Source organism: Tachyglossus aculeatus, chromosome 6 (assembly GCF_015852505.1).
Source record: "Tachyglossus aculeatus isolate mTacAcu1 chromosome 6, mTacAcu1.pri, whole genome shotgun sequence".
Taxonomy (NCBI): domain Eukaryota; kingdom Metazoa; phylum Chordata; class Mammalia; order Monotremata; family Tachyglossidae; genus Tachyglossus; species Tachyglossus aculeatus.
In genome coordinates, this window is record NC_052071.1 from 21,215,868 (window position 1) to 21,282,420 (window position 66,553).

The following is a 66,553-nucleotide window of genomic DNA, read 5'->3' on the forward strand; positions in this document are numbered from 1 at the left end:
GCTGGAGATGAGAGGGCCGTGCGCTGCGCCGTCGGCGGGGTGGCCGGAGGGCCGTGCACAGGGCCGTCGGCGGCTGAGGGTGGGAGGGCCGTGCGCAAAGCCATCGGCGGGGTGGCCGTTGGGCCGTGCGCGGCGTCGTAGGCGGCAGAGAGTGGGGGGGCCGTGCGCAAAAACGTCGGGGGCTGAGGGCGGGAGGGCCGTGCGCAAAGCCGTCGGAGGCAGAGGGTGGGAGGGCCGTGCGCAGCGTCGTCGGCGGGGTGGCCGGAGGGCCGTGCGCAGCGTCGTAGGGGGCAGAGGGCGGGAGGGCCGTGCGCAAAGCCGTCGGAGGCTGAGGGTGGGAGGGCCGTGTGCAAAGTCGTCGGAGGCTGAAGGCGGGAGGGCCGTGCGCAAAGCCGTCGGCGGCTAAGGGCGGGAGGGCCGTGCGCAGCGCCGTCGGCGGCTGAGGGCAGGAGGGCCGTGCGCAAAGCCGTCGGAGGCTGAGGGTGGGAGGGCCGTGCGCAGCGCCTTGGGCGGCTAGAGGCCGGAGGGCCGTGCGCAGCGCCCGACCCTCCGTGAGGCGCAGGCTGGGCGGCAATGGTGTGTGGAAGTCACACAATTGACAAGCGGCAGGAGTGGGATAATAATAATAATAATGATAGCATTGATTAAGCACTTACTCTGTGCAAAGCACTGTTCTAAGCGCTGGGGGGGTTACAAGGTGATCAGGTTGTCCCACAGGGAGCTCACAGTCTTCATCCCCATTTTCCAGATGAGGTCACTGAGGCCCAGAGAAGTGAAGTGACTTACCCAAAGTCGCACAACTGACAAGGGGCGGGAGCGGGATAATAATAATAATAATGATAGCATTTATTAAGCGCTTACTATGTGCCAAGCACTGTTCTAAGCGCTGGGGGCTTACAAGGTGATCAGGTCGTCCCACGGGGGGCTCCCAGTCTTCATCCCCATTTTCCAGATGAGGTCACTGAGGCCCAGAGAAGTCAAGCGACTTGCCCAAAGTCACCCAGCTGACAATTGGCGGAGCGGGGATTTGAACCCATGACCTCTGACTCCAAAGCCCGGGCTCTTTCCACTGAGCAGCCTCCCGTGGGACAACCTGGTTACTTTGCATCTCCCCCAGCGCTTAGAACAGTGCTCGGCATATAGGAAGCGCTTCATCCATTCCATTGTATTTATTGAGCGCTTACAGTCTTTTAGACTGTGAGCCCACTGTTGGGTAGGGACCGTCTCTATATGTTGCCAACTTGTACTTCCCAAGCGCTTAGTACAGTGCTCTGCACACAGTAAGTGCTCAATAAATACGAGTGATTGATTGATTACTGTGTGCCGAGCACCGTACTAAGCGCTGGGGAAGTACAAGTCATCATCATCATCATCATCAATCGTATCTATTGAACGCTTACTATGTGCAGAGCACTGTACTAAGCGCTTGGGAAGTACAAATTGGCAACATATAGAGACAGTCCCTACCCAACAGTGGGCTCACAGTCTAAAAGGGGGAGACAGAGAACAAAACCAAACATACTAACAAAATAAAATAAATAGAATAGATATGTACAAGTAGAATAAATAAATAGAGTAATAAATATGTACAAACATATATACAGGTGCTGTGGGGAAGGGAAGGAGGTAAGATGGGGGGATGGAGAGGGGGACGAGGGGGAGAGGAAGGAAGGGGCTCAGTCTGGGAAGGCCTCCTGGAGGAGGTGAGCTCTCAGCAGTCGGCAACATACAGAGATGGTCCCTACCCAACAACGGGTTCACAGTCTTAAATACCATCATTATTTTTAAGCACTTAGTACGGTCTCTTCACAGAGTAAGGGGGGGATTTGTTGTCCCCTAACGGACTTGACGTGACTGACTCCATTTTGTGTCTCCTGACAGTAACCCTCCATTTTGTGCAGGCCGAGAGAACAACTCCTTTTTGTATTTTTTGCAAGGCTCAGCAACAGATGTCTTCAAGGCCAGTAACAAGTATCTACGCAAGGCCATAGGGCAGAAAACAACCTGGACAAGGCAGTGAGAACAGAGAATGATGAGAAATTTGTGCCAGTCCCAGTTGAATTCCTGAAATTTCCAAATGCCCCACCCCCATGTTGCTGGAACTCAATAAAAAACACAGGGATATTGGGATGGGGGCTGCTTGTCACTCGTCCCTCTCCCGGGAGGCGAACGGGCAGGTAGCTACTTTCCTTCTTTGCTGCTCCATCTGAACTCGTGTCTCCGAGTCACTTTTTTCCTTTCTGCGTCACCACCCTGGGTACAAGAACCCTGCGGCCGATTTACACCGAGTTAACCTATTTTGCACCCTACTTGTCGATAACAATTATTTTTAAGCACTTAGTACGGTCTCTGCACAGAGTAAACGCTCAGAGAACAGTGCTTCAGCGCTTAGAACAGTGCTTTGCACATAGTAAGCGCTTAATAAATGCCATTAAAAATATGACTGAATGAATGACTAATAATAATAATGATGGCATTGATTTAGCGCTTACTATGTGCAAAGCACTGTTCTGAGTGCTGGGGAGGTTACAAGGTGATCAGGTTGTCCCATGGGGGGGCTCACAGTCTTCATCCCCATTTTACAGTTGAGGTCACTGAGATACAGAGAAGTTAAGTGATTTGCCCAAAGTCACACAACTGACAAGTGGCAGGAGTGGGATAATACTAATAATAATAATAATGGCATTTATTAAGCACTTACTATGTGCCAAGCACTGTTCTAAGCGCTGGGGAGGTTACAAGGTGATCAGGTTGTCCCACTGGGGGCTCACAGTCTTCATCCCCATTTTCCAGATGAGGGAACTGAGGCCCAGAGAACTTAAGTGACTTGCCCAAAGTCACACAGCTAACAAGTGGCAGAGCCGGGATTTAGTCACCCCCCACACCACTCATTCATTCGTATTTACTAAGCACTTGGGAGAGTACAGCATAAAAACAGATACATTCCCTGCACACAACGAGCTTACAGTCTAACCCCCCGGCCACACACACCCCCTTTTGTGATTTTACTGCACTTCCTCCCACTCCTGAAGAAAGTCCTAGCCTGGGAGGTCCACGGTCCTGGGTTCTAATTCAAGCGCTTAGAACAGTGCTTTGCACACAGTTAAGTGCTTAATAGATGTTTAGTCACCCCCCCCCACACACACACACACCACTCACTCATTCGTATTTATAAGCACTTGGGAGAGTACAATATAAAAATAGATACATTCCCTGCACACAACGAGCTTACAGTCTAAACCCTCCCTCCACACACACCCCCTTTTGTGATTTTACTGCACTTCGTCCCACTCCTGAAGAAAGTCCTGGCCTGGGGGATCCACGGTCCCGGGTTCTAATTCCAGCGCTTAGAACAGTGCATTGCACACAGTAAGCGCTTAATAAATGTTTAGTCACCCCCCCACACACACACACACACCACTCATTCATTCGTATTTACTAAGCACTTGGGAGAGTACAATATAAAAATAGATACATTCCCTGCACACAACGAGCTTACAGTCTAAACCCCCCCAACACACCCCCTTTTGTGATTTTACTGCACTTAGTCCTACTCCTGAGGAAAGTCCTGGCCTGGAGGGTCCACGGTCCTGGGTTCTAATTCCAGCGCTTAGAACAGTGCTTTGCACACAGTAAGCGCTTAATAGATGTTTAGTCACCCCACACACACACCACTCATTAATTCGTATTTATTAAGCACTTGGGAGAGTACAATATAAAAATAGATACATTCCCTGCACACAACGAGCTTACAGTCTAAACCCCCTCAACACACCCCCTTTTGTGATTTTACTGCACTTAGTCCCACTCCTGAAGAAAGTCTTGGCCTGGGGGGTCCACGGTCCCGGGTTCTAATTCCGGCGCTTAGAACAGTGCATTGCACACAGTAAGCGCTTAATAAATGTTTAGTCACCCCCCCACACACACACACACACACACCACTCATTCATTCGTATTTACTAAGCACTTGGGAGAGTACAATATAAAAACAGATACATTCCCTGCACACAACGAGCTTACAGTCTAAACCCTCCCTCCACACACACCCCCTTTTGTGATTTTACTGCACTTCGTCCTACTCCTGAAGAAAGTCCTGGCCTGGGGGGTCCACGGTCCCGGGTTCTAATTCCAGCGCTTAGAACAGTGCATTGCACATAGTAAGCGCTTAATAAATGTTTAGTCACACACACCCCCCCCACACACACACCACTCATTCATTCGTATTTAGTAAGCACTTGGGAGAGTACAATATAAAAATAGATACATTCCCTGCACACAACGAGCTTACAGTCTAAACCCCCCCAACAGACACCCTTTTGTGATTTTACTGCACTTCGTCCCACTCCTGAAGAAAGTCCTGGCCTGGGGGGTCCACGGTCCCGGGTTCTAATTCCAGCGCTTAGAACAGTGCATTGCACACAGTAAGCGCTTAATAAATGTTTAGTCACCACCACCACCCCCCACACCACTCATTCATTCGTATTTACTAAGCACTTGAGAGAGTACAATATAAAAACAGATACATTCCCTGCACACAACGAGCTTACAGTCTAAACCCCCCCAACAGACACCCTTTTGTGATTTTACTGCACTTCGTCCCACTCCTGAAGAAAGTCCTAGCCTGGGGGTCCAAGGTCCCGGGTTCTAATTCAAGCGCTTAGAACAGTGCTTTGCACACAGTAAGCGCTTAATAGATGTTTAGTCACCCCCCCACACACACACACCACTCATTCATTCGTACTTAGTAAGCACTTGGGAGAGTACAATATAAGAAGAGATACATTCCCTGCACACAACGAGCTTACAGTCTAAACCCCCCCAACACACACCCTTTTGTGATTTTACTGCACTTAGTCCCACTCCTGAAGAAAGTCCTGGCCTGGGGGGGTCCACGGTCCTGGGTTCTAATTCCAGCGCTTAGAACAGTGCTTTGCACACAGTAAGCGCTTAATAAATGTTTAGTCACTTCCCCCCACACCACTCATTCATTCGTATTTATTAAGCACTTGGGAGAGTACAATATAAAAACAGATGATACATTCCCTGCAGACAACGAGCATACAGTCTAAACCCCCCCAACACACCCCCTTTTGTGATTTTACTGCACTTCGTCCCACTCCTGAAGAAAGTCCTGGCCTGGGGGGTCCACGGTCCCGGGTTCTAATTCCAGCGCTTAGAACAGTGCTTTGCGCACAGTAAGCGCTTAATAAATGTTTAGTCACCCCCCCCCACACACACACACACCACTCATTCATTCGTATTTACTAAGCACTTGGGAGAGTACAATATAAAAACAGATACATTCCCTGCACACAACGAGCTTACAGTCTAACCCCCCCCCCAACAGACACCCTTTTGTGATTTTACTGCACTTAGTCCCACTCCTGAAGAAAGTCCTGGCCTGGGGGGGGTCCACGGTCCTGGGTTCTAATTCCAGCGCTTAGAACGGTGCTTTGCACACAGTAAGCGCTTAATAGATGTTTAGTCACACACACCCCCGCCACACCACTCATTCATTCGTATTTATTAAGCACTTGGGAGAGTACAATATAAAAATAGATACATTCCCTGCACACAACGAGCTTACAGTCTAAACCCCCCCAACACACACCCTTTTGTGATTTTACTGCACTTAGTCCCACTCCTGAAGAAAGTCCTGGCCTGGGGGGGTCCACGGTCCTGGGTTCTAATTCCAGCGCTTAGAACAGTGCTTTGCACACAGTAAGCGCTTAATAGATGTTTAGTCACCCCCCCACACACCACTCATTCATTCGTATTTATTAAGCACTTGGGAGAGTACAATATAAAAAGAGATACATTCCCTGCACACAGACCATACAGTCTAAACCCCCCAACACACACCCTTTTGTGATTTTACTGCACTTAGCCCCACTCCTGAAGAAAGTCCTGGCCTGGGGGGTCCACCGTCCCGGGTTCTAATTCCAGCGCTTAGAACAGTGCTTTGCACACAGTAAGCGCTTAATAAATATTTAGTCACCCCCCCCACCACCACTCATTCATTCGTATTTATTAAGCACTTGGGAGAGTACAATATAAAAACAGATGATACATTCCCTGCACACAACGAGCATACAGTCTAAACCCCCCAACAGACACCCTTTTGTGATTTTACTGCACTTAGTCCCACTACTGAGGAAAGTCCTGGCCTGGGGGGTGTCCACGGTCCTGGGTTCTAATTCCAGCGCTTAGAACGGTGCTTTGCACACAGTAAGCGCTTAATAAATGCCATCATTATTATGATTAATTCCAGTCCCACCACTTGCCTGCCGGGTGATGTTGTGTATGTCACTTAATTTCCCTGTCCCTCCAAAAATCATATTTCTTCCCTGTCTAAGCCCTCATTTCCCTGGTTACCTCTAGTTGACCGCGCAATCGGCTTTGATACTCACTTAGATATTCACCCCAGCCCCACAGCACTTACATAGCAAGTCACTTGACCTCTCTGGGCCTCAGTTACCTCACCTGTAAAATGGGGATCGATCAATCAATCAATCAATCGTATTTATTGAGCGCTTACTGTGTGCAGAGCACTGGACTAGGCGCTTGGGAAGTACAAGTTGGCAACATATAGAGCCCCACGTGGGACAACCTGATCACCTTGTATCCTCCCAGCACTTAGAACAGTGCTTTGCACATAGTAAGCGCTTAACAAATACCATTATTATTATTATTATTAATATTCCTCTGCACTACTATTTCCCCTATCTGTGGTTTATTTTAATGTCTGCCTAAAATAAATAAAATAACGTCTGCCTCTCTGTGGGCAGGGTTTGCATCTACCAGCCCTAATTGATTGTACTTTCGGCACTTAAAACAGTGACCTGAGTGAGCACTCAGTCGATACCATTGATTAACCCTCACTTTCCCCATCTCTAAAATAGGGAGTCGATACCCGTGTTCCCTCCTTTGTAGACTGTGAGTCCCAGAGACTGGCATACCTGATTATTTTGTATTCATTCATTCAATCGTATTTATTGAGCGATTACGGTGTGCGGAGCACTGGACCAAGCGCTTGGGAAGGACAAGTCGGCAACATCTAGAGACGGTCCCTACCCAACAGCGGGCTCGCAGTCTGGAAGGGGGAGACAGACAACAGAACATATTAACAAAATAAAATAAATAGAATAAATATTTATAGAGCGCTAACTGTGTGCAGAGCACGGCTGAGTGCTTGGGGAGTACACACTGGCAACGTGTGTCAGTTATTATTAAATTATTATTGGAAAATCAACAACTTTTTATTATTAATAATAAATTATTATTTGTTATACGATATAATATATAATATATTATAATAATATAATATATTATATTATATTATAAGATATGATATAATATAATATAATAATGTATGATAATATAATACAATGTAATATATGATATGTGATATGATATTCATAATAATAAATTATTATTATTCCAATTATTATTGGAAAATCACCAAAATCACCTGCAATTTCTTTGTGGAAAAAGGATATCAGCAACGGCAGGTTTATTATCTGTCTCCAACCTGTGAGCCCTTGGCACCTGCAGATTCTCCTTCTGATGAAATCCCCATCCTCCCCAACTTTTCCTTTCTGTGCCCCACGAGGACCCGTTTTAAAAGCATGAAGCCGGGGACGTCGAAGAGGTCGTGATCTTAAAGCGAGTCTTTAAAGCACGATCTCCTGGATTCTCGCCCTGCTGGAGCCAAGCCACCTCAACCACCACACCGGACCCCCCAACGGGCCTGTGCCATCTTGGGACCCCGACTTTCCTTTCCCTTCACTGGAGGGCAGAAAAAATGGGCACTTGTTAAGCGCTTACAATGTGCTAAGCACTGGGGGAGATACAAGGCCATCAGGTTGTCCCACGTGGGGCTCACCGTCTCCATCCCCATTTTCCAGATGAGGTCAGCGAGGCTCAGAGAAGTGAAGTGACTTGCCCAAAGTCACACAGCTGGCAAGCGGCAGAGCCGGGATTAGAACCCGTGACCTCTGACTCCCAAGCCCGGGCTCTTTCCACCGAGCCACGCATTCCCTCTCTAACTGGAAAAATCCAATTCTCTTTCTTCCAGGCACTGCAGTGGGACTGTGGCAGAAGGAAATGACCCCGCTAAGCGGAAAAGGCTCCGGTTCATCCAGGGATTTAGAGGATTTAGTGTGATTTCCAGCCATTCTCCCCATCCCACCAATTACTCCTTTCACTTGGGTCCACTGTCCCACAAGTCAGGGCCTTCAAAACCCCCGTGTGAAGGCACTTGAACTCCCAAGGAGCCGAAAAATGTCAATTACTACTGCAATTTTGCCTCAGAGAACGGCATTTCAAGAGCTTACTTGCCAACTCTTGAGAATACAGTGCAACTTTCTTCCGATGGAGCATTTTCCTTTCAGGAAGAGATTTGTGTTCTCATCTTAACTCTCTGTGAGACCTCCTCAATCCGTGAAGAAAAACATTCCTTTCGTAAGGAGTTTGGCTGCCAGCACTTCTCTCCCCCCGGGATGAACAGGACAATTTTTACTTCCTTCCCTTTTGTGCTGCCGCCCGGAGCACAGTAAATAAGTAAATAAGTAAATAAATTGTTGATTAATTACTTGCCAGTACTAAGTGCTAGGACAGATAGAAGAGAATCAGATCAATCGGACACAATCTCTGCTCCGAGCGGGGCTCGCGATCTGGTTTTGCAGAGGAATAAACTGATGGATCAATCTGTCATATTTATTGAGGACTTACTGTGTGCAGAGCACTGTACTAAGCTGTTGGGAGAGTACAACAATATAACGGACACATTCCCTGCCCACAGCGAGCTTACAGTCAATCAATCAATCGTATTTATTGAGCGCTTACTGTGTGCAGAGCACTACACAAAGCGCTTGGGAAGTGCAGACAGACAGACATTAATATATATATGTATATATGTTTGTTCGTATTTATTACTCTATTTTATTTGTGCATATTCTAATTATTTTATTTTGTTAATATGCTTTGTTTTGTTCTCTGTCTTCCCCTTCTAGACTGTGAGCCCACTGTTGGGTAGGGACCGTCTCTAGATGTTACCGACTTGGACTTCCCAAGCGCTTAGTACAGTGCTCTGCACACAGTAAGCACTCAATAAATACGATTGAACGAACCAATTCCCTGCCCACAGCGAGCTTACAGTCTAGAGGGGCAGACAGACATTAATATATATGTATATATGTTTGTACGTATTTATTACTCTATTTTATTTGTCCATATTCTAATTATTTTATTTTGTTAATATGCTTTGTTTTGTTCTCTGTCTCCCCCTTCTAGACTGTGAGCCCACTGTTGGGTAGGGACCGTCTCTAGATGTTGCCAACTTGGGCATCCCAAGCGCTTAGTACAGTGCTCTGCACACAGTAAGCGCTCAATAAATATGATTGAACGAACCAATTCCCTGCCCACAGCGAGCTTACAGTCTAGAGGGGCAGACAGACATTAATATATATGTATATATGTTTGTTCGTATTTATTACTCTATTTTATTTGTGCATATTCTAATTATTTTATTTTGTTAATATGTTTGGTTTTGTTCTCTGTCTCCCCCTTCTAGAGTGTGAACCCGCTGTTGGGTAGGGACCGTCTCTAGATGTTGCCGACTTGTACTTCATCATCATCATCATCATCAATCGTATTTATTGAGCGCTTACTGTGTGCAGAGCACTGTACTGAGCGCTTCGGATGTACAAATTGGCAACATATACAGTCCCTACCCAACGCTTAGTATAGTGCTCTGCACACAGTAAGCGCTCAATAAATACGATTGAACGAATGAAGAAATAAATAACTTACGGATATGTACGTGGGCCTGAAGGAGGGGTGGCACAGAGGGAGTAGGGGAAGAGGAAAAGGCTTAATTAGGGAAGCAGCATAAATCTGGGTGTCAGAAGGACCTGGGTTCTAATCCCAGCACCCCACTTTCTGCTGTGTGACCCTGGGCAAGTCACTTAACTTCTCTGTGCCTCAGTTCCCTCATCTGTCTCTATATGTTGCCAATTTGTACTTCCCAAGCACTTAGTACAGTGCTCTGCACATAGTAAGCGCTCAATAAATACGATTGATGATGATGATGATCTGTAAAATGGGAATGAAGACTGTGAGCCCCGTGTGGGACAGGGACGGAGTCCAATGTGATTATCTTGTGTCTACCGCAGCCCTTGGAAGAGGGCCTGGCACATAGTAAGTGCTTAACAAACCCGACAATGATTACTATTAGAGAAGGCGTCTTGAAGTAGATGTGCTGTCAATAAGGCTCGGAAGTTGGGAAGAGTAATCGTCTGTCAGATCCGAAGAGGGAGGGCGTCCCAGGCCGGAGGCAGGATGTGGGCGAGAGGTCGGCAGTGAGACGGATGAGATTGAGGAGCGGTGAGGAGGTTGGCTTTGGAGGAGCGAAGTGTCCTGGCTGGGTCATCATCATCATCATCAATCGTATTTATTGAGCGCTTACTATGTCCAGAGCACTGGACTAAGCGCTTGGGAAGTACAAACTGGCAACATATAGAGACGGTCCCTACCCAACAGTAGGCTCACAGTCTAAAAGACTGTCGCGGTAAGAGAGCAGAGAGATGAGGTAGGAGGGGGCAACGTGATTGAGCGCTTTAAAAGCCAGTGGTAAGGAGTTTCTGTTTCACGTGGAGGTGGATGGGCAACCGCTGGAGGTTCTTGGAAACATGGACTGAACGTTTTTGTATGAAAATGATCCAGGCGGCAGAGTGTAGTATGGAGACTGTGAGCCCTCTGTTGGGTAGGGACCCTCTCTATACGTTGCCAACTTGGACTTCCCAAGCGCTTGGTCCAGTGCTCTGCACACAGTAAGCGCTCAATAAATACGATTTATGAGTGGGGAGAGACGGGAGGCTGGGCGGTCGGCAAGATGGCTGATGCAGCAATCATGGTGGTCTAGGATTAACACGGTAGCAGCAGTTTGGATGGAGAGGAAAGGGCAGATTTTCGATTTAAACTGATGCACAGAGGGGTTAATCAATCCTATTACTGAAACTTACTGTGTTCAGAGCATCATCAATCGTATTTATTGAGTGCTTACTGTGTGCAGAGCACCGTACTAAGCGCTTGGGAAGTACAAGTTGGCAACATATAGAGACGGTCCCTACCCAACAGTGGGCTCACAGTCTAAAAAGTACCAGAGTATGGTACTAAGCACTCGGGTGAGTACACACTCCCTGACCACAACGAGCTTAAAGTCAAGAAGATCGCTCTCACTGGCTTCTTGCTTTACTCCTGCATCCCAGATGACCTCTTGTAGGTCGCTGCCAATCTAATAATAATAATAATGATGATAATTATGGTATTTGGTAAGTGCTTACTGTGTGCCAAGCACTGTACTAAGCACTGGAGTAAATACAAGATAATCAGATGGTACACAGCGCCTGGCCCACATCAGACTGAGCCCCCTTTTTCCTCTCCTCCTCCCCATCCCCCCGCCCTACCTCCTTCCCCTCCCCACAGCACCTGTATATATGTTTGTACCGATTTATTATTCTATTTATTTTACTTGTACATATCTACTACTCTATTTTGTTAATGCTGTGCGTTTAGCTTTAATTCTGTTTGTTCTGACGACTCGACACCTGTCCACGTGTTTTGTTTTGTTCCCTGTCTCCCCCTTCTAGACCGTGAGCCCGTTGTTGGGTAGGGACCGTCTATGTTGCCGACTTGTACTTCCCAAGCGCTTAGTACAGTGCTCTGCACACAGTAAGCGCTCAATAAATACGATTGAATGAATGAATCCAAATGCAAGAACCGGGGAAGAGCCAACCGGCCAGGGAAGCTGTTCCTCTATCCCCATCTTTTTCCAAAACAGTCTCAAAGACAGACATTTTTCTCTTTTCGAAGCTTGCGGGCAGACTTGTTCTCTTTTTAACATCCCCACAAGGTCAACGATACCGGAGGCATCGCATTTTCAAAAGATCAGGACGGCGGCTAGGAATTCTCTGCAGCAAGGAGGAACTCACTGGAAAACAAGCAGGGAAGGAGATGCTGTCATCTACAGCACACGGCGGCTAGGAATTCTCTGCAGCAAGGATAAACTCACTGGAAAACATGCAGGGAAGGAGATGCTGTCATCTACAGTACACGGCGGCTAGGAATTCTCTGCAGCAAGGAGAAACTCACTGGAAAATAAACAGGGAAGGAGATGCTGTCATCTACAGCGCACGGGGAGGCATAGCAAGGATTTCTTTTTAAAGTCGCTTTCTATTTATTTATTTATTTATCTATCTATCTATTTATTTATTTATTTATTCTATTTATTTATTTTATTTGTACATATCTATTCTATTTATTTTATTTTGTTAGTATGTTTGGTTTGTTCTCTGTCTCCCCCTTTTAGACTGTGAGCCCGCTGTTGGGTAGGGACCGTCTCTATATGTTGCCAATTTGTACTTCCCAAGCGCTTAGTCCAGTGCTCTGCACATAGTGAGCGCTCAATAAATACGATTGATGATGATGATGATGATGTCACCGTCTCTCAAACGTATTCAACACCACTGGCGTTCCAGACACGTCCAGACAGCAGATACTGGCTCCTCGAGCGAAAGAAGGGAAGGGCAGGAAGAGTGAGGTCGAGTTTATGGATGGGGTTTGACAGACGGAAAACCGGAAATATATTAAAGCCATATATCAGGCATTTCAGTTGCTGGAAAGTAGTAATGGGATGAATATTATTTGGTGATGCTGATAAACTCAAGTTACGGGTTTGGGCTGCTATTTGAGTACTTTGGAACCCTCTTAAAATAAGGCAGTATATCAAGGACCCTGCATTCTCTCGTCCCCAGCTCATGCTGCGACCCTATACCAGGACATTTATTTTATTTTATTTATTTTATTTTGTTAGTATGTTTGGTTTTGTTCTCTGTCTCCCCCTTTTAGACTGTGAGCCCACTGTCGGGTAGGGACTGTCTCTATATGTTGCCAATTTGTACTTCCCAAGCGCTTAGTACAGTGCTCTGCACACAGTAAGCGCTCAATAAATACTATTGATTGATTGATTGATTGATTGACATTCAATCATGGATCCAGCCAGGGCAGGAGAGGGATAATCGACTCCATTCCCTTGTCTCTTAGAGACTCGGATTAAGAGCAGAGGTAAAAAGAGAGACGACAGGTGTGGGAGAAGGGCAGTCAACTCCATTCCCGTTTCCTAGAGCCGAAGGACTTGGTTTAAGAGCATAAGGAAGGCGACGCACGACAATAGGGTGCGGTTTCTTGTACAACTGGGGCGCCAAATTCCCTTCTGACAACCTCCTCCGGGTCACATAATAATAATAATACTAATAATAATACTACTACTACTACTACTAATAATAATAATAGCATTTATTAAGTGCTTACTATGTGCAAAGCACTGGTCTAAGCGCTGGGGAGGTTACAAGGTGATGAGGTTGTCCCACGGGGGGCTCCCAGTCTTCATCCCCATTTTACAGATGAGGGAACTGAGGCCCAGAGAAGTGACACACACACAGCTGACAAGTGGCGCGGACGGGTTTTTTTATTCTCTTTGTTTTCTGCTTTCTGATTGTATTTGTTTCATGAAATGCATTTGGTATCTGAAGCAATTTACACAAAGTACGGTTTGCGAATATATCCTCCTATCCAGCAGTAAACTGATATTTTGCTAAGTGCTACGGACTGGTATTTCTAGACTGTGAGCCCGCCGTTGGGGAGGGACCGTCTCTATACGTTGCCGACTTGGACTTCCCAAGCGCTTAGCACAGTGCTCTGCACACAGTAAGCGCTCAATAAATACGACTGAATGAATGATCTTACCGTGTGCCGGGTACTATACCAAGCACTGGGGTAGATACAAGTGCTGGGATAGAGAAGCAGCGTGGCTCAGTGGAAAGAGCCAGGGCTTGGGAGTCAGAGGTCATGGGTTCAAATCCCGGCTCTGCCACATGTCTGCTGTGTGACCTTGGGCAAGTCACTTAACTTCTCTGAGCCTCAGTGACCTCATCTGTAAAATGGGGATCAAGATTGTGAGCCCCATGTGGGACAACCTGATCACCTTGTAAGCCCCCAGCGCTTAGAACAGTGCTTTGCACATAGTAAGCGCTTAACGCCATTATTATAATTATTATTACTGGACGCAGGTTGGACGCAGGCCATGGGCTAACAAAAGTTGCACTCATGAGTTAACTGAGGCACAGAGAAGTTAAGCGACTTACCCAAGGTCACAGAGCAGGAAAGTGGCGGAGCTGGCGGAGCCATTTCTCTATTTCTTCCTCTCTTTCTCTGTCTCTGTCTGTTTCTCTGCCCCCTCTCTGTTTCTCTCTCTCTCTCTCTCTCTCCATTTCTCTATTTCTTCCTCTCTTTCTCTGTCTCTCTGCCCCCTCTCTGTTTCTCCCTCTCCATTTCTATCTATTTTATTTTGTTAATACGTTTGGTTTTGTTCTCTGTCTCCCCCTTCTAGACCGTGAGCCCAATGTTGGGTAGGGACCGTCTCTAGATGTTGCCAACTTGTCCTTCCCAAGCGCTTAGTCCAGTGCTCTGCACACAGTAAGCGCTCAATAAATACGACTGAATGAATGAATGAGTAGTTGGGGCCCCAGAGGGACTGTGATGGGCATGGAATGGGCATGAGAGAAGCAGCTTGGCTCAGTGGAAAGAGCCCGGGCTTTGGAGTCAGAGGTCATGGGTTCGAATCCCGGCTCCACCAATTGTCAGCTGTGTGACTTGGGGCAAGTCACTTCACTTCTCTGTGCCTCAGTTCCCTCATCTGTAAAATGGGGATGAAGACCGTGAGCCCCACGTGGGACAACCTGATCACCTTGTAACCTCCCCAGCGCTTAGAACAGTGCTTTGCACATAGTAAGCGCTTAATAAATGCCATCATTATCATTATTATTATTATTATCATGGAAGAGAGTGGCACTGCCCAAGATGCCAGCCCGATAATCTATTCCTCCGGGCCGCTTCTCAGCCCCGAAGTCGCAGGACGGAGGCTTGTCCGTCCTTTGGGACGGGAGGCTCCGTCTCCGGGCGACCCGGTCCCTCGGGGGCTGCCAGGGTGAGGTTACCGCGCCTCTTCAGAAGAGCTACGCTCCGGCTCCAGTTTTCCATTCGCTCGTCCCTGGCCCGAGCGCAGCGCCCCTGCAAATATGTCAGAGTGACAGCCGGAATCAGTACTTCCATCCCTCATTTTGTCAAGGCCATCCAAAAGTCCTGACCAAGCTCCTGAAGGAAAACTATCTGTTGGAACATCAGCTGAAGCGGTAAATTGCAAGTAATTAAGACTCTGCTCATTACAGGCCCCGGCAGTTTCGGAAGCAGTCGAAACGGGCTTGACTGTTCAAGCGGAAGAGGGAAAGGATAAATTTTCATCTTCACCGTTGTCATCCCAATGACACAAACCTCCTGTGTTTTTTCCTCCGCCTGTCAAGGACGGTTGCATAAGAAGATCCAGCTCCAGGAATCTCTCTGTCAGCACTCATCATCATCATCATCAATCCTATTTATTGAGCGCTTACTGTGTGCAGAGCACTGGACTAAGCGCTTGGGAAGGACAAGTTGGCAACATATAGAGACGGTCCCTACCCAACAGTGGGCTCACCTTCTCCTCCTCGTCATCCTCCTCCCCCTCACTAGACTAGAAGCCCCTTAAGGGTAGACTTCATTTCTTCTACTTCTATTATGCTTCTCCCAATACTTACTACGGCGCTCTGTCATCATCATCATCATCATCAATCGTATTTATTGAGCGCTTACTGTGTGCAGAGCACTGGACTAAGCGCTTGGGAAGGACAAGTTGGCAACATATAGAGACGGTCCCTACCCAACAGTGGGCTCACCTTCTCCTCCTCGTCATCCTCCTCCCCCTCACTAGACTAGAAGCCCCTTAAGGGTAGACTTCATTTCTTCTACTTCTATTATGCTTCTCCCAATACTTACTACGGCGCTCTGTTATCATCATCATCATCAGTCGTATTTATTGAGCGCTTACTGTGTGCAGAGCACTGGACTAAGAGCTTGGGAAGTACAAGTTGGCAACATGCAGACTTCATTTCTTCTACTTCTATTATACTTCTCCCAATACTTACTACGGCGCTCTGTCATCATCATCATCATCATCAATCGTATTTATTGAGCGCTTACTGTGTGCAGAGCACTGGACTAAGCGCTTGGGAAGGACAAGTTGGCAACATATAGAGACGGTCCCTACCCAACAGTGGGCTCACCTTCTCCTCCTCGTCATCCTCCTCCCCCTCACTAGACTAGAAGCCCCTTAAGGGTAGACTTCATTTCTTCTACTTCTATTATGCTTCTCCCAATACTTACTACGGCGCTCTGTCATCATCATCATCATCAATCGTATTTATTGAGCGCTTACTGTGTGCAGAGCACTGTACTAAGCGCTTGGGAAGTACAAGTTGGCAACATATAGAGACAGTCCCTACCCAACAGTGGGCTCACCTTCTCCTCCTCGTCATCCTCCTTCCCCTCACTAGACTAGAAGCCCCTTAAGGGTAGACTTCATTTCTTCTACTTCTATTATGCTTCTCCCAATACTTACTACAGCGCTCTGTCATCATCATCATCATCAATCGTATTTATTGAGCGCTTACTGCGTGCAGAGCACTGGACTAAGCGCTTGCGAAGGACAAGTTGGCAACATATGGAGACGGTCCCTACCCAACAGTGGGCTCACAGTCAAAATCAATCAATCAATCAATCGTATTTATTGAGCACTTACTGTGTGCAGAGCACTGTACTAAACGCTTGGGAAGTACAAGTTGGCAACATATAGAGACGGTCCCTACCCAACAGTGGGCTCACCTTCTCCTCCTCGTCATCCTCCACCACCTCACTAGACCAGAAGCCCCTTAAGGGTAGACTTCATTTCTTCTACTTCTATTATACGTCTCCCAATACTTACTATGGCGCTCTGTCCCCAGAAGGCATTCGATAAATACCTTGATCAATCAGTGGTATTTATTGGGCGCATGGCGCAGGGCACCGTACTGAGCGCTTGAGAGAATACATTATAACAATATAATCAATCGTATCTATTGAGCGCTTACTATGTGCAGAGCACTGTACTAAGCGCTTGGGAAGTACAAATTGGCAACATATAGAGACAGTCCCTACCCAACAGTGGGCTCACAGTCTAAAAGTAGGTGCATTCCCTGATCTGCTCCCTGTAAATCAACCAAGAAAAGAAAAGATCAACTTCAGTTTCACCTCGCTTAATGGTGCCGACGACTGCAAACTGCGTGAGGCCAACTCGTACTTCCCAAGCGCTTAGTACAGCGCTCTGCACACGGTAAGCGCTCAATAAACACGATTGAATGAATGACTGAATGAGGCAAAATCCTTTTCACTTTTCTAGACTGCGAACTCACTGTGGGCAGGGGACGTTTCGGCTAATTCCGTTGTACCCTCCCAAGTGCTTATTACGGTGCTCTTCACAGAGCAAGCGCTCAATAAATACCATCGACTGATAAAACGCTACGGACCGATTCTTTCGATGAGGTTGAAAGCAAGTGAATCGTCCTGGAAAAACAATCCATACTGCAGGTGAATATTTGATCATCAAAACCACGGCATCCGTCCAGCGCTTACTAAGCGCCGGGCACCGTAGTAAGCGCTCTTTCGCCTTCTGTATTTCTCAGGACATTTAAAAGATTTCTATCCTTAATCTCTCGGGAAAAAGGCAGAAACACAGGGTGGAAATGAAAAGGGCCACTCCTCCCTCGCTGCATGTATCTGCCTCTTGGAATGGATTAGGGATCTGCCTGTGGCTGAGTTCTTGGAACATATTTACTTGCCTATTTATTTTGTTTTGTTAATATATTATGTTTCGTTGTCTGTCTCCCCCCTTCTGGACTGTGAGCCCGCTGTTGGGTAGGGACCGGCTCTAGATGTTGCCGACTTGGACTTCCCAAGCGCTTAGTACAGTGCTCTGCACACAGTAAGCGTTCATACTACCCATTGCTTGATCGTTGCTTCTCCGGTTTCCGAATCCCAGCCCAACGGGAAATTTCGGTCATTTTGTGGAGCAATCTTCCCAGTCGCCCTCAGAAGCTGGAGAGCAACGGGTACTGTCAACCCCAAGGGCCCTTGGGACGCCACAGGATGTGGTGGCAACATCTGCAATCTGAGTGACTTTTTCTCTTTTTCCTCTCCTCCTCCTCCTCCCCCCTGCCCTATAAAAATAATAATAATAATAATAATGGCATTTATTAAGCGCTTACTATGTGCAAAGCACCGTTCTAAGCGCTGGGGAGGTTGCAAGGTGATCAGTTTGTCCCATGTGGGGCTCATCCCCATTTTCCAGATGAGGGAACTGAGGCCCAGAGAAGTGAAGCGACTTGCCCAAAGTCACACGGCTGACAATCGGCGGAGCCGGGATTTGAACCCGTGACCTCTGACTCCAAAGCCCGGGCTCATTCCACTGAGCCACGCTGCTTCTCCCGCAGCACCTGTATATATGTTTGTACATATTTATTACTCTATTTATTTTACTTGTACATATTTACTATTCTATTTATTTTATTTTGTTAATATGTTTTGTTTTGTTGTCTGTCTCCCCCTTCTAGACTGTGAGCCCGCTGTTGGGTAGGGACCATCTCTAGATGTTGCCAACTTGTACTTCCCAAGCGCTTAGTACAGTGCTCTGCACACAGTAAGTGCTCAATAAATACGGTTGAATGAATGAATGGTTAATGATGTGCATCTAGCTTTACTTCTATTTATTCTGATGACTTGACACCTGTCCGCATGTTTTGTTTTTGTTGTCTGTCTCCCCCTTCTAGACTGCGAGCCTGTTGTTGGGTAAGGACCATCACTATATGCTCCCAAGCGCTTAGTACAGTGCTCTGCACACGGTTATTCTATTTATTTTATTTGGTTAATATGTTTTGTTTTGTTGTCTGTCTCCCTCTTCTAGACTGTGAGCCCACTGTTGGGTAGGGACTGTCTCTATATGTTGCCAACTTGGACTTCCCGAGCGCTTAGTACAGTGCTCTGCACACAGTAAGCGCTCAAGAAATACGATTGAATGAATGATTGGTAAGCGCTCAATAAATACGATTGAATGAATGAATGGATGGATGAATCCCCCCTTCCTCTCCCTCTCCCCATTCCCACCGCCTTACCTCCTTCCCCTCCCCACAGCACCTGTATATATGTATAGATGTTTGTACATATTTATTACTCTATTCATTTTACTTGTACATATTTATTCTATTCATTTTATTTGGTTAGTATGTTTTGTTGTCTGTCTCCCCCCTTCTAGACCGTGAGCCCGCTGTTGGGTAGGGGCCGTCTCTACTTGTTGCCAACTTGGGCTCCCCAAGCGCTTAGTCCAGTGCTCTGCACACAGTAAGCGCTCAAGAAATACGATTGAATGAATGAATGGTAAGCGCTCAATAAATACGACTGAATGAATGAATGGATGGATGAATGAATCCCCCCTCCTCTCCCCCTCCTCCCCCTCCCCATCCCTCCCGCCTTACCTCCTTCCCCTCCCCACAGCACCTGTATATATGCTTGTACGGATTTATTACTCTATTTTATTTGTACATATTTATTCTATTTATTTTATTCTGCTAATATGTTTTGTTTTGTTCTCTGGCTCCCCCCTTCTAGACTGTGAGCCCACAGTTGGGTAGGGACCGTCTCTAGATGTTGCCAACTTGGACTTCCCAAGCGCTTAGTCCAGTGCTCTGCACACAGCAAGCGCTCAAGAAATACGATTGAATGAATGAATGAATGGTGAGCGCTCAAGAAATACGATGGAATGAATGAATGAACACGATGGAATGAATGAATGAGCAAATTGCGGCCGTTAGCAATAACCGCATTGGCCACAGGGTGGCAGACTTTCCCTTCCTAGGCCTGCCCTCGTTTGGGTTTTTTTTTTCCTTATTCATTCATTCATTCATTCATTCATTCATTCATTCAATCATATTTATTGAGCGCTTACTGTGTGCAGAGCACTGTACTAAGCGCTTGGGAAGTCCAAGTTGGCAACACATAGAGACGGTCCCTACCCAACAGCGGGCTCACAGTCTAGAAGAGGGAGGCAGACAACAAAACAAAACATATGAACCAAATAAAATAAATAGAATAGTAAATACGTACAAGAAGTAGGCAGGCAGCGTTGTAGTAGGAGAGCAGCGGGGTGAGGTAAGAAGGGGCGAGGTGACTGAGTGCTTTAAGGCTTTGAATATAATAATAATAGCAGTAATAATAATGATTATGATTGAAGTCTGGAGTTACAATGCCTTCATCTTCCGGAGATTGGGAGATCTGCGGGCCTAGCATGTCAAAGGAGCCCCTGCACATCTTCCCGTGTGCCTCCACAGACCCCACCGAAGACCTTTTTTCCATATTTTAATGAAACCGCCTCCCAGGGCTGTCAGGACGCTGGCGGCACCCGACAGATGGTTTGAATCGGAGTTGAAAAGTTGTGCTGGAGTTGAAACGCGGCGCCTCTAGGACGCCCACCTCTGCTCCCCCCGAAAAGGACTTTAGCCAAGGAGCTCGGAGGAAGGTCGGCTCTTCAATCGTATTTATTGAGCGCTTACTGTGCGCGGAGCACTGGACTAAGCGCTTGGGAAGTCCAAGTTGGCAACATAGCGAGACGGCCCCGACCTAACTGTGGGCTCCTTAGCCCTGCTCCACTTTTTCGTTCCGTTTGTAAAAGTGTCCACTCCTGTAGCGCGCAGGCAAGTTCCCCTGAAATGATCAAGCAAAACCCATTTTCCTTACTACTGATAGACGCGCAAGGTCCAGAGAATAAAGACGCTTTTCTGAGACCCCACAATCCCTGAACAAATCTGCGGAAATCCGCAGGGTCATAATGGTAATAATAATGGTGGCATTTGTTAAGCGTCTAAGCGCTGGGGAGGTTACAAGGTGATGAGGTTGTCCCACGGGGGGTTCGCAGCCTTAATCCCCATTTTACAGATGAGGGAACTGAGGCACAGAGAAGTGAAGTGACTTAATAATAACAATAATAATAATAATAATAATAATAATGGCATTTATTAAGCGCTTACTATGTGCCAAGCACTGTTCTAAGCACTGGGGAGGTTACAAGGTGATCAGGTTGTCCCACAGGGGGTTCGCAGTCTTAATCCCCATTTTACAGATGAGGGAACTGCGGCCCAGAGAAGTGAAGTGACTTAATAATAACAATAATAATAATAATGGCATTTATTAAGCACTTACTATGTGCCAAGCACTGTTCTAAGCGCTGGGGAGATTACAAGGTGATCAGGTTGTCCCACGGTGGGGTCGCAGTCTTCATCCCCACGAGGGACCTGAGGCCCAGAGAAGTGAAGTGACTTGCCCAGAGTCACCCAGCTGACAACTGGCGGAGCCGGGATTTGAACCCATGACCTCTGACTCCAAAGCCCGGGCTCTTTCCACTGAGCCACGCTGCTGCTCCTAATCATATTCTAGACTCCTAACCAATCTTCTAGACCGTGAGCCCACTGTTGGGTAGGGACCGTCACTATATGTTGCCAACTTGGACTTCCCAAGTGCTTAGTCCAGTGCTCTGCACACAGTAAGCGCTCAATAAATATGATTGAATGAATGAATGAATCATATTAATAATGATAATAATGATGATGGCATTTGTTAAGCACTTGCTATGTGCCAAGCGCCGGGGGAAATACAAGGTAATCAGATTGTCCCACGTGGGGCTCGCAGTCTCAAGCCCCATTTTACTGATGAGGTCACAGGGACGTTAAGTGACTTGCCCAAGGTCACACAAGTGGCAAAATCGGGATTAATAATAATAATGATTTTGATGGCATTTATTAAGCGCTATGTGCAAAGCACTGTTCTAAGCGCTGGGGAGGTTACAAGGTGACCGGGCTGTCCCACGGGGGGTTCACAGTCTCCATCCCCATTTTACAGATGAGGTCACTGAGGCACGGAGAAGTGAAGTGACTTGCCCAAAGTCACCCAGCTGACAAGTGGGGGAGTCAGGATTTGAACCCATGACCTCTGACTCCAAAGCCTGGGCTCTTCCCAGACTGATCCCCTTCCTTCCTCTCCCCCTCGTCCCCCTCTCCATCCCCACCGTCTTACCTCCTTCCCTTCCCCACAGCACCTGTATATATGGATATATGTTTGTACATATTGATTACTCGATTTATTTTACTTGTACGTATCTATTCTATTTATTTTATTTTGTTAATATGTTTGGTTTTGTTCTCTGTCTCCCCCTTCTAGACTGTGAGCCCACTGTTGGGTAGGGACTGTCTCTATATGTTGCCAACTTGTACTTCCCAAGTGCTTAGTACAGTGCTCTGCACACAGTAAGCGCTCAATAAATACAATTGATTGATTGATTGATTGATTGCAGGCCATGCTGCCCCTCTATATTGACACCCAACTCTCCAGGTGGAATGACGATGGGATTTTTTTTCCCAAAGAGACAGGCACACCTATTTACCTCCGCGGGTGCCTGTGTTTCTATCCGCCACGGAAGGAAGTTCGAAAGAGCCAATTTGGGACACGTTAGAAACCGGATTAACCTATATCTGCCCCAGCACTTTGTACGGTGCCTGGAACATAGTACGGTTTTAACAAGGACCATTAAAAAAGGAAAAAAAATCCTGACATTTGAAACTTCCAGCTTCACTCGTGAGGAAATGATGCGATTTGAGTATTCAAGTAACATTGGGATTAGTGTGCTGTATTCTTCTCACAGAAAAGTCCGTACTCTCTGGGCCTTTCGTTCCATCATTTTACAAATCAGCTATAGATTGGACGGACAGCGGCATAACCCATCAGAGAGAGCAGAGGACCTGGGTTCTAATCCCGGCTCTTCCATGCTGTGTGACCTTGGGTAAGCACTTAACTTCTCTGTGGCTCACTCACCTCATAATAATAATAATAATAATGGCATTTATTAAGCGCTTACTATGTGCAAAGCACTGTTACAAGACCATCAGGTTGTCCCACAGGGGGCTCACGGTCTTCATCCCCATTTTCCAGATGAGGTAACTGAGGCCCAGAGAAGTGAAGTGACTTGCCCAAAGTCACCCAGCTGACAAGTGGTGGAGCTGGGATTTGAACCCATGACCTCTGACTCCAAAGCCCGGGCTCTTTCCACTGAGCCACGCTGCTTCTCTAGGAAGCAGATTTACCTCATCTGTAAACGCGACTGAATGCATCTGAAAAATGGGAATTAAGACTGCGAACACCACGTGGGATATAGACTGTGTCCAACCTGTACCTATCCCAGAGCTTAGTACACTGTCTGACATATAGTAAGTGCTTAACAAACATCAGTTAAAAAAAAAAAAGGGCAAGGAGGCTGGCACTTGTTCATAATTGCAGTTCTCATTAAGCACTTACTACGTGTCAAGCACCGTGTTAATTGGGGTAGATTATAACATATGCGCATCAGACATGGTTTCTGTTATTATTATTAATGATAATAATGGATAATAATAATAATGGTATTTGTTAGGTATACTATATGCCAAGCACTGTTCTAAGTGCTGGGGGAGATACGAGGTGATCAGGTTGTCCCATGTGGGGCCCACAGTCTTAATCCCCATTTTACAGTTGAGGTAACTGAGGCACAGAGAAGCTAAGTGACTTGCCCAAGGTCGCACGGCAGATAAGTGGCGGAGCCGGGATCAGAACCCATGACCTCTGCCTCCTAAGCCCGGGCCCTTTCCACCGAGCCACACCGCTTCCCTTGTTCCACAAAGGGCTCACGGTCCAAGGAGACGCTCAAATAATAATAATAATAATAATAATAATAATAATAATAATGGCATTTATTAAGCGCTTACTATGTGCAAAGCACTGTTCTAAGCGCTGGGGAGGCTACAAGATGATCAGGTTGTCCCTCATGGGGCTCACAGTCTCAGTCCCCATTTTACAGATGAGGTAACTGAGGCACAGAGAAGTGAAGTGACTTGCCCAAAGTCACACAGCTGACAATTGGCGGAGCCGGGATTTGAACCCATGACCTCTGACTCCAAAGCCCGGGCTCTTTCCTACTGAGCCACGCTGCTTCTCTAACAGACTGCTCAAACAGTCACTTCCTCCTGTTTCTCTTCTTCCTCCCAACCATCCTTTAAAAATGAGCGCCCTAGTTTGGAGTTGATCCCGACCCCTCGAATATGCAAAATTGGGCAGAAAACACATCCTTGAGAACAGGCTTTGCTTAGTGAAATGTCCGGTTGGACCAGGACCTCCACCAGATTATCCCGATCCCGTTCGGCATCAGCAGGTAACGTTGTGCCGAGAATCAGCGAGTGAGACCCCCCCATCTTACCTCCTTCCCTTCCCCACAGCACCTGTATATATGTATATATGGTTGTACATACTTATTACTCTATTTATTTATTTATTTATTTATTTTACTTGTACATTTCTATCCTACTTATTTAATTTTGTTGGTATGTTTGGTTCTGTTCTCTGTCTCCCCCTTTTAGACTGTGAGCCCACTGTTGGGTAGGGACTGTCTCTATGTGATGCCAATTTGTACTTCCCAAGCGCTTAGTACAGTGCTCTGCACACAGTAAGCGCTCAATAAATACGATTGATTGATTGATTGATTGATTGGATTTTATTAGCGCGCACGGCTGCAAGGGGCCAGGAACCCAGATCGAGCAGCCCCGATCAGGGGTAGGGCCGGAGTTTATAAAGGCACAAAAACGCGAGGCTAACGGTCAGGAGTTGCGAATCAGTGGAAAGTTTACAGAAACAGAGGCTTGCAATTGGTTAATTTTCGCTTGGGGTCATATAAACGGCCCTGGACAGGGTGGGGGGTGGCTTTTGTCAGGCAGGTCAGGGTGGGGGAGGCCTTCGGTTAGGCAGGTTTTGTGGCGGGAAGTTTCGGCGGGCATTCTTCTCCCGTGAAGAAGGGTGTACAAAGGGATGGGAGGAAGGGATGGGAAAACAAAATGGAGAGCAGACAAACCCGATCACAGCAGTAAAAGTGAGACAAGTGGTTACCTCAGGACGGGACCTGGCATCGGGCTTCTGACCCTCCCAAGAGGGCCACCTCCCGCAGCGCGGGCAGGAAACGGGCTCGCGTCGTCGTCGCCGTCGGCCCCCCGGACGGGCGGTGGAGGTTGCCCGGGCGAGCCTGTGCCTCCAGCTCGGCTACGGGGAGCAGAGTTGGGCTGCGGGCGTATGACTTCTCCCAAGGCCGCAGTCGTTCTTGGTGCCACCACGCAGCATCTCCGGCCTGGCCCCGAAGCCTGCGGCCTCACCTGGCTTTGGCACAATCCCCGGCCCTTGCCCCGAGCCCCGGGCAGCCCTGAGGCTTCCTTGGCACCCAGGGGACCAGGTTGGATCTTCCCTGCCCCTTCCATTTTCCCCTCCCTGAGACTGGGAGCCCGCTGTTGGGTAGGGACTGTCTCTATATGCTGCCAACTTGGACTTCCCAAGCGCTTAGTGCAGTGCTCTGCACACAGTAAGCGCTCAGTAAATACGATTGATGATGATGATGATGATGTCCGACCACCACCCCCTCACCGTCGGATACGTGCTTTCTCCCCCCTGTGGCATGTGGCCAGCCCTCCCCTTCCCCAAACATCACCTCTGGGGTGGGGCAGAGGGCAGCGTGGCTAAGTGGAAACAGCCCGGGCTTTGATGTATATATGTTTGTACATATTTATTACTTTATTTATTTATTTATTTTACTTGTACGTATCTATCCTATTTATTTTATTTTGTTAGTATGTTTGGTTTTGCTCTCTGTCTCCCCCTTTTAGACTGTGAGCCCACTGTTGGGTAAGGACCGTCTCTATATGTTGCCAACTTGTCCTTCCCAAGCGCTTAGTCCAGTGCTCTGCACACAGTAAGCGCTCAATAAATACGATTGATGATGATGGTGTATATATGTTTGTACATATTTATTACTCTATTTATTTTACTTGTACCTATCTATTCTATTTATTTTATTTTGTTAGTATGTTTGGTTTTGTTCTCTGTCTCCCCCTTTTAGACTGCGAGCCCACTGTTGGGTAGGGACTGTCTCTAGATGTTGCCAACTTGGACTTCCCAAGCGCTCAGTCCAGTGCTCTGCACACAGTAAGCGCTCAGTAAATACGATTGATGATGATGATGATGGTGTCTATATGTTTGTACATATTTATTACTCTATTTATTTATTTATTAATTTTACTTGTACCTATCTATTCTATTTATTTTATTTTGTTAGTATGTTTGGTTTTGTTCTCTGTCTCCCCCTTCCAGACTGCGAGCCCACTGTTGGGCAGGGACCGTCTCTAGATGTTGCCAACTTGTCCTTCCCAAGCGCTTAGTCCAGTGCTCTGCATGCAGCAAGCGCTCAACAGATATGACTGATGATGATGGTGTATATATGTTTGTACATATTTATTACTCTATTCATTTATTTATTTACTTTACTTGTACCTATCTATTCTATTTATTTTATTTTGTTAGTCTGTTTGGTTTTGTTCTCTGTCTCCCCCTTTTAGACTGCGAGCCCACTGTTGGGCAGGGACCGTCTCTAGATGTTGCCAACTTGGACTTCCCAAGCGCTCAGTACAGCGCTCTGCACACAGTAAGCGCTCAGTAAATACGACTGACTGATTAACAGAGTAACAGATATGTACCAATACGGTGCACGCCGTCACGTTGCGTCACGTCGGTCACGTGGCGGGCCCCCCCTGACGTAACGGGACGGCTGCACGCGGCGCGCTTGGCCCCGCCCCTCTCCTGACCAACGAGAGGCGGAGTCCTCCTGGTTGCTAGAGAAGCCGGCCCCGCTCCCCCAGGGCGGAAGGAAGGGCGGAAGTGCCGAAGGAAGGGCGGAAGGAAGGGCGGAAGTGCCGGCCGGCGGTCGCCCCGCTGAGCCGCCCAGTGCGGAGGAGTCCGAGCGGGCCGGCAGGCAGTCAATCAATCAATCAATCAATCAATCAATCGATCCGTCCCTGCCCTCTCCTCTCCTCTCCGACGGTAAGCCCTCAACGGCCGAGCGCACCGCGGGGATCCCAGGGCATTCCTTCCTTCTTTCCTTCCATCGTATTGATGGAGCGCTCCATAATAATCATAATTGGGGCATTTGTTCATTCATCCATTCAGCCCTATTTATTGAGCGCTTACTGTGCGCGGAGCACTGGACTAAGCGCTTGGGAAAGGCAAGTTAGCAACAGGTTCATATTCCCCCTTTTAGACTGTGAGCCCACTGCTGGGTGGGGACTGTCTCCGTCTGTTGCCCATTTGTACTTCCCAAGCGCTTAGTCCAGTGCTCTGCACGCAGTAAGCGCTCAATAAATGCGATTGATGATGCTGATGATGATTGAGCGCTTACTGTGCGCAGAGCACTGGACTAAGCGCTTGGGAAGGACAAGTTGGCAACATATTCGTTCAGTCGTATTTATTGAGCGCTTACTGTGCGCAGAGCGCTGGACTAAGCGCTTGGGAAGTACAAGTTGGCAACATATTCATCCGTTCAATCGTATTTATTGAGCGCTTACTGTGCGCAGAGCGCTGGACTAAGCGCTTGGGAAGCACAAGTTGGCAACATATTCATTCGTTCAATCGTATTTATTGAGCGCTTACTGTGCGCAGAGCGCTGGACTAAGTGCTTGGGAAGTACAAGTTGGCCACATATTCATTCAGTCGTATTTATTGAGCACCTACTGTGTGCAGAGCACTAGACTAAGCGCTTGGGAAGTACAAGTTGGCCACATATTCATTCAGTCGTATTTACTGAGCACTTACTGTGTGCAGAGCACTAGACTAAGCGCTTGGGAAGGACAAGTTGGCAACATATTCATTCAATCGTATTTACTGAGCGCTTACTGTGCGCAGAGCACTGGACTAAACGCTTGGGAAGGACAAATTGGCAACATATTCATTCATTCAATCGTATTGATTGAGCGCTTACTGTGCACAGAGCTCTGTACTAAGCGCTTGGGAAGGGCAAGTTGGCAATATATTCATTCAATCATATTGAGCGCTTACTGTGCGCAGAGCACTGGACTAAGTTCTTGGGAAGTACAAGTTGTCAACATTCATTCATTCAGTCGTATTTATTGAGTGCTTACTGTGCGCGGAGCACTGGACTAAGCGCTTGGGAAAGACAAGTTAGCAACAGGTTCATATTCCCCCTTCTAGACTGTGAGCCCACTGCTGGGTGGGGACTGTCTCCGTATGTTGCCCATTTGTACTTCCCAAGCGCTTAGTACAGTGCTCTGCACGCAGTAAGCGCTCAATAAATGCGATTGATGATGCTGATGATGATTGAGCGCTTACTGTGCGCAGAGCACTGGACTAAGCGCTTGGGAAGGACAAGTTGGCAACATATTCGTTCAGTCGTATTTATTGAGCGCTTACTGTGTGCAGAGCGCTGGACTAAGCGCTTGGGAAGTACAAGTTGGCAACATATTCATCCGTTCAATCGTATTTATTGAGCGCTTACTGTGCGCAGAGCGCTGGACTAAGCGCTTGGGAAGCACAAGTTGGCAACATATTCATTCGTTCAATCGTATTTATTGAGCGCTTACTGTGCGCAGAGCGCTGGACTAAGCGCTTGGGAAGTACAAGTTGGCCACATATTCATTCAGTCGTATTTATTGAGCGCCTACTGTGTGCAGAGCACTAGACTAAGCGCTTGGGAAGTACAAGTTGGCCACATATTCATTCAGTCGTATTTACTGAGCACTTACTGTGTGCAGAGCACTGGACTAAGCGCTTGGGAAGGACAAGTTGGCAACATATTCATTCAGTCGTATTTATTGAGCGCCTACTGTGTGCAGAGCACTAGACTAAGCGCTTGGGAAGTACAAGTTGGCCACATATTCATTCAGTCGTATTTACTGAGCACTTACTGTGTGCAGAGCACTGGACTAAGCGCTTGGGAAGGACAAGTTGGCAACATATTCATTCAATCGTATTTACTGAGCGCTTACTGTGCGCAGAGCACTGGACTAAGCACTTGGGAAGGACAAGTTGGCAACATATTCATTCATTCAATCGTATTGATTGAGCGCTTACTGTGCACAGAGCTCTGTACTAAGCGCTTGGGAAGGGCAAGTTGGCAATATATTCATTCAATCATATTGAGCGCTTACTGTGCGCAGAGCACTGGACTAAGTTCTTGGGAAGTACAAGTTGTCAACATTCATTCATTCAGTCGTATTTATTGAGTGCTTACTGTGTGCAGAGCTCTGTACTAAGCGCTCGGGAAGTATAAGTTGGCAACATATAGAGACGGTCCCTACCCATTTGTTAAGCGCTTACTATGTGCAAAGCACTGCTCTAGGCGCTGGGGAGGATACCAGGCAATCAGGTTGTCCCATGGGGGGGGGCTCACAATCTTCACCCCCATTTTCCAGATGAGGGAACTGAGGCCCAGAGAAGTGAAGTGGCTTGCCCAAAGTCACCCAGTTGACAAGTGGTAGAGGCAGGATTTGAACCCAGGACCTCTGATTCCCAAGCCCGGGCTCTTTTCCACAGAGCCACGCTGCTTCTCTACTGCGTGCACAGGACTGGACTAAGCGCTTGGCCAGTCCAGGCTGGCAACAGGGAGAGACGGACCCTTCCTCACCCTGGGAGGGAAGAACATGGTCATGGGTTCGAATTCTGACTCCGCCACCTGTCTGTTGTGTGACAACTTCTCAGAGCCTCAGTTCCCTCATCTGGAAAAATGGGGGTGATGACTGTGAGCCCCACGCGGGACAACCTGATCGCCTTGTATTCCCCACCCCCAGCGCTTAGAACAGTGCTTTGCACTTAGCAAGCGCTTAATAAATGCCAGCATCATCATTATTATTATTTGGTCAAGTCACTTCACTTCTCTGGGCCTCAGTGACCTCATCTGTAAAATGGAGATTAGTAATAATAATAATAATAATGGCATTTATTAAGCACCTACTATGTGCAAAGCACTGTACTAAGATTAAGACAGCCGCTTGTGGGACAACCTGATCACCTTGTACCCCCTCCCCCCGTGCTTAGAACAGGGCTTTGCACATAGTAAGCGCTTAATAAATGCCAGCATCATCATTATTATTATTTGGGCAAGTCACTTCACTTCTCTGGGCCTCAGTGACCTCATCTGTAAAATGGGGATTAATAATAATAATGATGATGGCATTTATTAAGCCCCTACTATGTGCAAAGCGCTGAACTAAGATTAAGACAGCCGCTTGTGGGACAACCTGATCACCTTGTATCCCCCCCCCAGCGCTTAGAACAGTGCTTTGCACATAGTAAGCGCTTAACAAATGCCATCATTATTATTATTATTATTATTATTATTAAGGACCCTCGAGACTCGTCGCCCACGCTCCCAGTTCCCCCTCAGCCCCGTTACCTGGGACAGGTGGGGCTCCGCAGCTTGCAGATCTTCATCCTCAGGGCGGGACACACTTGTTTTCTCTCTCAGTTCAGCCAAGCCTTGGGTTTAGGAATAAAGAAAACGCGGTGAATTCATTCAATCATTGTATTTATTGAGCGCTTACTATGTGCAGAGCACTGGACTGAGCGCTTGGGAAGTACAAATCGGCACTCATTCATTCAGTCGTATTGATTGAGCGCCTACTGTGTGCAGAGCACTGGACTACGCACTTGGGAAGTAATAATAATAATAATGATGGTATTTGTTGAGCGCTTACTGTGTGCAGAGCACTGGACTGAGCGCTTGGGAAGTACAAGTCGGCACTCATTCATTCAGTCGTATTGATTAAGCGCCTACTGTGTGCAGGGCACTGGCCTACGAGCTTGGGAAGTAATAATAATAATAATGGTATTTGTTAAGCGCTTACTATGTGCACTGTTCTAAGCGCTGGGGGGGATACGAGATGATCAAGTTGTCCCACGTGGGGCTCACAGTCTTCACCCCCATTTTATAGATGAGGGAACTGAGGCTTTGAGAAGTTAAGGAATAGTAATAATGATGATGGTATTTGTTATGCGCTAGTAATAATAATGATGGTATTTGTTATGCGCTTACTATGTGCACTGTTCTAAGCGCTGGGGGGGGGGAATACAAGATGATCAAGTTGTCCCACGTGGGGCTCACAGTCTTCACCCCCATTTTACAGATGAGGGAACTGAGGCTCTGAGAAGTTAAGTAATACTACTAATAATGATGGTAACAGTGGTATTTGTTAACAATGGTATTTGTTAAGCGCTTACTATGTGCAAAGCACTGTTCTAAGCGCTGGGGAGGTTACAAGGTGATCAGGTTGTCCCACGGGGGGCTCACAGTTTTAATCCCCATTTTACAGACGAGGTAACTGAGGCATAGAGAAGTTAAGTGACTTGCCCAAAGTCACATAGCTGACAGTTGGTGGAGCCGGAATTTGAACCCATGACCTCTGACTCCAAAGCCCGGGCTCTTTCCACTGAGCCACGGTGCTTCTCCACCGTATTTAATCGCTATGTGCACTGTTCTAAGCGCTGGGGGGGGATACGAGATGATCAAGTTGTCCCACGTGGGGCTCACAATCTTCACCCCCATTTTACAGATGAGGGAATTGAGGCTCTGAGAAGTTAAGTAATACTAATAATAACGATGGTATTTGTTAAGCACTTACTATGTGCAGAGCACTGTTCTAAGTGCTGGGGGGGATACGAGATGAACGGGTTGTCCCATGTGGGGCTCACAGTCTTCACCCCCGTTTTACAGATGAGGGAACCGAGGCTCTGAGATGTTAAGTGACTTGCCCAAGGTCACACAGCAGATGTGGCGGAGTCGGCATTCGAACCCATGTCCTCTGACTCCAAAGCCCGGGCTCTTACCACCGAGCCACGCTGCTTCTCAAGTACAAGTTGGCAACATATAGAGACGGTCCTGACCCAACAGCCTCCCCTAAAAAGGTTGGTTAAGTTCCTTTTTTCCCCTCGGGGAGCACATCTGCCCTATTTCTGATTGGAAGAACGAAGGAACGATAATCAAATTTGAGCAAAACTCTCGCTAAAGTTCCAGTAGCCGTAAACTGAGATTTCATTAAAAATGGTTGAAAACGCAGCGACTCTCGCTAAAGTCCCAGTAGCTGTAAACTGAGATTTCATTAAAAATGGTTGAAAACGCAGCAGATGATTCTGGGCAGGCCCATTCGGTGTACTTCCCGGAGCATTTTGTAAAAGCAATTCTCATTTCCTTTCACCCATTAACTCCACAAAAGTTATAACCTGCCTGTCCAGGAATGCCGTTAGGGGTTGATGTGAACTTGGAATATTAACAGGTGAAATGACACGCAAATTTGTGAAGCGTTCCGTATTTTTCTCTTTATTTTGTTAACGATGTGCATTTAGCTTTAATTCTATTTGTTTTGATGACTTGACACCTGTCTACATGTTTTGTTTTGTTGTCTGTCTCCCCTTTCTAGACTATGTGCCCCTTGTTGGGTAGGGACTGTATATGTTGCCAACTTGTACTTCCCAAGCGCTTAGTACAGTGCTCTTGCACACAGTAAGCGCTCAATGAATACGATGGAATGAATGAACGAATGAACTTACATCTTGCCGACTTGTCCTTCCCAAGCGCTTAGTCCGGAGCCCTGCACACAGTCAGCGCTCAATAAATACGAATGAATGAATGAATGAATGAACGAATGAATGAATAAACTGCCTTTTCTCCACGTCATATTTGTCCAGTCCCAACTGCCAAGGCCCAGGCTGCGCACCCGGACCGATCCCCTCTGGAAGATGGGAAGATCGGTGTCATTTTCGGATTTCTCCCGAAAGTTGGTCTTCTTCCACTGCCCTGGATTTCGGTTTTCAGGGGGAAAAGAAATGGGCCTGAGGTGAAGTGGACAAGGGGTTTTTCGGGGAGGCTATTCATGGCTGATAATCCCATTTTAAATCAGAAAGAGAATTATGCCCTTCCTTCATTCTTCCAATCAGAGAAATAGGACAAATGTGCTCCCTGAGGGAAGAAAGCAACTTCACCAACCTTTTTAAAGGGCGGCTGTTGGGTAAGGACCGCCTTTGTTGCCAACTTGTACTTCCCAAGCGCTTAGTACAGTGCTCTGCACAGAGTAAGTGCTCAATAAATATGACTGAATGCATGAACTATGCAGCTCACCATGTTTACTGGGGAAACGCTTGAAAGATTAAAAGCCGTGGCATTATCCAAGCTGCAGTTGAGGTATCTTTGAGGAAACAGGCGGCGTTAATTTGCTTCTATACTATTTTTTCTTCAATACTTTAAAAATAACGGGAAATTTTATACAACAGTTTTTTGTTTTCTAACTGAAAGTGTATAGAATCTTCCGTTACCGCCGTTATTAGACTGACTCGGAGTCGGCAGTTCAAAATCTAAAGGAGGAAAACAAAAAAAATCGTTTGACCGGCGACCATCCGTTTTTTAAAAACACATGTCTCCGGATCAGGAGAGCTGCGTGGCAGTTGGAAAAATCAGTAAAAAGGAAGACCAATTCAACAGTGCAAGGTTTTGAGCTGCCTTGTTTTCAGGCCAATGAAAGGTTTCAAGCATTTTTTTTTAAACAAACCTCTCCGGATCAGGAAAGCTGCATGGCAGTTGGAAAAATCAGTAAAAAGAAAGACCAATTCAATCAATCAATCTGTAAAAAGAAAGACCAATTCAATCAATCAAGCAAGCTGCATGGCAGTTGTAAAAATCAGTAAAAAGAACAATTCAATCAATCAATCGTATTTATTGAGCGCTTACTGTGTGCAGAGCACTGGACTAAGCGCTTCGGAAGTCCAAGTTGGCAACATATAGAGACAGTCCCTACCCAACAGTGGGCTCACAGTCTAAAAGGACTGTAATTCAACAGTGCAAGGTTTTAAGCCACCTTGTTTTCAGGCCAATGAAAAGTTTCAAACATTTTTTTTTAAAACAAACCTCTCCGGATCAGGAAAGCTGCATGGCAGTTGGAAAAATCAGTAAAGAGGAAGACCAATTCAACAGTGCAAGGTTTTAAGCCGCCTTGTTTTCAGGCCGGTGAAAGGTTTCAAACATTTTTTTTTTTCCCCCTCGCAATTGAGTAAGGTAGGGCCGGGAAATATTAGGTCGAGCCTTTGGAGACCGGTTATTTTTTGCTATGAACTTTCTTACCTGGGTGCCTCCCAACCGGCCCGAGAGACTGCAGTTGCCAGCTTCTGCTCCAAGGAGCTGTAGGTTTGGCCTTGCCCCGTGACTGACCGTATTTATTTATTTTATTTGTACATATTTATTCTATTTATTTTGTTAATAAGTTTTGTTTTGTTCTCTGTCTCCCCCTTCGAGACTGTGAGCCCGCTGTTGGGTAGGGACCGTCTCTCTATGTTGCCAACTTGGACTTCCCAAGCGCTTAGTACAGTGCTCTCCACGCAGTAAGCGCTCAATAAATACGATCGAATGAATGAACGGGGCCTGCCCGCCTCTCTAATCTTCTACCCCCACTATTCTAGGACCTCTGCTGTTGGATCGATTGGGACGTCGGTCCCTATGTGGCCCGATTCACATTCCAATTCAGCCGTATCGATCGAGCGCTCACCGTGTGCACGGCACCGTACTAAGCGCTAGGGAGAGGACAAAATAAGTTACATTCCCTGCCCACAACGAGCTTACAGTCTAGAGGGGGAGACCGACGTTAACATAAATAAATCAGAGATTTGTACAGAAGCGCAGCAATTTCCAGAGCGGTCGCTCACGGTCTTTCCCCTCTTTCTAGGAAAAATGCTGTCGGAAAGCAGTTCGTTTATGAAGGGCCTGGTGCTAGGAAGTCTCTTTTGCGTACTGGTCACCATGTTTGGACAGATGAAGGGCGGTCACGGAAATAAGCCTCCCCATCACAAGCACCATCACGTTCAAGCCCCGAACAAGGACGACGTGGCGAAAATCTCCCAGGATGAGCGGCTGGAGCTCAGCAGGAGCATCCGCGTGTACTGCATCGTCCTCGTGAAGCCCAAGGATCTGGGTTACTGGGCCGCCGCCCGGGACACCTGGACCAGACACTGCGACAGAGTGGACTTCTTCAGCTCCGAAAAGGTTAAGGTGTTCGAGTCCATCAGTCTCGAAACCAGCGACACGTGGACCATGATGAGGAAAGCTTACAAGTTCGCCTACGACCAATACAGGGACGATTACAATTGGTTCTTCCTGGCGCACCCGACCACATTTGCCGTCATTGAAAACCTGAAATACTTTCTGCTGAGGAAAGACACCGAGCAACCTTTTTACCTGGGCCACACGGTCAAGTCCGGAGACCTGGAGTACGTGGATGCCAACGGCGGAATCGTCTTGAGCCTGGAGTCGCTGAAAAGGCTCAATGGCGTTCTCCAAGACCCGGCCAAGTGCCCGGAGCAGGGAGGAGTGATCTGGAAGTTACCCGAAGACAAGCAGCTGGCGGTCTGCCTGAAGTACTCCGGAGTATTTGCCGAAAACGCTGAAGATTTTGAAGGGAAGGACGTCTTTAACACCAAGTCGATCGGGACGCTCATCAAAGAGGCGATGTCTAATCACCCCGAGCGAGTGGCGGAAGGCTGCTGCTCGGACATGGCCGTTACCTTTAACGGACTCTCTCCTAACCACATGCACGTCATGATGTACGGGGTGTACCGGCTTAGGCCGTACGGACACGCTTTCAATGACGCGTTGATTTTCTTACCTCCAAATGGTTCGGACAACGACTGAAAACTCAGAGCGCGTTACGTTACGGGGGCGACGCAGTCGGTTGTCGTCACCTAGAGAACTTGACTGCACGTCCACGCCATGGTGTCGGGGGCGGGGGGACGGATCTGGTGGCATCGATGTATTTTTGCACATTAAAGTTTAGCAAAATCTTTTAAAAGGGTTATTTTTTCCTAAAACTTTTATATAAAAAGTATCGGGTTTCAACCGTGTTGGAGAGGACGTGTTTTAAGAGAAATGTCTGTGCGGGTAAAGGGTTAGATTTACAAGAGCTATTTCCAGATATTTCTATAAAATTCTAAACAAATGAACGAGAATCCAGTGTTCAATATATTTTTGCTAGATTTTTGACTGTTGGAATTCCTTTGTGCTACTATCTTTATATCTTTCTAAGATACGCCATTTAAGTCCAAGTTAAAAATCGCTGGATGTGAATTTGCTATTAAAGTGCAACTTACAGCTCACGTTTGTTTCCTTATTACTAGTGGTAATTAGGGTGCCGAGGTCCGACAGGTACGGATCTTTACGAGGCGAGAACGGGACCAGCCCAGAGGATCTGTCATCGCGAATTAGGCAACCTAACCCACGGTGCACTTGAAAGAGGCAAAAAAAGAAAAAGGTTCCAACTCACGGGTATGAAAACAAAGGGTAGCAGAAGTACGGCGTCTGGATATGCCACAGATGAAGCCCGGTCTGGAAGGACCGGCTTTCGGGATGCTTAGGTGGTCCCCATGGCAACCGGCTTCCAGATGTCCGTCCCCCTCACCCAGTAATCCTTGGACGGTGACAGCGGGGAAGGTGACGTCGGCCACGGGGCCTCCCGGCCCAAATCCTCAGGCCCGGGCAACCGCGGTTGGCCAAGTGAAGGCTCCCGTCGGTCCGTATTTCTCCCCACCATCTCCTCCCTTCCTTTCCCCACACTCCTTAGGTTTATGCTTTCAGGGCCAGTGCGCGACCCTTTCAACTAAAATCTTCACACCGACATTTGACCTACTTAGGATTTCTGACAATATTTTCAATGTGGTTTCAAATGAGCAGATGGGCTAACCGGGCTCTGAAGCAAAACAGCAATGTAGTACACCCAGATGCTAACGAACGTTTCCAAACGGACCGTGGTCCGCTCTAGAATTCGATGGCGCGTTAGAAACAGAAGTCCCCCATCTCCATCCAAACTTCATCTGTGACAATTCTCTTCAGTCCCCACCCTGTCATGAAACTGGGACAGCTGAGGTTGGAAGAAACACACCCACACTTCTCCGCTTGGTTTGCAGGGAATAATCCATTCATCTGCGTGGAACTGCGTAATCCTCTTTTGTCCTGCTTTCTCTTAACCTTTGCTGGAGTATTAAACCTAGCGAAGAAGTTGTTCCAGGTTACATGACTTTGGTTCCTACATGCAGATTGATTTAGGTTACCATCAGAGCAGTGCTAGATTGCAGACAAATGCTCATTTTCACATCCAAATCAAAGCAGCATGTTAGAATTTACAAGCACCTATTCATCCTGCGGCGTAAAAATACTGATTGTGTCAGGCTGGAAGTGCTGCTATCGACTGGATCCATGCGAACGCTTAATCCGCAAAGCAGCACTCGCGGATCTTTTAATGTTTTCTGAACTTTGTGGAGAAGATCACTTCTTCCACATTAAACCTGTGCAAAGGATAGGAAAGCCAAGTTTTGCAAAGATCTCTTTGGGCACTTTATGAAGTGCCTACTGCATTGAGGTAGACCTGCAGAAGTCGTTCACCTAAACGTGATTTTTAAGAAACCGTAATTGCCCATCGAGGTTCTATTTTAAGCTACAGGAAAACCGCCGGTTAGCAGAAGATCCTTTGCCCCCAACCCCCCGAGGTCTAGCAGCAGAAGGCAAAACCCTACTACCAACTGAGCTCCAATCTGGGGGCCTGGAGCCAAACCCATTTCAGTCTGGGCAAGCTCAGAAACCCCCTCCTGCTGCCAGCCGCCAGCCCGCTGCTGCATAATAACAACAATAATGGCATTTATTAAGCGCTTACTATGTGCAAAGCACTGTTCTAAGCATTGGGGAGTTTACAAGGTGATCAGGTTGTCCCAAGGGGGGCTCACAGCCTTAATCCCCATTTTACAAATGAGGTAACTGAGGCCCAGAGAAGTGACTTGCCCAAAGTCACACAGCTGACAGTTGGCGGAGCCGGGATTTGAACCCATGACCTCTGACTCCAAAGCCCGGGTTCTTTCCATCGAGCCACGCTGCTTCTCTAAGGGGGGGCACGTTAGAGTTGAACGGAGGGAAGGGAAGGATACTAAAGGCCTGTAGACTGGAGCCTTCTCCTGAGCAGGGAATCTGTTCACCGACTCCATGGTATTGCGCTTTCCCAAGCGCTCAGTACAGTGCTTTGCACAAAGTGCTCAAGGCCATAGATTATTTGAAAATCCTGCGGCCTAATAAATAGAAAGAGCCAAGGACGGGGAATCAGATGCGACTCTGCTCCCGACTCCACCGTTTGCTTGCTGTGAGACCTTAATTTCTACGCCTCAGTTCCCTCATCTGTAAAAATTAAATATCCGTTCTCCCTCTCACACCGCAAGCCCCATTTGGGACACAGGTGCGATCGAATCTGATTTATTTTTATTTCCCCCGGCATTTAGCACAGTACTTGGCGTATCATCGACGGTATTTATCGAGCACTTATTGCGGGCAGGGCATTGTACTAAGTGGGAGCGTACAATACAACGGGGTTGGTCGACATGTCCCCTGCCCACAAGGGAGAGTCTTTAACACCAAGGGAGTCTAGAGGGAGAGACAGAGGGGAACATAAATTATATACAGTATCATTTCTCGTCTCCAAAAAATACATATTCACCTGACACTTCCTTGGTCACAATGCATTACAGTATATTAGGATTTTATTCTATTTACATTCCCTGAGTTTGGAACTCTAGAGCCTTATCACAACAGCCTCTGTTGCTGTCCATTGATGTTATTTATTGTGCGCGGACTGTGTGCGCGGCACTGTGCTCGGAGCTTGGGAGAATTCAGTACAATACAGGAGTAGCCGTGATACCCACCCATAAGAAGCTTACAGATTAGAGGTTACAGTAACACACTATTCTCACCATTTTGAAAAAGTAAACGGCAGCTATGTCAAAAACCGCCATCCCACTCAAGTGAGATAACTGCAAATTATTTTAAGTCAAAACGATCCTGTATCAGCTACGTTTATTGATTACTCACTGCGCACGGAACTGACAAAAATTCTTCCGCTGCCGGCCAACGCGTAAACTCCCTGACGACAAGGGCCTCGTGGAGCCTGGAAAGAATCGCACATGATGGAAAAAAAAAACAACTAAACACCAGCCTCAACTGCTGCAATGGTCTTTTTAAAAACTCTATCACCACTACAGAGAAATACCTCTACATATACTCTTTGATCTAGACTGTGAGCCCACTGTTGGGTAGGGACCGTCTCTATATGTTGCCAACTTGTACTTCCCAAGCGCTTAGTACAGTGCTCTGCACACAGTAAGCGCTCAATAAATACGATTGAATGAATGAATGAATTCAAGACTTATCTGAGTTGAGCTATATAAACTACGTGGGTCTGGGCCATAACCTGGGCTCAAAACAGAGAGCCGCGAGTGTTCCCAGCTTCGTGGTGAGCACTCTCCAAGTGCTCAGTACAGTGCTCTGCACACAGTAAGAACCCAATAAATGCCACTGATCGACTGATCTATCACGAGAGACTTACTACGCTGAGTAGAGTTTAGGCCAAAATATTAGGATCCAGAGCCACACTAGATGAAGGTGTGTTGAACATTACCCAGTTTACTTCCCACAACCTGAAAATGTTGCCAATTTGTACTTCCCAAGCGCTTAGTACAGTGCTCTGCACATAGTAAGCGCTCAATAAATACGATTGATGATGATGATGAAAAACACCAGTACAAACACCCCGAGGACATAGGTAAATCATGTTTGTACATATTTATTACTCTATTGTACCTGTACATATCTATTCTATTTATTTTATTTTGTTAGTATGTTTGGTTTTGTTCTCTGCCTCCCCCTTTTAGACTGTGAGCCCACTGTTGGGTAGGGACCGTCTCTATATGTTGCCAACTTGTCCTTCCCAAGCGCTTAGTACAGTGCTCTGCACACAGTAGGCGCTCAATAAAAACGATTGATTGATTGATCTATCAGAAGAACGGAAAGTGGAGAGTAGGGAGTTGATTTTTATCAAATGCACCATCCACCAAGGCACTGACTCAACCCGACATTGCTTATTTGCTCAGTTCAGAAGTTATGACAGACTGGGGTCTGCCACCCCATTTTGCAGGGTACCACGACTCGAAAATCTCTGGACGTCTGAGAGATTGTGCATCATGCACACTGGTGGGCCCACAAATGGGTTCTGCTAAAGAAGATTAAGTTTGGCATTATAGCAAAGGGAAAAGACAACTCCTTTAGAGTCTCCTCACAGCAGCGGGGCCGGCTTCGGATGGTAAGGAAGACAGGCAGCCGCCTCATGGCACAACATCCAGGGGATGTGCTCCTTGAGCATCTGAAAACACCCGACCCCATCGGCTTGGAAGCGGCACTCGTGTGAAAAAGGACCTGAGCAGGGGCGTGTGTCTTCATCGGGGGTCAACGGTGTCTCTCTCACGCCGCCCAGAAAAAGAATCCGGTCCTGGGGTTGAAATGTGAGCCCGTTGTTGGGTGGGGACCGTCTCTGTATGTTGCCGACTTGTACATCCCGAGCGCTTAGTACGGTGCTCTGCACGCAGTAAGCGCTCAGTAAATCCGACTGAATGAATGAAATCGTCTCGCACATTGGCACTGTGACCCTAGGTCACACCCGGCGGCCTCCCGACAGAGAGAGCGACAACCGTTTCCTCACCTCAGACGTCTGACCGGTCCCTTAGGGCAACACATCAGGCCCTCTTCCCCATAAATTCAGCCCACCCCGCTGGGGAAACAGAGTCAAATGCTCTTTTGTAAATGACCTTTGAAAGCACAGAGCCCTGACCCCGGAACCATAGGTGTGAACCCTTCGGACACGTGGGCAGAGGCGGGGGTCAGAGCGTTACCGAAAGTTGCTCATCCGGCAACTGACTTTGCATTTTCCCACCCTGCCCTTCATCTCATACAGTTCAAGCGCTTAGTACAGTGCCCTGCACACAGTCAGCGCTCGATAAATACGATCGATTGATTGATTATGCCGAGAAAGAACGTTCAACTGCCAGGCAACCAATCTTGTTATGAAAGGAAAAACTTACCAAATTCTAACTTTGAGTTTAAGAAAAAGGATTTAAGAAATCGTTGCGGTTCCAAGGGATTGCTGCCTTCGTTGAATTTATTCAGCACAGCCACAGAACAGAATGGAGTTTTTACATTCAGCCATACACATAAAAACAGAACGATAAAGCAGTCCACATTTAACCTAAGTGCGTGTTCCTTTGGAGTTTCACTTATAGGTCTTCATGTGCCAAAGGCCGTCGTTTAAATAGTGAATGTTTTCAATGCCGATCCCTTTATTGACCTTCTCACTGTAGAAGGAAAAAATCCAAGTGAGAAGCATGCGCGTTTATTATGTTTTGACACTTTTTTTTACGGTATCTGTCAAGCGCTTACTCTGTTCCGGACACTGTGTGAAATACTGGGTAGGTACCAAGAGTTAGGACGGGCACTGTCCGTGTCCCATATAGGGCTCGGAGTCAATTCCCACTTTACAGATGAGGTAAATAAGACGGAGAGAAGTTCAGCGACTTGCCCAAGGTCACACAGCGGACAAGCGGCAGAGAGAGGATAGCCACGAGAGTACTAATTGTGGTAATAACGACGGTATTGGTTACATACTTACTATGTCAAGCACTGTCCTAAGCACCGGGGTAGATACAAGCTAATCGGGTTGGACACGGTCCCTGCCCCGCACGGTGCTCACGGTCCTAATCCCCATTTTAAAGATGAGGTAACTGAGGCACAGAGAAGTTAGGCGACTTGCCCAAGGTCACAAAGCGGACAAGGGGCAGTGCTGGGATTAGGACTCCCGGGCGTGGGCTCTATCCACTGGGCCACGCTGCTGCCACGATAACCCGAAGTAACACTGATTTACCAACCGCGGGCTCGTGCGGCACAATTCAAAATATTTTTTAAACTTCAATCTTACTATTGTAGTTCATTTACTTAAAAAAAGGTTAAGAGACAGCTGATTTTATAAACGTTGAATTCTGAACACCTTAATCAAAGAGAAATATCAAAGTACCGCACTGTTTTACCTCAAATTAAAATTTAATGGGAATAATGTGAACATCAGTGAGCTCCGTAAAGTAGACTCTTCTGGTGCTCCTTACTCTATACCTTTGTTTTGATTAATATTTAACCTCCACAGTCTGCGCCACTCCTATTTAAAAAAATACCACGAGGTGACTGAACAGGAACTATACCATGCTGAATATTTTTTCTAACTTCAAAGTGAATGGAAGAACAAACACTGAAAGACCTCCAGGAACAAAACCACTCAAAATCTGCTTTCTCATTTAAATCGAAAACATAAATCTTAAAAACGTAACGGAAACGATCTGGAATCCGATGACGACTTTTATTAGAACATTTTCTTGACTGCCTAAGAAAAAAACTCAATAATTCAGACAAGTGTCACCTGCCTTGAAAGATAAGGCCTCTAATACAATTTATAAAGGGCAGTGCTCTGCACACAGTAAGCGCTCAATAAATACGACTGAATGCATGAATGAACCTGGTGGAACCTCTTCCTGAAGTATATGAAAATACATAAAAAATGATACAGCAGAATCAAAGGTCACGATCCTTTTTCCCTTCGAGGGTTCACATATTAAAACCGATTTTCATATGAATTCTAAAAATATTTTTAAAGCGTAGCTTCGTTCCCTAAATCTAGCTTTTACTATAAATCGTACTTTATTTCCATTATTAATCGTATTTGTTGGCCATTTACTACGTGCCAGGCACCGAACCGGGGTAGATGCAAGATAAAAGGTTGGACCAAGTCCATCCCACCTAGAGTTCACGGTTTAAGAGGACGGGACAAGAGGAACTGAATCTTTATTTGACCGATGAGGAAACTGAGGCCCTGTGAAATGCAGACTCTTGCCCAGGGTCACAGATCAGGCAAATGGCTGGGAACAGCACCCGGATCCTCAGATTTTCAGGCCCACGCTCTTTCCGCTAGGCCACACTGCTTCCACCCATGCACCTATACCGAGGCCTCTTGGGTGAGGCACGGTGCATCCGTAAAACTGAGCGGGAAAGCGTGGAATAGCGGGAAAGCGCCCTGGCTTTGGAGTCAGAGGTCGCTGGTTCTAATCCCGGCTCCGCCGCTTGTCAGCTGTGCGACTCTGGGCAAGTCACTTCGCTTCTCTGGGCCTCAGTGACCTCAGCCGGAAAATGGGGATTAAGACCGGGAGCCCCACGGGGGACAACCTGATAACCCTGTATCTCCCCCAGTGCTTCGAACAGTGCTTGGCATATAGTAAGCGCTTAGCAAATACCATTATTATTATTATTAAATGAGACTTACATGTCGTCTGCGGACATCTTCATGACTCCCACACACAGTGCATGTTGTTTTCCCTCTGCCATTATGGCCTGAAAAACCCAACTAAGGAAAGTTCAGCTTGGAAACTAAGAACCGAGAGCGATATTCACAAGAAAAACGGAAGACCCTTTTGAAACCCGAGTTGAGCAATTTTCCAAACCTTCATTTTAAAATTAAATTACGTGCGCTGAAGCTCACTGCAACCCTCCGTCCCACCCCTCCGTCCCAGTGAAATAAAATCGGTCACTTTACAAAGAGCAAATCCCTTAGAAGATCTCAAGGGAAAACTCCCAAAGTATAAAAAAGGCTACTGATTCCATTATCCACATCTTAAAATATAATCAGGAAGGAACTAGGGTGCAAGTGAAGAAATCAAAATAGTACCTGCCTAGAAAGAAAAGAGGATGTGTTGACCCACAGAGCGTTCCAAAACAGAAGTGGTAAGAATCCTGACTATATTCCAAGGAGGCTGTGTATAAAATTCTTAGGAAGGATACGACGACTGTATCAGACGCGGCAGGGTAAAGTTTGGCTCCCGGTGACGTCAAGCCTGGACACATGATATTAGCTCCACTAAGTACGAATTTGATGGCTCCTTTATCAACTTGTTGATGTGGTAGGATAAATGGGTCTAGGAAAAAATAATTGAATTAACAACAACAAAGGCAAATTGTCCCGGAGATGCCGTGATCTTTGGGGGATTTGGTGCTCCAAACCCAACTCGCCACCTTTCAGACAGGAGATGAGATCCCTGAGCTAAAGTGGCCCTGACGGAGAAGACTTTATCTATCTGGGCAGCTGGTAGTGAGGGGAAACGCATTCGCATCGGCAGACTCACTCGCCTCAGTTTCCTTCTCCTCTCTAAAAGCCTTAAGGTACCACCACTGGTTTCCCTTCCCTTGGAGCAACAGCGTGCCCAAGGGAAGAGAGCAGGGAGCTGAGACTCAGAGGACCTGGGTTCTAATTCCAGCCGTTCCACCTGCCTGCTGTGTGATCGCAGCCAAGTCACTTAGCTGCTCTGTGCCTCCTTTCCTTTAGCTGTAAATCAGGGATTTAATAATGATGCTCCCCCTCACTTAGACTGTAAGCCCCTTGTGAGACAGGGTATGGGTCTGATCTGAATATGTTCCCCTGTGCTTAGTACATAATAATAATAATAATAATAATGGCATTTATTAAGCGCTTACTTTGTGCAAAGCACTGTTCTAATCGCTGGGGCGGTAACAAGGTGATCAGGTTGTCCCACATGAGGCTCACAGTCTTAATCCCCATTTTTTTTTACAGATGAGGTAACTGAGGCCCAAAGAAGTGAAGTGACTTGCCCAAAGTCACGCAGCTGACAACTGGTGGAGCCGGGATTTGAACCCATGACTTCTGACTCCAAAGCCCGGGCTCTTTCCACTGAGCCCCGCCACAATAATAAGCATTTACAAATACCACAATTACCATTATTATGCTTCTCATTCAAAATGACTAAACGGCCTCGGTGACTACCACAGTGCAGGAAATGCAAATGACATTTTAAAAACCCTCATCGCGCAAACGTTTGGATATTCATTCATTCGTTCAATCGTATTTATTGAGCGCTTACTGTGTGCAGAGCACTGAACTAAGCGCTTGGGAAGTCCAAGTTGGCAACATCTAGAGACGGTCCCTACCCAACAACGAGCTCACAGTCTAGAAGGGGGAGACAGACAACGAAACAAAATATATTAACAAAATAAAATAAATAGAATAGTAAAATATCTGATGACCTGGAATGTCCCCGGTGCCCAGGCACACAGTACGAGCTTCCGATCGATTACAGTTATTAATAATAATGATGGTATTTGTTAAGCGCTATGTGCCAAGCACTGTTCTAAGCGCTGGGGGAGATACAAAGTCCTCAGGTTGTCCCACGTGGGGTTCACAGTCTTCATCCCCACTTGACAGATGAGGTAACTGAGGCACAGAGAAGCAATCAATCGTATTTATTGAGCGCTTACTGTGTGCAGAGCACTGTACTAAGTGCTTGGGAAGTACAAGTTGGCAACATATAGAGACAGTCCCTACCCAACAGTGGGCTCACAGTCTAAAAGGGGGGAGACAGAGAACAAAACCAAACATACTAACAAAATAAGATAAACAGAATAGATATGTACAAGTAAAATAGAGTAATAAATATGTACAAATATACAGATATATATATGTATACGTATACATATATATACAGAGAATAATAATAAAAATAATTGGCATTTGTTAAGCGCTTACTATGTGCAAAGCACTGTTCTGAGCACTGGGGAGAATATAGGGTGATCAGGTTGTCCCACGGGGGGCTCACAGTCTTCATCACCATTTTACAGATGAGGTAACTGAGGCCCAGAGAAGTTAAGTGACTTGCCCAAGATCACACAGCAGACATGTGGCGGAGTCGGGATTCGAACCCTTGACCTCTAACTCCAGAGAAGTGAAGTGACTTGCCCAAAGTCACCCAGCTGACAAGGGCAGAGCCGGGATTAGAACCCACGACCTCTGGGCCCCAAGCCTGGGCTCTTTCCGTTGAGCCACGCTGCTTCTCTATTGTTAAATGAGACAGAGCTCTCCTCTTCATCATCAATCGTATTTATTGAGCGCTTACTGTGTGCAGAGCACTGTACTAAGCGCTTGGGAAGGACAAGTTGGCAACGTATAGAGACGGTCCCTACCCAACAGTGGGCTCACAGTCTAAAAGAACATTCTCTTGAACCCCTGGAGCGTTCTGGCAGCCTCGTCTGCCCCCACGCCCCCCAACATCAGAGCCCCGACCACCCCGCAAAGTGCCAGAAGACCCCCACCACCCTCGGGCGGGCCAGCCCCATCCCCTCCGGGCCCCCTCTCCCGGCTCCCACTCCCCTGACCGGTGCAGTCGGAAGCGGGCCGAGGTGGCTATGCTGCCTTTCTCCAAGTCAGTCTATACGACAGACAGGATGGAATAGTGCTTTGCACATAGTAAGCGCTTAATAAATGCCATTATTAAATAGGGAAGGGAAAAAAAAGCAAGGGAGGAGAAAGACGAGTGGGCAGGACAGTGGGGAAGATGGGCTGGTTAATCAACAATGGGTACAACAGGCACAAGCTATCACAGACCGTGAGCCCGCTGTTGGGTAGGGACCGTCTCTAGACGTTGCCAACTTGGACTTCCCAAGTGCTTAGTACAGCGCTCTGCACACAGTAAGCGCTCAATAAATACGACTGAATAGGGCTGTAAACCAGTAAACGGTAATGGGAGTCTTTACTAGAAATGGTAGACTGGGCCCCAGCCTTTGGCTTGTGAGCGCTGTCGGCAATATTTCGGAGCGAGCAGGCCTGATGCTCTTCAGCCTGGGCAACGTGCAAGTTAAGCCAACGCGTCTGCCATGACTGCTTGCCTGTCCGGACCCCTTCAGAAGTCATCATCAGCATCATCAATCGTATTTATTGAGCGCTTACTATGTGCAGAGCACTGTACTAAGCGCTTGGGAAGTACAAATTGGCAACATATAGAGACGGTCCCTACCCAACAGTGGGCTCACAGTGCAACAAAAATATGGAGCTCAATTCTCCCCTCTATGGAGGGGTAAGCACACACGGTAATGATGTCAGAAATCAGAACAAAGTGGTAAGTGTTATTACATCATCTTGGTCCATGTAATTCTATTATGTGCTCAAATGGGCTTGCAAATATTTTCCTTATTTGACGCCCACACCCTTTTTTCTCCAGCGTGGCTCGGTGGGAAAAGCCCAGGCTTGGAAGTCAAAGGTCATGGGTTCTAATCCCGGCTCCGCCACTCGTCAGCTGTTAGACTTTGGGCAAGTCACTTCACTTCTCTGGGCCTCAGTTCCCTCATCTGTAAAATGGGGATTACGACTGTGAGCCCCACGTGGGACAACCTTGATTACCCCGTATCCCCCCCCCCGCCCCCAGCGCTTAGAACAGTGCCGGGCACGTAGTAAGCGCTTAAATTCATTCAATCGTATTTATTGGACCGTCATCATCATCACCATCATCACCACAAGACTTACATTTATGAAGTAATCTTAGCGTTGGATAAAAAGTTCCTTCTCTTTGCCTGAAAAATAGTAACTCTCCATTTACTGTAAGGATTTCTATATGTTCATGGCTGAAAGAAATATAAAATACAGTTAAATGGTTTATTTCAAATAATTAATTCAATACAAGCTGTCTCGCCGGTCAGAAGTCTTCCAGTCTCACTAGCCCATAACCCTGGTATTACCTTGTAGACTTTAAGGTAAGACTTGAGGCCTTCCCAGACTGAGCCCCTTCCTTCCTCTCCCCCTCGTCCCCCTCTCCATCCCCCCATCTTACGGCCTTCCCTTCCCCACAGCACCTGTATATACGTATATACGTTTGTACATATTTATTACTCTATTTATTTTACTTGTACCTATCTATTCTATTTATTTTATTTTGTTAGTAAGTTTGGTTTTGTTCTCTGTCTCCCCCTTCTAGACTGTGAGCCCACTGTTGGGTAGGGACTGTCTCTATATGTTGCCAGCTTGTACTTCCCAAGCGCTTAGTCCAGTGCTCTGCACACAGGAAGCGCTCAATAAATACGACTGATGGATTGATTGATTTAAGCTCCTTCTGGGCACGGAACCCATCTTCCAACCCTGTGGTATTGTAATCTCAACTGCTTAATACGGTCCTCCGCGCAGAGTACTCAACAAACACCATCGGTTGACCGATTGTTATCACTGACTCGTGTCTACCGTTCAACCCACACCATGTGACTCTATTACAAAATCCTGTAGCTTCTACCTTCGCAAAAATATCACCAGAATCATCATCAATCGTATTTATCATCAATCGTATTTACTGAGCGCTTACTATGTGCAGAGCACCGTACTAAGCGCTTGGGCAGTACAAATTGGCAACATCTAGAGACAGTCCCTACCCAACAGTTGGCTCACAGTCTAAAAGGGGGAGACAGAGAATAAAACCAAACATACTAACAAGATAAAATAAATAGAATAGATATGTACAAATAAAATAAATAAATAAATAAATAATCTGCCTTCTCCTTTCCCAACTGCTGCAGGGCTAACCCAAACACTTATCCTATCCTGCCTCGACCAGTGCATCAGCCTCCTCACTGACTTCCCGTCTTCCCAGTTCAGACTTTGTCTTGTTGTCCGGATCATTTTTTCTGAAAACCCATTCGGCCCGCCCTCCCCACTCCTCACAAACCTCCGTGGTAGCCTCGCCACCTCTGAATCCACCAGAAACTCCTCACCATTGCCTTTAAAGCACTCGACCGGCTCTCTCCCTCCTAGCTTAACCTGGCCCACCTCCTGCTATAACCCAACCTACACATTTCACTCCTCTGACATCGACCTACTCTCTGCACCTCGCTCTCATCTACCCCACCACCTATCCCCTGCCCACATTTTCCCCTCAGGCCTGGAACTTAAAAGCCAAGTGGTCTAGTGTAAAGGACACAGGCCTAAGTCAGAGGACTTGGGTTCCAATCCCAGCATCCACCCTCTATCTGCTGTGTAACCTCGGGCAAGTCCCTTAACTTCTCTATGCCTCAGCTACCTCATCTGTAAAATGGGGATTAAATCCCCTTACCTCCAAACTGGACCGGGACCCCACGTGGGACAGGGCCTGTGTGCAACCTAATAAAACTTCTATCCACCCCCGTGCTTAGAACAGTGCTCAACACCAATACCATAATAAAAAAACCTCCCCGTCCCTCTCCATCTGACGGTCCCCCACTCTTCACACCTTCAAAACCCTTCTAAAAATCACATTACTTCCAAGAGGACTTCACTTAATTTCCCCTATCCGCCCTCTTCCATCTGCAGCACTTATACATCTGATCGAGTACCACTTGAGCACTTTGATACTCCTAATAATAATGATATTTGTTGAATGCTATGTGCCAAGCACTGTTCGAAGCACTGGGGGAGATACCACGTAATCAGGTTGTTCCACATGGGGCTCAGTCTTAATCCCCATTTTCCAGATGAGGTAACGGGCACAGAGAAGTGACTTGTCCAATGTCACACAGCTGGTAAGCGGCGGAGCCGGGGTCAGAACCTACGACCTGACTCCCAAGTCCGTGCTCTTTCCACTAAACCACGCTGCTTCTCTGCTACTCATTTCAGCCCCACCGTACTTAAATATTCTTATATCCTATTTCCCCTATCCATAATCTACTTTAATGTAGGTCTCCCTCTGTACACTCTAAGATCCTTGTGGGCAGGGACTGCATTTACCAATTCTGCTGTATGGTACTTTCCCAAGAGCTTAGTACAGAGCTCCGCACACCGTACGCACTCATACCACTGAATGACTCAGAAGGCTAAGCCGTTAAAAGTTATAACATTTCTCTGAGGAGCGTTTTGTCTATTAAGTAGGCAAATAACAGACAATAAGGGAACACAGCATGGGCTACTGGATAGTACACTGGCCTGGGAATCAGAGACCTTGGGTTCTAACCGCACCTCCACCATCTGTCTGCCTTGTAACCTTGAGCAGGACAGTTTCTCAGGGTCTCAGTTTTCTCACCTGTAAAATGGGGGCTCGATACCTATTCTTCTGCCTAATTAAACTGGGAGCCCAATGAGAATCGGGGCTGTGTCCGACAATTATCGTGTGACCATTCCAGCTCCTAGTACCTGAGTGCCTACCAAATTCCGATAATAATGATATTGAATTCGAATATATTAGACAAAATTTTAAATCATTTTTCCCATTATTTTACTCTTCCATTTTTCATTACCCTTCCACAGAGACTATAACCTGCAACTAGTAAAGACAAAACTTTGCTCCATAATATCAAGCTACACCATCTCACATATTACATTCAACTTTAAGGCTCTCCATCAGCTGTCGCCCTCCTACCTTACTTCACTGATCTACAATGACCCAGCCTGCATAGGCCATTTCCTCTAATGCCAAAATATTCACTGTATCGCAACCCCTCGTCCACGTCCTCCCACTGGCCTGGAACTCTCTCCCCCTTCATATCCAACAGACCACCATTCTTCTCGCCTTCAAAGCCCTCCTAAAAAGTCTCCTCCAGAGACCTCCCCCATCTAAGCCCTCGATTCCCCTTCTTGCTCTCTTTCCTGCATCACCTATGCACTTGGATCTGGACCCCATAAACATTTGATATCCACCACTCCCTCAGCACTTGGGTACGTATCTTTCCGCCCTGCCATGTCCCCTATATGTAATTTATTTCAATATCTGCCTCCCCTCCTCTAGACTGTAAGCCCCTTGTGGGCAGGGACAATGTCTGCCAACACGGTTGTATTATACTCTCCTATGTACTTCATCATGTGTGCAGGCTCACAGCATGTGCTCAAAGACCAACGAATGATTCTACAACACTTACTGGCCCAACAGTATGCCACACATAATAAAATGGAAAAAAAATCCTAACCGTTAAAGTCTACTGTGACTATATTTTGAGTTGCACTTATGCAAAACACTTGATGATAACTTCAAATAGAGGTAACGATTTCCAGTGTATTTCTACCTGACAAAAAAATCCTCAGACACTTAAGATCTTTTCCTCGAGACACCTATTTTCAAAACAAAGCCTAAAACTGAATAGAGATCCTTCCAAATGACAGTACATTTCACACATCCTTCTCAAAATCCTAATTTCTTTGCAATATGAACATGCGCCATTTCTAAAATTTCAAAATAAGACCATACGGCAAATTCCAAATTAACTGCAGCAGTCAAATCCTGATAACATGGAAGTCATCTGTTAAACCCGTGCCATTGGGCTGGTCTTCCAACACAGGAGTGAGAATGTACCTAGGGCCCATCTTATATTTTGCTTACTACTTTGACTCATGAGGGAGACAAGATCAAAATCTCACTGTTTTGAGACGGTAGGAAAGGCGAGCACTGTGTTAGGAAACTCCAGATGGGGGGAAATAACTTGCCAGAAGTACTAGCAGCTATATCCAAATATGGACTCTCAACAAGTCACCAGCCTTGCTCATGGGGTAGGCATAGTAATGATAATAATAATAATAATAATAATAATAATAATAATAATGGCATCTGTTAAGTGCTTATTACGTGCAAAGCACTGTTCTAAACACTGGAGAGTTTAAATGGTTCTGGTGGTAGGTCTAAGGGGCAGGAAGATAATAACGCAAACGACTGGCATCTGAAGATGGATAGCTTAGATATGGTGACATCCCTACTTAGCATAAAGTGAGGTCAGCGCCTCGAACAGTGCTTGGCACATGGTAAGCGCTAAACAAATGCCATCATTATTATTACAGAGACGCTTGGCAAATATGAGGCTAAAAAACCAAAGCAGTATGAAAGCTCAAAAGGTTGAGGAGAGAGGAGAACACTGATTCGGGAACGGAGCCTGTATCCCTAAGAACACTGCCTACAGCAGGAAGAACAAGAAATCCCTAAAACTTGAAAGCTGTATTTTTCGGTATGTGTGGGAACAAGTGCATAATTTCTTCAGCACAGGAGAATTTAGAAAAACGAATGCATCGTTTTTGAACAAAGCCCCCTCCATGGGAATTTAGCAATAACGGGAAACTAAGTTATGCACATAAGGTGATTAAATATGTTCATTCAAATGGCCACGGACACTCATATTATGATGTTTAGCAATAACTGCCACATGGAAAAGCTATTTTGGGGCACATTAAAAAAAGGCTTTTAGATGCTGTACCTTTACAATATTTCAAAGTATTCAGTATCCAGGCAATCTGCTAAGGGGAAGGACGGTCACTAGTCTCCTCTTTGTATCAAAGACGAAGACTTCCGTCTTGTTCATATTTTGATGAGTTTTTAATATGTCAAAGGTGTGAAAGTTATTGTTTGTGATATTAAAGTTTTATGGTTGCACGGTACACTGACATCTAAGAGGACTGCCTTATAGAATCGCAGGGTCTATCTTTTATTTTTGCCTGTAACATTTGTGACTCTTCTTCTTGCTGCCTATTGCTATTTCAAGTCACTAATAACCGTGATGACCGTGCAGACTCCTGAATTTGACAGTACACAGGTGTCTTTTAATGGGGGGGGGGGCAACATTTTTCATTGATGAACCCTGCATTAAGGAAACTTGCATTATAGCACATCCACCTTTACCAACGATAAGTAGTGTGGACTACTGGGAAGAGCAAAGGCCTGGGACTCATAGGACCTGGGTTCTAACTCCTGCTCTGCCACTTGTCTGCTCTGTGACCTTCAGCAAGTCACTTAACTTCTAGGTGCTTCAGTTACCTCATCTGTAAAATGGAGATTAAGACCGTGAGCCCCATGTGGGACAGGGACTGTGTTCAATCTGATCACTTGGTTTATAACCTAGTAGTTCAGTGCCTGGCATTAAAAAAAAAAAAAAGAAATGCTCCCACCACATACAATTTAACAGCTATTTCTTCCAAAACTGTATCCTATCCAGAAGGTCCACTGATTCCCCAACAACATCCTATTCAAAATGCCCACTGACATGAGTGTACCGACTGAATGCACAGCAATCCCCAGTTCTGTTCTCTTTCAGCACTCCCATGAAAGCACAAATAAATTTTGATGGAGCAGGCTTTTACTAAAGATAATACTGCAAATCTTACCTCTAAGCACTTCCCTACCTCTTCCCTTTTTAAGCATTCTGACTGGAATAGTAATCATAAATCAATTTCAATTTAACTGTAATAGCAGGTGCTTGTACAGGCAGTTCTTATGAAGTAGTACATGGTGTGCGACTTCTGTTGAAGAGGAGGCAATAAATACTGTTTTGATATACGCACACACCCCAAAAATCAAAGTATTTCCCTATTACGGTACATACTGACTCTGCTACTTAGATAATTGTATTTATTATGCTTTTAGCAATTTAATACTTTTATATTGCCTAGGTTTTCAGAATAACGTATTTTATAGTATTTTCTCAGAGAAACTATATTTCATGTTACAGGCAAAAAAAAAAAAAGACCCTACAATTCTATAAGGCAGTGCCTCTTGGATGTCAGTGTACCATACAACCATAAGCACTCCACTTCTTCTCATGGAACCAATTAAGAGCACCAGCCAGGGTGTACCAGTATAACCGATATAATGCTCCTAAAACATTAAGGGTCACATTCTTGCAAAACCTCTCAAGGAAAACTCGTACCACGGAACTACAGTTAATATGCACCTGTTCCAAAGCCATGTCTTCCTAGACTGCAGCATACTGTACCTAAATGGACTCAAGTTGTCAGAGATCACTTATTTACTAAACACTTACTGTTTACAGAGCACCGTACTAAGTGCTTGGGAGAGTACAATACCACAGAGTTGTTAGGCAGATTCCCTGCCCACGGTGAGCTCAGTCTAGAGGGAGAGAGATGTGCCCCAACTTAATAAAATCCTAGTCAAAACACACATTTTGAAAGAATTAGGAGTACTGCACGTCTACTGGAGTGGGACAGGAAAGGGATGGTAGGATGCTACCAAGAAGAAAGGTTGGAAGATACTGTTTGGAAATAAACGTTATTAATATTCATCAAATCTTGTCTGGGTCTCTTCCGCTAGAAAGTTTGTTAGTTAAAAGATCGGCAGACTTGGAGAGTGATGGATAACCTAGAAACTACCCAGAGCATTTACAGTGAGTCCTGCCATAATGTGTATTGTCACTACACTTACTGGCTAGAAAGCTGTTGGAAGAATTAGGGAGCACTCTTTCAACAACTCACGTCTGTCCCGAGAAAACACAAGGCGGTACTGGAAGAGTCAGTCAAGGCCTAAGTATTTTAACAAAATTTCTCTTTCGCGTAAAGTTTTTCCAAAAACACACCTTAGGAGAATCGACTATTTTGGAATTGACAAACTCTGCCTATAATCTGGTACCTTAGTCTTCCATTAGCATTGAAAAATCGAGCCACCATAAATGGGTGCGATATAAGGCCCCAGATAATTGTCCAAGCCTCAAAACAGAAAGGAAAAAAAAAATATCAAAGAAAACTTACCATCTTACTATTTTGACGGGATCTTTCTTTGGCATGATTTGGTTGAGCCATGGTTCAATTCCGGGAAATTGGTCTATCAGTTGATTCTTAATGCCCTTAATAACTGAAGTTTTCAACTGGATGCAGTTGGATACATTCTCCTTTTCATCAAATCTTTCAAATGAACATTTCAGAAATACGTACTTTAAACCCAGATCACATTCCTTGAAAAAAGGTAACCCCTTCAGTCATGAATATACTGTATTAACAGTTCAAGATACCACATCACAGTCATTTACCTTTTTACGAGACTGCATAACCGAGAATCTTAATTTGTTTCTAGTATGCACAACCCTGCCGACTTCCAGGCGTTGAATACACTGCCCTGCACACAGGATCAATCGTATTTATCGAGAACATACTCGATACATTCCATTATTCGGCTGATCGTACCAATTCGGCATCCTGATCAGCCTAGATCCGCATCTGACTAAACCTCACTCAAGTTTTTCAGTTTGCGGTGCAGAAAACTAAACCTTGTCCCCCTAGAAATTCTATGCATGTGTTTAAATCACCGGTTTTCTTATTCTTATGCTCCCATGAGAATAACCTGCCTTACCCCCTCAAAAAGGAAGTGTCTCAAAGAGACACACTCGAGCTCACTAGTTTTAAAATACTTTTAACTACATCAACTCCAGTTCACGGTGCTTGAAGACTGCGAGTCCCATTTCCTTGTATCCACCCCGGCAGTTAGAGCAGTGCCTGGCGCAAAGTAAGCACTTTAAATGCCATAATTATTACTAAAGAAAATAACCAAACTTTATCCGTTAAAACTACAGGCACTATGACTACCAGGAACTCTTGATTTTTGAAGTTTTCAGGACAGCACTACTGATCACTCTGCTCTCACCCAATTTCCAGTATTTCCCCCAGGCTCCTCGTCCATATCAGTTTTGGATGGCAACCGCACAGAAGGATGCTGGATAATTCCCGGCTCTAATATTTCAGGATGGGCCGGGAATTTGGTTTGCTGTTGGCACTTGGCAAGCGCCGAACAGCAATGGAGTAATTTAACCCAGGGTAGCAGAAACGACAAGCCTCCAAACCAGCGCTGTTTAGCGGAAAGCGCCCGGGCTTGGGAGTCAGGGGTCATGGGTTCTAATTCGGCCTCTCCGCCTCTTGTCTGCTGTGTGACCTTGGGTAAACTACTTGACTTCTCTGCGCCTCAATTACCTCACCTGGAAAATGCGGATGAGCCCCATGTGGGTAAACCTGATTACCTTGTATCTACCCCAGCACTTAGAACAGTGCTTGGCACATCCTAAGCGCTTAATACCATAATAATTATTATTACTATTAGTGGAAACAGCAGGGACTAGGGACACGGGTTCTAATCCTGACTCCATCAGTCTCCTGTGTGCCCTTGGGCAAGCCACTTAACTTCTCTGTGCCTAAATTTCCTCACCTGGTAATTGGGGATTAAGACTGTGAGCCCCACGTGGGACAACCTGATTACCTTGTACCTACCCCAGCGCTTAGAAGAGTGCTTGGCACGTAGTAAGCGCTTAACAAATGCCATCATTAGCATTATTATTACTACAATTGGAGAAGCAGCGTGGCACAGCGGAAAGAGCCCGGGCTGGGGAGTCCAAAGTCGTGGGTTCTAATCCCGGCTCCGCAACTTATCCGCTAGGCGACTTTGGGCAAATAACTTCATTTCTCTGGTCCTCAGTTCCCTCATCTGTAAAATGGGGATGAAGACTGGGAGCCCCATGTGGGACAACCTGATTACCTTGTACCCTCCCCGGCGCTTAGAACAGTGCTTTGCACATAGTAAGCGCTTAATAAATGCCATCGTTACTATTATTAGTATGCAAGTCACTTCACTAATCTGGGTCTCAGTGACCTCATTTGTAAAATGAGGATTAATAATGATAATAATGACATTTATTAAGCCAAAATAAAGTCACCCAAAGTCACACAGCTGACAATCGGCTGTGAGCCCCCCCGTGGGACGACCTGATCACCTTGTACCCTCCCCGGCGCTTAGAACAGGGCTTTGCACATAGTAAGCGCTTAATAAATGCCATCGTTATTATTACTTGGGCAAGTCACTTCACTTCTCCGGGCCTCAGTGGCCTCATCTGTAAAATGGAGATTAATATTAGCAATAACAATAATGATGGCATTTATTAAGCGAAAAGACAGTCACCCAGCTGACAATTGGCTGTGAGCCCCTCCTGGAACGACTTGATCACCTTGTACCCTCCCCGGCGCTTAGAACGGTGCTTTGCACATAGTAAGCGCTTAATAAATGCCATCATTATTATTATTATTATTTGGGCAAGTCAGTTCACTTCTCTGGGCCTCAGTGACCTCATCTGTAAATGGGGACTAATAATAATAATAATAATGATGGCATTTATTAAGCCAAAATAAAGTCACCCAAAGTGACAAAGCCGACAATTGGCTGTGAGCCCCCCGTGGGACGACCTGATCACCTCGTACCCTCCCCGGCGCTTGGAACGGTGCTTTGCACAGAGTAAGCGCTTAATAAATGCCATCATTATTATTATTATTATTTGGGCAAGTCAGTTCACCTCTCTGAGCCTCAGTGGCCTCATCTGTAAAGTGAGGATTATTATTAATAATAATAATAATGATGATGGCATTTACTAAGCCAAGATAAAGTCACCCAAAGTCACCCAGCTGACAATTGGCTGTGAGCCCCCCGTGGGACGACCTGATCACCCCGTACCCTCCCCGGCGCTTAGAACGGCGCTTTGCACATAGTAAGCGCTTAATAAGTGCCATCATTATTATTATTATTATCTGGGCAAATCACTTCACCTCTCTGGGCCTCAGTGACCTCATCTGTAAAATGGGGACTAATGATAATAATAATGATGACATTTATTAAGCCAAAATAAAGTCACCCAAAGTGACCCAGCTGACAATTGGCTGTGAGCCCTCCGTGGGACGACCTGATCACCTTGTACCCTCCCCGGCGCTTAGAACGGTGCTTTGCACATAGTAAGCGCTTAATAAATGCCATCATTATCATTATTATTATTATTTGGGCAAGTCAGTTCACTTCTCTGGGCTTCAGTGGCCTCATCTGTAAAATGAGGATTATTATTACTAATAACAATAATAATAATGATGGCATTTATTAAGCCAAAATAAAGTCACCCAGCTGACAATTGGCTGTGAGCCCCCCGTGGGACGACCTGATCACCCCGTACCCTCCCCGGCGCTTAGAACAGGGATTTGCACAGAGTAAGCGCTTAATAACTGCCATAATTATTATTATTTGGGCAAGTCAGTTCACCTCTCTGGGCCTCAGTGACCTCATCTGTAAAATGAGGATTAATAACAATAATAATGACGGCATTTATTAAGCCCAGATAAAGTCACCCAAAGTGACCCTGCTGACAATTGACTGTGAGCCCCCCGTGGGACGACCTGATCACCTCGTATCCTCCCCGGTGCTTAGAACGGTGCTTTGCACATAGTAAGTGTTTAATAAATGCCATTATTATTATTATCATTATTATTATTATTTGGGCAAGTCAGTTCACTTCCCTGGGCCTCAGTGACCTCATCTGTAAATAGGGACTAGTAATAATAATGACGGCATTTATTAAGCCAAAATAAAGTCACCCAAAGTGACCCAGCTGACAGTTGGCTGCGAGCCCCCCGTGGGACGATCCAGCGCTTAGTACGGTGCTTTGCACATAGTAAGCACTTAATAAATGCCATCATTATTATTGTTATTATTATTGTACCCTCCCCGGCGCTTAGAACGGTGCTCTGCACATAGTAAGCGCTTAATAAATGCCATCATTATTATTGTTATTATTATTGTACCCTCCCCGGCGCTTAGAACGGTGCTTTGCACATAGTAAGCGCTTAATAAATGCCATCATTATTATTGTTATTATTACTGTACCCTCCCCGGTGCTTAGAACGGTGCTTTGCACTTAGTAAGCGCTTAATAAGTGCCATTATTATTACTATTATTATTATTATTATTTGGGCAAGTCAGTTCACTTCTCTGGGCCTCAGTGGCCTCATCTGTAAAATCTGATTATTAATAATAATAATAACAATAATAATAATGGCATTTATTAGGCCAAAATAAAGTCACCCAAAGTCACCCAGCTGCCAATTGGCTGTGAGCCCCCCGTGGGGCGACCTGATCACCTCGGACCCTCCCCGGCGCTTAGAACAGGGATTTGCATATAGTAAGCGCTTAATAAGTGCCATCATTATTATTATTATTTGGGCAAGTCACTTCACTTCCCTGGGCCTCAGTGGCCTCATCTGTAAGATAAGGACTAATAATAATAATAATGACAGCATTTATTAAGCCAAAATAAAGTCACCCAAAGTGACCCATCTGCCAATTGGCTGTGAGCCCCCCGTGGGGCGACCTGATCACCGTGTACCCTCCCCGGCGCTTAGAACGGTGCTTTGCACATAGTAATAATAATAATAATAATAATGATGGCATTTATTAAGCGCTTACTATGTGCCAAGCACTGTTCTAAGCGCTGGGGAGTTTACAAGGTGATCAGGTTGTCCCATGGGGGGCTCACAGTCTTAATCCCCATTTTACAGAGGAGGTAACTGAGGCCCAGAGAAGTGACTTGCCCAAAGTCACACAGCTGACAACTGGCGGAGCCGGGATTTAAACCCGTGAACTCTGACTCCAAAGCCCGGGCTCTTTCCAGTGGGCCACGCTGCTTCTCTAAGTAAGCGCTTAATAAGTTCCATCGTTATTATTATTATTATTTGGGCAAGTCACGTCACCTTTCTGGACCTCAGTGACCTCATCTGTAAAATGGGGACTAATAACAATAACAATGATGGCACTTATTAAGCCAAGATAAAGTCACCCAAAGTGACCCAGCTGACAATTGGCTGTGAGCCCCCCGTGGGGCGACCTGATCACCGTGTACCCTCCCCGGCGCTTAGAACGGCGCTTTGCACCGAGTAAGCGCTTAATAAGTTCCATTACTATTATTATTTGGGCAAGTCGGCTCACTTCTCTGGGCCTCAGTGACCTCATCTGTAAAATGAGGATTAATAATAACAATAATGACGGCGTTTATTAAGCCAAAATAAAGTCACCCAAAGTGACCCAGCTGACAATTGGCTGCGAGCCCCTCGTGGGACGATCCAGCGCTTAGTACAATGCTTTGCACATAGTAAGCGCTTAATAAGTTCCATCATTATTATTATTATTATTTGGGCAAGTCAGTTCACTTCTCTGGGCCGCAGTGACCTCATCTGTAAATGGGGACTAATAATAATAATAATATGGCATTTATTAAGCCAAAATAAAGTGACCCAAAGTGTCCCAGCTGATAATTGGCTGTGAGCCCCCCGTGGGACGACCTGATCACCTTGTACCCTCCCCGGTGCTTAGAACGGTGCTTTGCACATAGTAAGTGCTTAGTAAATGCCATTATTATTATTTGGGCAAGTCACTTCACTTCTCTGGGCCTCAGTGGCCTCATCTGTAAAATGAGGATTATTATTATTATTATTATTATTAATAATAATGGCATTTATTTAGCCAAAATAAAGTCACCCGGCTGACGATTGTCTGTGAGCCCCCCATGGGTCGACCTGATCACCCCGTACCCTCCCCGGCGCTTAGAACAGGGATTTACACAGAGTAAGCGCTTAATAAGTTCCATTATTATTATTATTTGGGCAAGTCAGCTCACTTCTCTGGGCCTCGGTGGCCTCATCTGTAAAATGAGGATTAATAATAATAATAAAATGGCATTTATTAAGCCAAAATAAAGTCACCCGAAGTGACCCAGCTGACGATTGTCTGTGAGCCCCCCGTGGGCCGACCTGATCACCGCGTAGCCTCCCCGGCGCTGAGAACGGTGCCTTGCGCATAGTAAGCGCTCAGTAAATGCCGTCACTAGTGGTCGGGGCCGGGATTTGAACCCACGACCTGGGCCTCCAAAGCGCGGGCTGCCGTCCCCTCAGTGCGGTCTGAAGGCCCGGGGGGGGCTCACAGCCATGGCGGCCGCCCTCAGACGCACGTGGCGGCGGCGGCGGCGGCGGCGGTCCCGGGCCGAGATGGGGGTCGGGGGTCCCCGGGGGGGCATGTGAGGGCCGCTCCTTACTTCTTAAACATGGTCCCCGTTGGTCGGGGGGCCGGCCGGTCGGGAGGCTCGGTGGCGGCGGAGGGGGAGCGGAGAGCTCCCGTCACACGACGAGGCCCCTCAGCGCCGGCCGCAAAGCCACGCCGCTTTACGGCTTGTCGCGCACGCGGACGTACCGCGGAGCCCTCTGCGCCTGCGCACCGGCGCGGGGAGCTCTCTGCGCCTGCGCACCCTCCCTGCCGGCCCGGCCGAAGGGGTCGGAGCTCTCTGCGCGTGCGCACCCCTCCCTCCCACCCCGGCCGAAGGGGCGGAGCTCCCTGCGCCTGCGCACCCTCCCTGCCACCCCGGCCCACGGGGGCGGAGCTTCGGGAGGCAGAGCTTCAGGGGGGCGGAGCGGGGAGCTTTCTGCGCCTGCGCACCCCTCCCTTCCACCCCGGCTGAAGGGGGCGGAGCGGGGAGCTCTCTGCGCCTGCGCACCCCTCCCTTCCACCCCGGCTGAAGGGGGCGGAGCGGGGAGCTTTCTGCGCCTGCGCACCCCTCCCTTCCACCCCGGCTGAAGGGGGCGGAGCGGGGAGCTCTCTGCGCCTGCGCACCCCTCCCTTCCACCCCGGCTGAAGGGGGCGGAGCGGGGAGCTCTCCGCGCCTGCGCACCCCTCCCTTAATAATAATAATTATAATGGCATTTATTAAGCGCTTACTAGGTTTAAAGCACTATTCTAAGCGCTGGGGAGGTTACAAGGTGATCACGTTGTCCCCCGGGGGCTCACAATTTTAATACCCATTTTACAGATGAGGTAACTGAGGCACAGAGAAGTGAAGTGACTTGCCCAAAGTCAAACAGCGGACAATAGGCTGAGCCGGGATTTGAGCCCACGAACTCTGACTCCAAAGCCCGGGCTATTTCCCACCGAGCCACACTGCTTCTCCAATAAAGAGGCAGAACTGACCACTCTGGCTCGATGTCTGGTCTTTGGCTCATCGTCGCCCTTCCACCCCGGGCTATGGGAACGGAGCTTGGGGGGGGGGGGGGGGGCGGAGCGGGGAGCTCTCTGCGCCTGCGGACCCCTCCCGGCCACCCCGCTCGAAAGAGGCGGAGTTTCGGAGGGACGGAGCGGGGAGCTCTCCGCGCCTGCGCGCCCTCCCTGCCACCCCAGCCGAAGGGGGTGGAGCTCCCGAGAAGGGGGCGGAGCGGGGAGCTCTCTGCATCTGCGCACTCCCTCCAGGGCACTCCCTCCAGGGCACCCCCCCCCCCCCGGCCGAAGGGGGCGGAGCGGGGAGCTCTCTGCGCCTGCGCACCTCCCTGCCACCCCGGCCGAAGGGGGCGGAGCTCCCGAGGAGGAGGAGGAGGAGCGGGGACTTCTCTGCGTCTGCGCACCCCTCCAGGGCACCCCCCCCCGCCGAAGGGGGCGGAGCGGGGAGCTTTCTGCGCCTGCGCACATTTCTCTTCCACCCCCGCCCGAAGGGGGCGGAGCTCCCGAAGAGGGGGAGGAACGGGGAGCTCTGCGCCTGCGCACCCTTCTCTTCCTCCCTCGGGCGATAGGGGCGGAGCTTCGGGAGGGGCGGAGCGGGGAGCTCTCTGCGCCTGCGCACCCCTCCAGGGCACACACCCCCGGCCGAAGGGGGCGGAGCGGGGAGCTCTCTGCGCCTGCGTACCCCTCCAGGGCACCCCCTGCCGAAGGGGGCGGAGCGGGGAGCTCTGTGCGCCTGCGCACCCCTCCAGGGCAACCCCCCCCGCCGAACGGGGCGGAGCGGGGAGCTCTCTGCGCCTGCGTACCCCTCCAGGGCAACCCCCCCCCCGCCGAACGGGGCGGAGCGGGGAGCTCTCCGCGCCTGCGCACCCTCTCTAACACCCCGGTCGATGGGGGCGGAGCTCCCGAGGAGGGGGCGGAGCGGAGAGCTCGCTGCGCCTGCGCACCCTTCTCTCCCACCCCCGGGCGATGGGGGCGGAACTTCGGGAGGGGCGGAGCGGGGAGCTCTCTGCGTCTGCGCACCCCTCCAGGGCAACCTCCCCGCCGAACGGGGCAGAGCGGGGAGCTCTGTGCGCCTGCGCACTCCTCCAGGGCAACCTCCCCCGGCCGAAGGGGGCGGAGCGGGGAGCTTTCTGCGCCTGCGCACCCCTCCAGGGCAACACCCCCCCCGGCCGAAGGGGGCGGAGCGGGGAGCTTTCTGCGCCTGCGCACCCCTCCAGGGCAACACCCCCCCCGGCCGAAGGGGGCGGAGCGGGGAGCTCTGTGCGCCTGCGCACCCCTCCAGGGCAAACCCCCGCCAGGCCGAAGGGGGCGGAGCGGGGGGCTCTGTGCGCCTGCGCACCCTTCCAGGGCAAACCCCCCCCCCCGGCCGAAGGGGGCGGAGTGGGGAGCCCTGTGCGCCTGCGCACCCCTCCAGGGCAAACCCGCCCCCCAGGCCGAAGGGGGCGGAGCGGGGGGCTCTGTGCGCCTGCGCATCCCTCCAGGACACCCCCCCCGCCCGGCCGAAGGGGGCGGAGCGGGGGGCTCTGTGCCCCTGCGCACCCTTCCAGGGCACCCCCCCCCTCGGCTGACGGGGGAGAAGCGGGGAGCTCTGTGCGCCTGCGCACCCCTCCAGGGCAACCCCTCCGGCCGAAGGCGGCGGAGCGGGGAGCTCTCTGCGCCTGCGCACCGCTCCAGGGCACCCCCCCCTCGGCCGAAGGGGGCGGAGCGGGGAGCTCTGTGCGCCTGCGCACCCCTCCAGGGCAAACCCCCCCCCCCAGGCCGAAGGGGGCGGAGCGGGGGGCTCTGTGCGCCTGCGCACCCTTCCAGGGCACACACCTCCGGCCGGAGCAGAGCGGGGAGCTCTGTGCGCCTGCGCACCCCTCCAGGGCACACACCCCCGGCCGAAGGGGGCGGAGCGGGGAGCTCTGTGCGCCTGCGCACCCCTCCGGGGCAACCCCTCCCGCCGAAGGGGGCGGAGAGGGGAGCTCTCTGCGCCTGCGCACCGCTCCAGGGCACCCCCCCCCGCCCGAAGGGGGCGGAGCGGGGAGCTCTCTGCGCCTGCGCACGTTCCCTGCCACACCGACCACAAGGGGCGGGGCTCCCTCCAACCCCCCCCCTTTGAAGCGGGGTCGGTTACGGAGGCCGCGGAGGGACAGCTTTCACCGGCACAAAGCGCTCCGCCGCCCTTTCTTCCAATCCGTCGACCGCGCTGATTAACGCTTACCCGCTGGACTAAGCACTCGTGTAGATCAATACAGATTGATTACTCGATTCATTTGGTTAATGATGCGCATTTAGCCATCATTCTATTTCTTCTGGAGATTTGGACACCTGTCTCCATGGTTTGATGTGCTGTCTGTCTCCCCCTTCTAATCAATCAATCAATCGTATTTATTGAGCGCTTGCTATGTGCAGAGCACTGTACTAAGCGCTTGGGAAGTACAAATTGGCAACATATAGAGACAGTCCCTACCCAACAGCGGGCTCACAGTCTAGAAGGGGGAGACAAGAACAAAACCAAACATACTAACAAAATAAAATAAATAGAATAGATATGTCCAAGTAAAATAAATAGAGTAATAAATATGTACAAACATATATACATATATACACAGTAAGCACTCAATAAATACAACTGATTGATTATAATGAATGTGCCCAGTTTTATTGTTCGTTCATTCATTCAGTCATATTTGTTAAGTGCTTACTGTGTGCAGAACACTGTATTAAGCGCTTGGGAAAGTACAATATAACAGTAAACAGTGACCATCCCTGCCCACAATGATCTTACAGTCTAGAGGGGGGAAAAAGGCATCAATACAAACAAATAAAATGACAGATATATACATTAAGTGCTGTGGGGCTGGGTGGGGGGCAGGGGAAGAAGAAAGGGACTGCTGTGAGCCCGTGGTTGGGTAGGGATTATCCCTCTCTGTTGCCGATTTGTACTTCCCAAGCGCTTAGTAATAATAATAATAATAATAATAGCATTTATTAAGCGCTTACAATGTGCAAACCAATCAATCAATCGTATTTATACCTGTATATATGTATATATGGTTGTACATATTTATTACTCTATTATTTATTTATTTATTTATTTATTTTACTTGTACATTTCTATCCTATTTATTTTATTTTGTTGGTATGTTTGGTTCTGTTCTCTGTCTCCCGCTTTTAGACTGTGAGCCCACTGTTGGGTAGGGACTGTCTCTATGTGTTGCCAATTTGTGCTTCCCAAGCGCTTGGTACAGTGCTCTGCACACAGTAAGCGCTCAATAAATACGATTGATTGATTGATTGATTGAGCGCTTACTGTGTGCAGAGCACTGGACTAAGTGCTTGGGAGGTCCAAGTTGGCAACATCTAGAGACGGGCCCTCCCCAACAGCGGGCTCACAGTCTCAAAGGGGGAGACAGAGAACAAAACCAGACTAACAAAATAAAATAAATAGAATAGATATGTACAAGTAAAATAAATAAATAAAATAAAGACAAATTAAAAAGACAACATCAATGGGATATTTTAATAACGATTATACGGTAAAAAAATAGGAAAACCAAATGTACCTTTAAGGATTATTGAAAACATTAAAAACAGGCTTTATGAGACTTAAAATGCAAGTCACGCTATGGAAAAACCTTTACTTTCAAATAGCTTTGCTGTTACAAAACCCCAAAATGCCCAAAATTATCTGTACAGCTGCAGTTCTTTAGATTTGTAGATATATGTAGATGTATATGTTTTTTCGCATTTATTACTGTTTATTTATTTATCCTACTTGTACCTATCTATTCTATTTATTTTATTTCGTTAATATGTTTTGTTTTGTTCTCTGTCTCCCCCTTCTAGACTGTGAGCCCACTGTTGGGTAGGGACCGTCTCTAGATGTTGCCAACTTGGACTTCCCAAGCACTTAGTACAGTGCTCTGCATACAGTAAGCACTCAATAAATACGATTGATTGATTGACTGTTGGGCAGGGACCGTCTCTATATGTTGCCAACTTGGACTTCCCAAGCGCTTAGTCCAGTGCTCTGCACACAGTAAGCGCTCAATAAATACGGTTGATTGATTGATTTGTATGTATTTTTAAAAAAACCCTCTTGGGTTTATGAGGTTTATTCAACAACGTAGTCTCCTAAATCTCTTGGTACAGCATTGACTGCCTGCCCTAAAAAATTCATTCATTCAATCATATTTATTGAGCGCTTACCGCGTGCAGAGCACTGAACTAAGCGCTTGGGAAGTACAAGTCGACAACATATAGAGACGGTCCCTGCCCGACAACGGGCTTTGCTAGCTTTCCTCACCCATCCACACTGGACAGATGCATTCATGCCTCACTAATCACAGCTGAAAATCTGTGGATCCCCAAGGCCGCCTGAGCTGGAAGCTGCTGAATGGCCCCCTTCTAGAGAAACCTGCCAAAGATCGCTGCAGCTCTGGACTTCTTCTTCTGTCCTAGCCCCCCTATGTGCCTTCAAGCCCCTCCATCTGATCCCCCCTTCACACAACACCCTTCCTCATCGCCCTCCCCCAAATTGGACCCTCCTCAATACACTCCCATCCAATTCCTCCCAATCCCTTGGGCCGCCGCTGCACCCCTCTTCCGCCTCGTCGCTGTCATCCAGTCCCAGCGCTGCCCCTCATCCCTCTCCCCCCGACAGGCTCACCCCCATTCAACCCCTTCCTACCCCTTGCATCCATTCAATCCTATTTATTGAGCGCTTACTGTGTGCAGAGCACTGGACTAAGCGCTTGGGAAGTCCAAGTTGGCAACATAGTACAGTGCTGTGCACACAGTAAGCGCTCAATAAGTACGATTGATTGATTGAGAGACGGTCCCTACCCAACAGTGGGCTCACAGTCTAGAATTAATTAATTATTAATGACGGCATTTATTAAGCGCTTACTATGTGCAGAGCACTGTTCTAAGCACTAGGGAGGTTACAAGGTGATCAGGTTGTCCCACGGAGGGCTCACAGTCTTAATCCCCATTTTCCAGATGAGGTAACTGAGGCCCAGAGAAGTGAGGTGACTTGCCCAAAGTCACACAGCTGACAATTGGCAGAGCCGGGATTTGAACCCATGACCTCTGCCTCCCAAGCCCGGGCTCTTTCCAGTGAGCCACGCTGCTTCTCTAAGCTTCTCTGTCTAGAAGGGGGAGACAGAGAACAAAACAAAACATATTAACAAAATAAAATAAATAGAATAGATATGTACAAGTAGAATAAATAGAGTAATAAATGCAAACATATATACACCTACATATATCTACAAATCTAAAGAACTGCAGCTGTACAGATAATTTGGGGCATTTTGGTGGCCTGTGGAACCCCTGCCCGATCACGGGGAAGCTTCCCCTCATTATTGAACTGTTCCTGACC

At 47.4% G+C, this 66,553-nt stretch overlaps 2 protein-coding genes across 7 annotated transcripts; one reads left to right on the forward strand and one right to left on the reverse strand.

The window, feature by feature from the left end:
- Positions 1–26,926: 26,926 nt before the first annotated feature.
- On the forward strand, positions 26,927–36,048 carry C1GALT1C1 (C1GALT1 specific chaperone 1). Of its 6 annotated transcripts, none has more exons than XM_038748620.1 (2): positions 26,927–26,949; positions 34,626–36,048. In XM_038748620.1, the coding sequence occupies exon 2, from the start codon at positions 34,631–34,633 to the stop codon at positions 35,585–35,587; it is 957 nt and encodes a 318-aa protein (XP_038604548.1). In that variant the 5' UTR covers positions 26,927–26,949; positions 34,626–34,630; the 3' UTR covers positions 35,588–36,048. The 6 variants fall into 6 exon arrangements, with proteins under 6 accessions (XP_038604548.1, XP_038604550.1, XP_038604549.1 ...); XM_038748622.1 differs by lacking the exon at positions 26,927–26,949 and adding an exon at positions 31,804–31,821; XM_038748621.1 differs by lacking the exon at positions 26,927–26,949 and adding an exon at positions 32,648–32,690.
- Positions 36,049–40,882: 4,834 nt separating this feature from the next.
- On the reverse strand, positions 40,883–60,370 carry MCTS1 (MCTS1 re-initiation and release factor). Its single transcript, XM_038748044.1, has 6 exons — positions 60,236–60,370; positions 54,105–54,257; positions 47,160–47,257; positions 43,634–43,767; positions 43,119–43,186; positions 40,883–41,109 (listed from the first exon to the last, which is right to left on the reverse strand). Exons 1-6 carry the CDS (start codon positions 60,244–60,246, stop codon positions 41,028–41,030), a joined length of 546 nt encoding a protein of 181 aa, XP_038603972.1. The 5' UTR covers positions 60,247–60,370; the 3' UTR covers positions 40,883–41,027.
- Between the last annotated feature and the right edge of the window lie 6,183 nt (positions 60,371–66,553).

Excerpts from the sequence above, each read along its gene's own strand:
- MCTS1 (XM_038748044.1), bottom strand. Across the intron at positions 43,768-47,159 it reads GCTAAGATTACTTCATAAAT|ACCCATTTATCCTACCACAT; the intron begins GTAAGTCTTGTG and ends ATTTTTTCCTAG. Across the intron at positions 41,110-43,118 it reads AAGATGTCCGCAGACGACAT|TGAGAAGGTCAATAAAGGGA; the intron begins GTAAGTCTCATT and ends TTCCTTCTACAG.